The sequence below is a fragment of the Cygnus olor genome, chromosome Z, assembly GCF_009769625.2.
Source record: "Cygnus olor isolate bCygOlo1 chromosome Z, bCygOlo1.pri.v2, whole genome shotgun sequence".
Lineage (NCBI taxonomy): Eukaryota > Metazoa > Chordata > Aves > Anseriformes > Anatidae > Cygnus > Cygnus olor.
Window position 1 is genome coordinate 9,530,460 of NC_049198.1, and position 71,882 is coordinate 9,602,341.

Consider the following 71,882-nt stretch of genomic DNA (forward strand, 5'->3'; position numbering starts at 1 on the left):
TCGGGGAAGGCGATGTGCTACCGGCCTGACTTCCCAGCCCGCAGCCTTCTGGAAGGCAGCGCTGGAAAAAATCCCCCGCACCCCATCAGCCCCACGCTGCTGCTGCAGCACAAAGTGCACGGGCACGAAGGGTCGGTCGGGAGAGGGTTCGCAGCCTTCCCATGGAGACGCGCTCCCTGTTGTCACCTCCTGAGGACATTGCACGTGGGCGCTGCTTTATCTTCGGGAAGACGGAGCCTGGGAAGGGGTTAAAAGGCAGACTTCCGCAGCTGCAGCCTGGGAGCAAGAAGCAGATCGTTTCTACCCAAAGCAATTTCCCCGGTAGCTCATTTTCCCACCTCCCCGCCACTGATACGGCAGGTAAGTGCGTCTGAATGACAAGGTGGCTGCTCCTTTCTCCGTCCTGCTCTTCTCCCCGCTCCGTCTTGCAGCTGAGTGACGAACCCCGCTGCTGGGGATGTCACACCCCAGATGGTGGCCTCCTTGCAGGGAGCAGAAGTTGAGGATATTGTCCTGAGTGCCAGCATTCCTGCTGACCTGTTACAGCTCCTGCACTGAGCCCGTGAGCTCAGAGCGTCCTGGAGCTATGGAGCAGCCCCCCCCAGCCCCTCAGGCTCATTATGGGGGCTCCTGAGGTGCCCTCCCAACACTCGTAACACAGGAGCATATGTCTACAGAAAGCCAGGCCCTGGTAATATCCCCCGGCTTTCCTTCCCCTGCTCTCACAGCCCTCCCCTGGAGGGCTGTAAATTTGGCAGGAGCAGCGTTATTTCCAGACCGACCCCGTCTCACGTTTCCCCTGCCACCAGCTTAAGTGTCACCCCTTCCCGCTGGCCCCTGTGGTCCCCCCTCCTTCCTGCCCCCATCACTGCCTGCTGCTTCCCTCCGTTCCCTCCCTGAGCACCAGGACTCTCCATGGGGACAGGAATGCCTGGGGGTGGGTTTGGGGGTACCCCATGTGCCCACACGCTCACATGCATGAATGCAGAGATGCACGCACAGGCATGTGCTCCCCATGTGCAGGCTGGGTGTCTGGAGGCTCTTCCTGCTCCATGCCAGGATTTGGGGTGCTTCAGAGCTGGAAATCAGGTGGCTCTCTGTCCCTCTTGGGGCTGAAAACCTGCTCGCAAGCAGCATCAGCAGGACACACGGAGCTGGCCCCTGAGCAGGGACCTTGGCTTCATGTGGCCATGCATCGTGTTGAGATACTCCAAAATACCCATGCTATGGTGCCTCCTCTCTCCCCCTGCTGTCAGGGAGAATATCCTGCCCTCTCCATTGCCGTGTGGGAATCAGCCTCTCCAGGGCTCTTGCTGCTCTGCAAGTCTTGCCATTCCCATCTCACCTCCTTTTCAGGAGCATTTTGGCAGAAAGCAGAGAAGTTGCTCCCTCCTTGCACCCACTGGGTCTCCAGTGCCCAAGCAAGGCAGCCCTTGTTTGGAGGACCTGAAAGGCTCATTGTTCATTAACCCCACCAGGGAGTTTCCTGACAATTAATTTTTAATGAATTGAAAAACTCTCCACCTAACCCCTGTTTCTGCAGAAGCAGCTTCCGAAGCCTTTGCTCACCCTCTTGACGCTTCTAATCATTATCTCTCATTCCTTTGGCTGTTTTAGAAACCAAAGCCGAGGCAGAAATTGGAAAGCGTTATTATTTCATTTGGGCTAAACTGCATTGCTTCCAGCCCCGCTCCCCCCGGGCGCGATCATCAGCATATCTGATGGGCAAACATCTGCCTGTGCCACCCGCTCACGCCTGGCGGGGGGCTCGGGGGAGAAAGAAGCAGCCGAGGCCGTGATGCCACCTCCCACTTTCTGCTCTCGCCCCCCCCTCCCCCATCCCCCCCCGAGCTTTATTTCTGAGGGACATTTGCATAGAAAGAGGGATTTTTGTTTCTGGCGCCTGTGCCAGCTCCCGCTGCTGGTTCCCCATCTGGAAGCACGACTCTTTCCCAGTGGTTGTGATTTGGGCAAGATGTTTTTGGGGTTTGGAGACGTGCACCAGTGTGAGCATCTCTCTGAGCATCCCTGCCTCCCCCAGCCCCGTCCCACCACCCAAAGGTGCACCGCTTTACCCTCAAAATCAGGCAGCAAGGCAGCTCAGGGTCACTGATGGGAGGTATCGCTGTGGTTTTGGTCTCACATGCCATGTTATCCGTGCCTCAGTTTCCCTGGGCAGGGCTATACAGGTGCATGCAAGCTTCAGAGAGCGCCGTGCAGATTAATTACCACCCATGAAGTTATTTGAGTGACACAGATGCATAAACAATGAGAGCAATTTGCACAGCTCCAAGGGAGTGAGGTGCTAAATGAGTCACACAGCAACCACCGCTGCAGCCATACGTCAAGCCGGGCTGGCGCGGGGACAAGCGCCGTTCCCCGACGGACCTGCTGGCTTCATTGGCCAAAAGGAGAATTTTTACCTCTCTGCTAGTTAAAACATATACATCCCTTTATTTCCCAAATCATATAAAAATTTCTTCTTTAAAAAAAAAAATAATTTTTTTTTTCAAGATGAAAAGGGAGACACGGGACAGATTTTTCAGAGAACGCTCTTTGGTAAAAATATCCATTTTGTTCCATTAAAAAAAAAAATCAAGCATTTTTACTTGTAGCTCTCCTCCAATGGAAATTTTTAAACAAAACAAAATTTTTCCCAGGGAAATAATCTCTCTCTTTTTTTTTTTTTTTTTTTTTTTTTGGTTGTCAAGAAGGCATATTTTATCCCCTCCGCCCCTAAAAATAATATTGAGATGAAAAACATCTTGTGGAGCTGCAAGAGCTCACAGCATCCATGGTCAGTGCTGTGCGAAGGGAGGGAAGCAACAAGGACTTCTTCCCTTGGGGAAGTGAATGATGCTGCAAGGGAGGCAATCCCGAGGATAAATCCTGAGGAACAGGGTGGAGTTTTTTGGAAATCTGGTGTCTGCAAGGTCCTTCAAGTCAGCCTGGGCAGAGGATGCTGCACCAGGGGCTGTGTGTTGGCTTGTCCTGCACCAGCTGAGTGAGGGCTGGCAAAGGCTATGTTGCCTAGGAAGGAAAACCACCTCTTGACCATGGGCAAGCCTCCAGAACGGGAGGCTTGGAAGAGAAACCCTTCCCGGGGTTTGGTAATGGATCCGAAGTCACGGGGAAGCAATTAATGCGGAGCCCCATGGTAGTGTTTGAAAGCAGCCCTGGGTTGTCGACCTAAAACCAAGGGAAGGGATCCGGTGGAAATTGCATTTTGAATGAATGAAGCTCCTTCCGCAGCATTTGCAAGTGCAGCTGGTTTTCAGACAATTTTTTTTTTTCCCCGTTGAAAATGCCAAACTGTTGAAAGCAAAACAGCTTGTGAAAATGCGTGGATTGTGAGCAAACTTCATTCTCACAGAAAGAAAAAGGGGAGGAAGTGGTCAAAACATCAAAATGCTTGTGCATAATATACTGTAATGTATATAAAATAATTTAATAGTAATGGGTAATTAAAATCAGGACAAAACATTTTGATTTTATCCAACTGTGCTGAGTGACTCAAAATGATTCAATTCCAGTTCACAGGGAAAGCTCTGCCTTTGTTTTGCTCCGTTTGGGATCGAGGATTGTTCTGACCGGCTGGACTGTCCCCAGGAGCGAACACTGTGCTTCCCCCCAGGAAAAAGATTGGCCTGGGGGTGTCCAGAAGGAAACTGGGCAGAGGACGAGGTGAATTCCTGCAGGGAAAGCAGGCGTGGGACCTACCTGCGGCCCAGCAGAGATCTGCCCTGGGAGAAGGGTGAGAGGCTGAGGCAGGCTGGGTGGGTTGAGTGGTGTGCACCCAAAATGCATCCTCCTAGGACCTGTATGTGCTGGACAAGCTGGTGGCATCCCGATGAGCAGTGGCTCCCACTGGAAACCAGCTGGTGGAAAGCACATCTGTGGTTTGGGGAAACCAAAACATGCCAGGGTCTTCTAGCAGGGCAAAACCGCCTCCTTGCCCTGCTCATTGGTGGCAGCTCCAGCTCATCGCTGCGGTTCAGGGGCTGTTTTCTGAAAGCAGACACATCCGTGGCGCTGGTGGCACTTCCAGGGGTGGGCATGAAACAATGTTCATCTCCAGCCTCCTTTGATATGCGCTGCTTGCAAGTCTGGAGTAAATCAGAGATAATGAGTGACTATCTCTGAGCACAGCCAAGGGAAGATAGGCTGGCTTTTTATGATTAATTACTCATTAATTTGCTTTACATTAAAAGAAATGCTGCTTTCTGTTTCCTCATTGTGAGCTCTCTTCTGTTTGCTGTTTGAGCATGGCAATGAATACATTTAGGCAAATGGGCTTTCAAAGTGTCATTGTGAAATGGAAACTTGAGCCTTGCAAATGTGACTTTCTTTTTTTTTTTTTTTTCTTTTATTGCTTCCCCCCACCCTGGTTAAACTGTTTGCCATCCTTAGCATGGATTTGTGAACAGTTGCAGTAGTCTCTTAGCTGCATTTTTGGGCTGGTAAACACTCTGTATGAAAATCTCATTTCACACAGTCCTGTAAATAGTGTCACCTGCCCTTGGGCTGGCTGTGTTGGGGTGCTGGGGCAGGTTGGTCGAGAGGAGGGATGCAAGCACCAAAAACCTGCTGCTCATGGGATGCTCCATGGATGGGGTGCAGGAAGCTGCAGCTGTGCCTTCATGAAGCACTGCCTGACGATGTGCTGCCTTCACACGCTGGAGGACACAGGGAAAAAGTCCTCTCCCACCCATTTCGAGAGCGATTGGAGATCCTTGTGTCCCAAAAGGGTCCTTCAGTCACCAAAGAGAGGAACCTCCTCTTCGCCAGGCAGCTGGAAACGTCCTCAACTCTCAAAATCATGACCTTACTTACAGTAGCTAAACTGTCATTGACACGGTGACAGCACACTCCTTCAGGAGCACTCCCTGTGCCAACCCTCTGAAGTCCTCAAGCCTTCCTCCACCAGTGTTTTCTCTTACATGGCTGCTCCCGGCTCCCTCCCAGCCCCAGCCCCAGCCCCCCCAGGCACCAGTCGCACCTTAGGCATCCCCCTCCTCGGCAGGCAATGCCCACCCCATGCCCCTTCCTTTGCCTCTACTGTTACTTTTTATTGCTCTTCACATCCACTGCAATTTATTTGGGTCTGAATGTGATAAACTCCACATTTGGGCCTTTTTTTTTTTTTTAAAGCCAAATATTTGTGGAAAGTAATACTTAGCCAGACTCATATTCCATCCTTAACACAAATCTAATCCAGATACAAGCCAAACAGCAGGACCACAACTGCTCTTAATACTCACCGTGTTTCCAGCGTCACAGCTTTCATCAAAGAGAGGAGATGTCAGCGTTTTGGTGGCCTCGGGGTTCCCTGTGCCTGCTGCCAGATGCACCCTGGGTTCCCCCCCTGCCCTTCCCTAGCACTGATCTCTCCTCACCCCCATATCCCCCCAGTATTCCCAGTATTCCCCCCCAAACCTGAGTTCCTTAACCCCGTTTATCAGAGAAGCCAAACTGTCTTCGTGGGAGGGTGCAAAGACGATCAGCGAAGGAGGTGACCGCGTGTTCAAAGAGGATTTAGGCTATTAATTGAATTCAGTCTATTAATTAATTGTGATTTGGTCTATTAATTTTCAGGCTCGGTGCTGATAATCTCTTTGTTATTCCCCTTGTTCTCTCTAAAGGTTTCCTTACGCATCTGTCTACCCAGCCCCAGCGATGCTCCTGGGCTAAGCGGTGCAAACGCAATTTGTGATTCCTGGTGGAGCTCGAAAAGCGGTGCTAATCCACGGGGGTGATTAACAAAGCAGCTCTGCTTCAGCAAGGAGGATAGGAGGACGCCAGTGGAGGGACCTCTCCTGGGTCTTGTCTTTGTGTCTCAGTCATTCCCGGGTCTCCCCTGTCCAGCCCAAAGCACTGAGAGAGGACAGGGCTGGAGCAGGGGGGTTAACCGGCATCACCAGGGGGGGTGACACAGGGTGTCCTGTCCTCTAGCACGGGAGGAATAGGTTACAGAGTTATCACAGTGCCAAGGCACTTCTCTGCCCTCCTCCATGCCTGTCAACAAGGCTTTTTATCCCCAAGGAGTCCTGTCATATGAGCAAGTCTTGCTTTGGGCTGGAAGACTATCTGTAAGCCACCTTCATCTCCTTTCTGCTCTCTGGTCTCAGCTCAGCTTCAAGGTCAGGAGCAGTCACTGTGAAAACCCACTGCTAGTTCAGCTTTTCCGTGCTGCACAGAGCTCTCACCGATCCTTCATCTCAGAGGGATATTGCAGGACAGCAAAAGTCATCACAAAGGGTGATCAAAGTTGTGGAAGGGTCCCCTCCTGACAAACACCTGAGTAACTTTGCTTGCCTACCGTCCAGGAAAGAGGTGACTGAAGGGTACCTGGGTTGGGATATCTGTTGATTCTGGGCTCCAGAACCATGATCCCTTCCATGCCTCATCCCTCCAGGCTATATGAAGAGGATCCAGCCCTTTGCTAGGGCTCCCTGCGGTAGCTTCCCTTGTGGAGGGTCTCCTAAATGGAACCTGAAGGGTCCTGCATGATGTTCAATGGAGCATGGCCTCTTCTGCGTTCATCTCTTCCCACGCCTTCCCCCTGGAAGCACTTTCTTCTCACTCCCCCTGCTTTCCAGGCAGCATCTTGCAGTCCTTCTTGCCTCCCACTCCACATCTTCCTTCTTTACCAGCCTCAGAGCGATCCAGTTTAGCCACCACCAAACATCTGAAGGTTGGTATGCACAGTGATTTATAGAGCACGCTGCCCCCAGTGATTTCCTCGTCTGATGCTTTCAGAGACTTTCTGGGGAGAAAAGCAACTGCACATCACAGAGCAGTTGCCTTTTTCTCCTCCTTTTCAGGTTTCAGATTTCTGAGAGCTCCTCAAACCAGCTACAAGTGTTTTGAGCTGAGAAGATGGGCTGGACTCAGAGTCTGGAATATGAGGTCTCTGTGTAGGAGAAGCTCAGTCCCAGCTCCATGCATTTTGGCATTGTTCTTTGGCTACTCTTTTCCCCTTGGTGGCTCAGTGACCTCTCCCTCAGCTCGGAGAAGGACAGGGAAGCATTTTCCTCATTTCCCAAGGTCTGGAAGAGGAAGGCTGGGAGCACAGCTCTCTGTGCAGTGCTATGGGAGAGGAGGGGGCTGGCTTTTATCCAGATGGGTCCCTGCTCCTTTCTTGCAGGAAAAGAGAAGGGCAGAGGGTTTGCTCTGCAGGACCAGGCAGACCCTCAGGTGTGGATGCAATCTCAGCAGGCACACAAACTCCTGAGGGGAAGAACCATGCAGGCACCTCACATTTTAACCAGCAGCAAGCATCACTCACCTCTCCGGGGTGGTGAGAGGAAGGTTTGGCAGCTGGGGCTCCCAGGGAGATTCTGCACCTCCTGTCCCCCCATGGCTGGACCAAGGATGCCCATCTGCATCCCTCCTGCCAGTGTCTCCTTAAGGGAGCCATCCCCTCCCTGCCATCCCTGCTGCTTTGCCCAAACCTTTCCAGCACCACACAGCCCTGAGCTCTTTGTACGAGTGGAGGAGCGAAGAGCCTGAAGTACATGCTCATCACACTCATTTCCACGGCTCTGCTCTGCTAGGTGCGGATTCAGACAGCTCGAAGCATACATCCGAGTGTCTAAAGCCTCATGGTGGCTGGAGAAGTCCAGGAGATACCCAGGAGCTGCTGCTGGAACAGCTGCTGGAGCCAGAGGGAGCAGGCCACACCAACGAGGGCTGGTGACAATTAGTTCCAACCACAACAAACTGTAGTCACTGAATTGTTCAGGAATAATTATGTCTTGATAACAACATTACACTTTCTATTTCCTTTATTGCTGTTCTTGTTAAATGTAATTACCATGCAAATTGCACCGCGTAAGCAAGCCCAGGTGATTAACGGGGCCATGGGGGCCTTGGGAGCAGACTGAGGTGACTGCAAGTACATATCTCTGCTTGCTTAGTTGTCTGTCCAGATTTGCACTTGCGAGCACTTCGCATGCTCAGGAGATGCAAAGTGAGCTCAGCTTTGAGGAGAGAAGAAGAGAAATCAGGAGAGAGGTGGCTCCAGGCTGGCCATCAGGTCTGGGGCAGGCTCTGCTCTGAGGACCTCTAGCATGGGACAAACCCAGGTCTGACTTCTCACAGCTGATGCCCTGGATTGAAAGGTTCCCCTACCATGCAGCATCCCTGGTCAATTCAGCATCCATCCTGTGCCCTCATGGTGGTGTCTGGGCACCCATTAAGCTTTGTGTGCTCCTATGGCATGTGGTTCATTGGTGCTGCTCTTCCAGCTCTCACTGTGCCTCCACCTGCACAGGTAGGAACCAGAAGGTGCCCTTTTCTTTCTTCCTTCCCCTCTCATCAGCACAGAGGTATCTGGAGGACATGACTGGGAAGGCAGAGGAGGAGAGCTGCTAAGCATAATGAAGTGGAGGAGGATGACAAGAACTGCTGAACACAGTTCCCCAGGGAGGACCAGGAGCATCATTGCCTGAGTCAGTGAAAAAGCTGCTGAGCACACCTGCAGCAGGGAATGATAGTCTCACAGCCACCCGATGGGAAAAGTACGGCTCCTTGCTGCAGGAGCTGGGACCTGGGGTAATCAGCAGAGGTTCAGCCTCGACATACTCCCACTGCCACCTCCTTGTCCACAAGTCCAGTGTCTCCTGTGTGCCTCAGACCCGTACTGGTGACTCCTGGTACCTCACCTTGGTCTCGTGGCTGCAAAGCAGCCTCTGGACTCAGGTCATCACGTCTGCATGGGACCAGGACTTTGCAGTAAATCAGCACCACAGGTCTCCTTGGCTCTGCTATGAAACCAGGGCTGAAAAGCAAGGCCAACAAGCATCCCAGGGCTGCAGCAGGGACCAGGACAGACTGGAAGGAGACATCCCTTTCCCTTTCTCCTCTGGCTCCCAGAAAGACCCTTTACTCAGCACCTGCTTTTACCAAGCTGTAAACAGCCAGTCAAGAGCACTTACCTGCTGTGCTCCCCAGAGCAGCCGTGAGACCTTGCTAATTATGGGGCTTTCAGCTCCTCAGACAAAATTGTCTCTATACGTACATGCATACATACATATGTGCACCGAGTTTATTATTATTACCATGCCAGACAATCCTTCTTCATTAGGCCTTGGAATTTGCTCTCGATGCTTTCAGTCAGATCTTTAACATTATTTAAACACAGTGGGTTTGGGAGAGTTTCTGCTATTTTTAATGCGGACCAGATTTTGCTGGGGTAAGAGAATGAAGCGGCTCTCCATCCGCAGCGACGAGCTGCCTCCCCCGGCCGCAGAAACCCCTCCAAAACCCCATCCAGAGGTGGGCAGAGGGATGACGAGTCCCCTTGTTCCCCCGGCACCACGGCTCACCCTGGGGAGCGCGGTGGCACACCGGGGAGCACGCCGAGCATCCTCGTGCGTCATGGCACGGGAGGACGTCAGGAGCACATCTGGCGCAGCCGGGCGCGTGACGGGGAAGGAGCCCCCGCGCTCGGCACAGCTGGGCTGTGCGTCTGCTCCAGGAGCCTTTGAACACCCGGGACCCCATATGGCAGAGGCACAGAGGGAAGGCGTCTCGTCCCGGCTCCCCACCCGGCCGGGGCTGGTGTGCCGGTCTTGGAGAGGGGAGAGGTGGCGAGATGCTGACGGAGGAGGAAAGGAGCTGGATGAGACTCCCACATTGCGGGGACGGGGCTGTGTCCAAGCAGTCTCGGCTGTGCAGCTGTGGGAAAGTCAGGCACAGCCTGTTTTTGTGGTTCCCTCCATCCCAGTGGGAAGCCGGTCATGTTTCTTCCATGTAACGTGGGTTCTGTGGAAGACAATTGTCCTGGTCGGTGCAGAAGGTCTTCTGGGTGGTGCTTCTTTTGGATGTCCTTGTGGGGGATTAGATGGGAGGAAGGAAAAGGAAAAAGAAAGAGGAAAAGAGAGAGAGAGAGAAAGAGAGAGACAGAAAAAGAAAAGAGAGAAGGAGAAAGACAGAGAAAGAGAAATAGAAAAAGAAAAAATTAGTCTTCACATTGTCTTCAGCTGCTGAAAAACAACAGGAAAACAAATACAAGTTAGGTATCAGAATAGCATTTCTTCCAGAAAGTGAAAAAAAAAATCCCTTATGAGACATCTCTGGTGTAGCAGCATTTGGTGGGAGAGATAGGAACAAACCACCATCTTGCAGAGGTGCCCAGGTGCAAGAGTAGTTGAAGCTGAAATAAAACGCTGGCACTAGAACAAACGTGTATAAATGAGCCATGAATAAATATAAGCTGGAGACGAGAAGAAACCATCCAACCAACAAGAGTCCTGAAACGGCCTTCTGCAAAGCAGCGGTGGGGAGAGAGAGATTAAAGAAAATACAGAAAGGGCTCCAAGACTTTGAGCACTTTGCCTCATTTTTTTTGATAAGACCAGTGCCGCTGTCCATGGGAGCAAAGGCAGGAAGAGTAATTAGAAATGAAGATATGGAAATTATCACAGCCCATCTGGAAGCGAGGCCTGCAGAGCACAATGCTCTGAGCTTGATGGGTCCGGAAAACCTCCGTGCTGGGGGAAAAGTGCATCGGCTAGCGGGAAATCCAGCATCTTCTAGGGCAGGGGGTGATGGGGATGATGTTGGTAGGGATGGAGGTGCAGCCCTGGAAAGCTGGTGGGACCCCCAGCAGGCTTTTTTTGCAGTGTAACCAGACCCTGGGGTTTGCAGAGCAGGAGGTGTCCTCAGCAGTCCCTGCTCCTCCACCCCTGCTTTCCAAACCTCTGCCTCCCTTGGCATCATCAGTCGAGAGAGCTGCCATCCACTTGAGGCTCTCTCCTTCTTCTTGTCCTGATTATTATGATCATTACTGTCTCATTTCGAGCTGTAAATCAGAAATATTGTACCTCGTATTTTTCCTCCCCAGGGAATGTATAACTAGGGGTGAGATTGGCTCTGAAGTTCAGTGCTGTTCTGTTGAAAAACTGCCTCGACAAATCGAAACTGTCTCACTTTTTAGAAGAAGTTTTGATTGGAATCAATCTTTCTTTTTTTTTTATGAGCATAAAAAGGGAGTAGTTAAAAGTAAGATTTATTCCAAATTCATCTTATCAGCTCTGAGACATTCAATTTTGTAATCAATTCCCACAGGGGCTCCACCAAGAAGCCCATATTCAGAATCAATCTTGTATTTCATTAGGTTATTTCTGGTGTTAAAAAATAAGATTGATTCTTACTTTATGTTATAGCGCTACAGCAATTTATTTTTTAATGATATGAGGTAAGAATCAATCTCTGGCTTCTTCTTCCTTTTTTCTTTCTTTCCTTTTTTTTTCTTTCTTTTTTTTTTTTTTTCTTTTTTCCATCCTGCTTTTCCTGCATTGCTTTCGTTAGAGCTGAGAGAGTTTAGCAAGTTCTGAAGGATTTTCAAATTATTCGTGTGCAAATGTAGACCCTGTAGGAGCCAGCCGGCTGCTCAGGGGATCTGCACAGCACCAAGAGGCCCGACGCAAGGCATGCTCTGCCTTGCCCTGGGATTTCAGCAGCATGCTCCTGAAAGCTGCTGCTGGCACCATTTTCTGTCATCCCAAAGCCATTCCTGCCAGAGTGCAAAGCGTGAATTTCACACTCCATTTGCAGCAGTGTGGGGTCCCAGCAGGGCAGTCCCCGGCACCCCTGGGCTCCTTCAGATAATCTTGCATCCCCACAGCAGGCTCCTTACCTGCCTCCCCACAGGGGATGCTCGCTGCTGGCCTGGACCTGATGAGCATTGGAGATGCTGGGGGCTGAGAGAAGTGAGCCCTGGCACCCCCATGTCCTGCTGTCAGACGCAGGCAGCATCTTCTGGAGGTGTCTTGTGCCCTGTCAGCTCCCAGCACCCCGCCCCCCCCCCCCCCAACTTTGCCCAGTGGCACTGGTTGTTAGTCGTTCCTGTAATTGCAAAGACAATAATTATGCGTGACTAAATTAATCTGTGACAATTTATAATAAGTTGTGATTCATCACGAGTGATTCAGAGGTTACTCAAACAAGCACAGGTGCTTTTCATGGGTAGCTGGTAAATTACCTTGCCTGCACCAGGGCTTGGGTGCACTGTGGGATTTCACTGTGCTGGTATTTGCCTGGCTATTTTCAAGAGATTTGGGGTTAGGTGGTAGGACTGTTTGAAGGCTCAGGCTTCTCTTTTTTTTCCTTCTGTTTCCCTTTGTGCCTAGAAACAAGCCACAGGCTGCCAGAAATGGGGGGTTACACTGCTGGAGTAACTGACCCAGGAGGTAGCCCACGAATTGAAGCTACCTAAAACTTGGGAAAATTGCCCTCAGGGATTCTCGCTGGCCCTGGTGGATCAAGGTAAACAGGGCAGCCAGGCTTCATGCTCCTTGGGTGCAGAATCTGGCCCTGTGTCACAGAGCAGCAAGCCTTTCCCTGCCCCCTCACCACAGGAGCACTCTGAGGTCCCTGCCAGAGCTCTAATTAATGAGAGGCAACCCAAATCTCAGTGCCCAACAGAAGTGAAATGATATCTAGAGGTTTATCTGGCACCCAGCAGAAGAACAGCTCCTGCTCCCCAAACCCAGGTGCAGGTCCACAGCCAGGCAGGTGGGGTTGGGTCCCTGGGCTGTGTTGCCTTCCACAACCCAGGCTCAGTGGAGGTCTGAACCCTTTTGCCTTCAAGCAGGTGACTGGGAAGCAGCAGACATTCCTGTGACTTCTCCTTGTTTGCTTCTCTCCCATTTATGGGGTGAATTATCCCCAAATCTGGTCATGCAGTATATAGATCCAGCATGCTGCGCTCGATGGCTTGGCTGCACTGGGAAGAGTGGAGGTGCCAGGACATATGTTGAAAGGGATCCTTTCCAGAGGGGAAAATGCTGCCAGATCTTACCATACACCCATAGGACTTCAAAAGCAGCATGGCAGGGCTGGGAGATGCTGGGAAAACCAGCTACCTGCAAGATGCACATCCCTATGTGTGCTTGAGGGGTCTGCACAGAGCAGGGACCCCTCTGGGCTCACTCACTCATCGTGTCCCTGTGCACGTTGTGGTGCACATCTCCCATTCCCCCCCTCTCCATCTGCCTGCTTTTCTGGCTGTGTCCTCATCCATGTCCCTCGCTCGTCTCTATCTTTGTCACTGTGTACGTATCTGTCTATCTGTGGCTCTGTTAGTCTTCAAAGGCCCTGAGTTCATTTGATTTCATTATCATTTCCCATCTCTTGAGCCCTATCTCTTTGTTTTTTCCCCTTTTCTCATTATAATTTACATGCAGCTTGGGTGCATGCTGGAAATGAAATGTGAATTTGATAAAGCAGCCATGGCTCTTGCTCCCAGCCATGGCCTGAAAGCCCTGAACCCCTTGGAGAAAAGCAGGCTCCATTTTTTTTTTTTTCCATAAAGGGGGAAAAAATTGATTTTTTTTTTTTTTCCATTGCACTGGCACAGAATGAAATTCTTCCAGCAATTACCGGGAGATAATGGCCTGAAATTAAACAGTCCTATCTCACTCTCTAACTATAGGACTTTTTATTTTTTCAAACTATTGAATACCAAGCGAATAATAATCAGGCAAGCATTAAGCATTCACACTTGGGCTACCTGGGACATGAAAGTACGTACACACGGCACAGCTCCTCTCATTGTTTGTTATTAACTGCAAACCTCCAAGATCCGCAGCGCGTGTATGCAAATGGAGAGAGACATTAACCTTGTACCCAGCATGATGTTGTTAAATCAGATATGGATATAGATACGGATATAGATATAGAAGATGCAGCAAAGCTTGTCTTGCTCATGGGCATGTATGAATGACAGAGAGCCTGCCTTGCACCAAGCAGCCAGGGGGAAAGGAGGTCAGGTCAGGTCCCTGGGGCAGTTCTGGATAATGTGGAGGGTTTGGCGATGTCACAGCCCCGGTCTCTGTATAGGGGATAGCACCTATTTTCTTGCTCTCCTGATGTCTCAGGGGGTGGTTACAGGGCTCTGGCGTGGCCACGGAGGCGGCACGCAGTGTCTGAGCAGAGCCTGGCAGAGCCGGAGCCGGCACTTCGCTTCCTGCTGAGCCAATCTCACTGAAATTACCCAGAAGATCTCAGCAAAAGTGTAATTGAGCTGCCCTGATTCAGACGCGATTTGATGTGCAAGGGGAAGGGAAGAAATCCAGGAGGATGGAGCATGGCTCTTAAAACTGGCAAGGGGTGAAGAAAGGCGAGGAGATGAGAGAAACCGAGCACCCTGCTCTCCAGGGTGTTAAACAACCCAGGCATGACCCCTACAAGAGGTTTGCAAGGAAAAGCAGAGGGCAGAGACACATCTTGTTGAGAGAGAGTGTTCTCCACCACAGCTCGTCCAAGGGGCTACGTGGAGAAGGAGGTGAACGTGTGAATGGTCTGCTCAGGCTGTGGAGCTGGGGAAGAGTTATGTTCCTTATCGCTGAACGGGCTTTTCCAGCGGATGTTTGGATTTATCTCACCTGGACTCCTTCTGCTTCAACAATTTTTCTAAAAAGACTTTAAAAAACTGCTCAAAATTTCTCCTTTAATATCTACATGGAACAGGACATTTTATTTGCTTGGAAATACCTTCGCTATACAATACCTGTCAACTTATAATCACAATTGCAAATCAAAATTGCAAGGGAAATCACATCAAATACTCACAAATTCACTAACTGAGGCGATATATTTTCAAGCAAGGGGGGCTGACGGTGGGTTTTCAGTTGCCAGGCATAGCTTTTTGTCCTGCGGTGGGCCTGGGAGATGTATCAGCATCTCAAGAAGTCCTCCTGGGCTGGGGGGAATGCACGGGTGAGCCCCAGGAGCTTTCTGCAGATGCTGTGTGTGGAGAAAGGCAGGGGCTCTGCCGAGTCGGGAACCCTCCAGAAGGGTTAACAAGATAACAGGGAACGGTGGAGCCGGGGCTATAATTTATTTAAGCTTTCAAAAGGCTTTTGATAAAGTCCCTCATAGGAGGCTATTAAGGAAACTTGGTAACCACAGGATGAGAGGAAAAGCCTAGGCATGGATTAAAACCAAGATAAGGTGGGGATGGAAGGGAAGGAGCAAATGGCCAATTCTCAGCGGGGGGAAAGGTTAATAGTGGAGAGCCCCGAGGTCATCCGAGGGCCTGCGTGGTTTGGTATTTTTATGAACATTTATTTAGGGGAAGGGACCAGTCTGGGTGTTACTGCCATGGGTCCCGGTGAAGGTGGATGGGGGCGAGGTGCAGCAGGAGCCCTGTGGTGCTGGTTGTGGGGTGGGATGGGGCGGCCGGTGGGTGATGCAGCCAGCACTGGGGGTGCTGTCTGAGCTGGTACCCACTTGTGGGATGTGCAGAGGGCCTGAATGGCAGTGCCCACATCTCTGCCAGCAGAGCCAGGGCAATGGGAGACGGCTCATGTCCAGTGCAGGGGCAAACAATAAGGTCCAGGTGGTAACAACACCAAAATGGAGAAAATACACATCCTTGTAAGTCAGTAGGACTGGTTTATACCAGCTGAAGAAGTGCCCCAAAAGCCACATTTCAAAGACACAGTGATACCCACCTATACAAAGGGCATTTGTTATTTTTCATATGGGAAACATGGGTGGCACCTCCTCCCCTCCCAGCAGGCAGGACTGCAGTGCTGAACACTGTGAAAAAGCCAAGTTCATGAATTCAAATATTCACCTAAGGGGTGAGCAGGGTCCAAGGGAGAGGTCTGAGAAAACTAACTGGTGAGCATAAAAAGGAATATTGACTATTGACTCAGTGAATATTATCCATCCTCTGCAAACAGCCCTGTGGAGCAAACAGTCTGTGGGCACCTGATTAAACAGTGTTTATGATAACTAGTTGAGAATCAGTTTTGCAGGAGGCAATGCAGATTTGTGTGTTTTTGTTATTTTGTTTGTTGTTTTTGTCCTCTTTTTTTTTTTTTTTTTTTTTCCTGGGCACAAATTGCTTGAGAAACTTCCTCATTTGAGAAACAGATGCATAAAAGAGTTTGGAAACTGGGAGGAAGGTTTTGGTCTTTTCCAAGACAGACAGAAAAGATTCCAAGCTTCAAAATGGCTCCTCCTTTTGAAGAACGAATTAACTAGAGGTTAAAAAGAAACCAGAAAGGAAAAGCCTAAACCATTCTGAAACAATTTAAATATGTTTCCAGAAGGATAAAAATGAGGTATTTCCAAATATTCCCATGAACTCAAAGCATTTTTTGTTGTTGTTAATTTTCCACTCTTTTTTTTTCTTTAGAAAAGTAAAATTTAGAAAAATGGCTAGAATTTTGGTGGGAAAGCCTTGGAGAGAAAATCGCTCCTCTCTCCCATCTGTATAAAGATGACCCATGTAAGGAGGAATTAAATTGCAGCACTAATCTCAGTCCTGGGGTTTTCTAATTGTGAGCTCCATGTTTCTGCACCCTTTTAATGGATTTTCCTAGGTTGATTATACCATTATTTCACTGTGCGTGTATAAAACTGGCTGTTCAAAGTCAACTGTAAATGAAAATTGCAGTTGTTAAATCGCTGGGGTGGCTAACATGCTGGCTGCAAAACAAAACCAGCACCCACTAATTGGCCTTTAAAGACGGCTGGTGGGGAAACACTGCGACACGTCTCTGTCATCCAGCGGGCACCATCCAACAGCAAAGTAAGCACCAGCAAAGCAGAAGTCACTTGAAAGACCCTTGCCTGCCAAAGTCACCAAAGTGCCCAAGCTGCTGCTGTGGCCCAAGGGGACCATCTGGGAGGCTGAGCTGTGTGCAAACCTCCTCTCCTCTCCCTGGTCACTTGCTGCCTGCAATGTTAATTACCCATTAGGAAAACAAACAGGCAAACCCATCTCCCTGCCCAAGGTGACTTCAGGGGGTAGGAGGAGGCTGGGTGAGCACTTCTTACTTGCTCTGCTGGGTCTGGCGGAGGGAAGAGGACATAAACCTGGTCCATGCCCACACCATCACTAACAAGAATTGCACAATAAATTCAAATATACGAGCAAAAATCATCAAAGGGATGAACTTTTAACTTGAGACATTCTGAGGCTTTTCAGACTTCTTGGATCCTTCTATTTGTCCTTGCTTTTGCCCTCTTCCTCTTCATCCTCACCCTAATTAGAGCCCGACAGAAAAATCAGATGCTAACACAACGTCCTTCAGCTGCACTTGCCACCTTATGGATGTCACAGCATTTTGCAGACACCCTTCCATGATGGCAGAGAGCAGCAGGAGGCAGGCTGTGCTTGCCACAACCTCCATGGTTTTGTCACCTGTCCCCCACCTTTCCCTGGATATATGTGGGCTGGGGACATACAGTCGGGGTGGATACTGTCAACTGAGACCCCACAGCTGCCTGGCACCAGGCTGCCAGGGCAGACCACCTACGGGGTTGTCCAGGCTCCATCCCCTCCCCTGCAGAGTCCTCTAAGAGTGGTTTGTTTTTTCTTCTGCACCAGAACAAGGTTGAATTACCCAAATCTGTCAATGAGGAGTAGAGTTCTTGTCTTCCACCCAACCAAGCATTATGTTAAGTGGAAACCAGTGCTGCAGCTACATTTCATTGTGTCACTGTAGCTTATGACAGCAGTCCCCAAGAAAGCTGATTGAAGACCAGTGCATCTTTGTCCTTGGGCTCTGGAGAGCAGACCCTCCATCTCCCTCCAGCAGGTGAGGCAAAGGGAAAGGTGTGCAGCTGACATAAAAGCAGGTAACACTGACTGCAGCTCTCTTGGCTGATCCTGGAAGGACTATTTGTGGGCAACATGTAACCAGGGAACAGGAAGGCACCATCAGGGTTTTTTTAGGCTGTTCTCTGACTTGGGGCAGAAGCAGCTCTTCTGAAACCAAGCGTGTGCTTCTCACGTTGTCCTTAAAGACCTCAGGCAACCCTCAGCAAAAAGCTTTTTTCTTTAAGCCTCATCAAAGTCTCCTTTGTGTTAGAGAGAAATTTAAAAGCAGGATAAAAAGTAGGTTTACCAAAGAAACGCCTTCTATCCATCTGAAATCCCTCATCTGTGCAAGTCGTCCATTGCCCTTGTGGCCTTCTGCAGCTTCTGCTGACAAATGCAGTGAAGTCCTTCCAACAGGGCCTCCTGCTGCACCTGGGCACCGAGAGGGCAGCTCGGGTCCGTTTCCATCTGAGCACCCCAGATTGCCCCTTTAACCCCCAGACTTTTGCCCAAATTAGCTCTGCATCACCAGTGGCAAGATGTCCAACTCCTGTAGCTCCTTCAGGCATCAGCTTTGTCATCTCATCGCCGGATTCATGAGATCTGACGCAGAGGAGTGCACGTGCCAAGGCGAGGGGAAATTAATTTCAGTTCAGCTGCAGGTTTTGGGGGGAATTTGCTCTGGAGGAGTCTCAGTGGCACCAGTGTGGGTTGAAAGCAGCACAAAGTTAAAAAGCAAGCTTCGTGCCTCATCTGGTCTTTGCATTGCTCGGCGAGGTAGTGGTCTCGTGCAACATATTTATTAATGATCTGGAAGGAGAGGTAAACAGCTTGTTAATTACATTCTCCTGCCTCAGATGGGAGGTGTTGCGAATGCCAGCGCAGATTGGGTAATAATAGAAAGAGACACCAGAGATGTTAGAGAGACAGGAAGGAAAGACGACGAAACCCCTCCTGGGCTCAGGCAAACTGCAAAATAATCCAGGGCTGGGGTGTGTGGCAGGAACAGCGAGCCAGTTTTGGAAAAGACCAGTGGGCAGCACAGAAGAGAGGGGTTTTATCTCAGACAGAGACGTGAAGGTGCTTTTAGGAGGGGTGGCACGCAGGAGAGCTGAGCTGTGGTGCCAGAGGCGATGATGAGCTGACACGGTTGCAAAGAAGAGCTACAGAAATGATCAGAGGCCCTGGGGAGAGGGGAATTGCTTCGCTAGGAAAGATAAAATGTGCCTAGCTACTTCAGGCTCAGTGAAATGATGTGCAGGGGAGGCGGGACAAATACTTGAAGGACATAAATCTAGCAGATAGCGGGCTATAAATACGAGATGGGACATCATGTGAGGTGTGGGTGTCGTTTTGGGTACACGTAACAGCTGTCACATCGCAGGTCAGGGAGGCAACAGGGCTCGTGTGGCTGCTCCTCAGCACTAGGCTTTGAGAGACGGGAGGGAAGGGTGAAAGGTGAAATACCCACATTTATCACCGTGACTTATGGTTATTATTGCTGGATGTTCCCAGCAGCATTGCTCTGGTCTTCAGGGTACCCATTAAACAGTCACTGGACTGCTGCAGTTTGCAGCCTGGCACGTTTGGGCAAGTGGCTCCCAGATTTATTTTTCTATAAAATAATTTTCCATAAAATCTAGCACAGCTAGATGCTGCAAGGTCTCCATCCTGCTCTTCATTGGAGACTGAACGGGGTGCTTGTAAAGTTGTGAGGAGGGGAAAAAGTTTCTGAGTTCCCCCCTGGAGGCTGGAGGATGGGAAGGGAGCTGGGAAGCAGGGAAGGGCCCAGAAGAGTCCTGGAGCAGGCGGGGACCTCCAAAATGGAAATGTCCTACTTACCTCTGATACTTCTAGGAGCTGAGATTGGGAAGGTCAAATAGACTGCAAACAGAGGCTGAACAAAGGAAATGGTTGCACAGACCTGACTGGTGCCTCTCTCCTTGTCAAACACACATTTTTAACTTTGGGGTAAAAAAAGGCAATCTGGGGACAAATAAAAGCTGTGACACAGGGAGTGATGTGAGAGGAAAGACTTGTGTAAAACCCCAGAGGCTGTGATTTGTCAGAGACAGTGGCAAGCAGTGGGGAAACAAGCACATGTCTGTCACTGGGGGGCTATGTTGTGTGCCATCAATACCTGTCCACAGCCTCTACTGGCCCTTAAGTTCTTCTGCTTTGACAGCAGTGGCTCAGAAAGCTCCTCAGGGTTGTCAGTGGGGACATTACATCCGTATTTATGGATTTACTAGGAACAAATGATCTTGGCTGTAGTCCACCAACCAGCATGGGTGGAGGGCTCTGGAGCCAGGACATAAGCAGTGTGAAGAGGAGCTTCATCTGAGTTCTGTCCGTGAGTCACTGCCTTGTTGAAACAATGGAATCAAAACTAGAGTGTCAGGAACACAAATCCTGGCCCTGAGCCCTGGTAGTAGCTTATAGGCAGCTTGAGACTATGTAACCTGGCTGGTGCAGGTTGGGAGGGATGGGTCCACCTGAGGCTCCTCAGTGCTGACTTCCTTATGCAGCCCTGGTCGGGATCCTCCCTCCATTGTAGAAAGTGTCCTAAACAGCGCAGGGGAAGTCTCTTGTCCAGGAGTGTTTCTTAGAAAAATTAGGTGAAGCATGTGCCTTGCAGAGAACACTCCTATTCTGGGTTTAGATAAATGGGCCAGCTAATCTGACAGGCCTTTCCTGTACTAAAAATGCAAAGTGGCTTCTTTTTTTTTTTTTTTTTTTTTTTTTTTTTTTGATGCACGGCACAGTAGCCTTCCTTGCACCCTGGTTCTTGTGCCCTCCTTGTACTGGCTTTTGAACAACTCATCTGCCACTTCAGACTGCATCTGACTGTGGGATCCTCTCAAAAAAGCAAGCTCTCTGTGCACTGATAACTGAGAAGTGTTCTTTCAGACTTAAGATCCTCTTCTGCAGCTCCTGCTAAATACAGCACTTAGAGCCTTTATGGTGCTTTTCATTTTCAAAGTGCTTTACAAACATTAATAATACAACACACATGAACTCCACCGCCACAGTAATACCCTAAATCCTTTCTCTTATCTCCTCTTTGGGCTCAGAACTTCCAGCCCGACAGAAGCCCACAAGCTCTGGAGTTCTCTGACAAATAAACACCATTAAAAATAATCTCTGGTCTTTCACTTCTCCCTCTTCTGAGAACACCTCTCCACAGCCCTCCATGCCAATAATCCATTAACCCTCTCAGCTGCAGGGTTATGCACTGCATATGGTAATTGGCTTGAAGAGAACGGTGGTTTTGGGCTGGAGCTCTCTGGGCTACCTCTGCAGCAGCTTTTTGCAGGTACTCCACACGACGACCTCATCCTTGTGACCCCCAGGCTCAGTGGAGGCACTGGATTTTCCACCCCTGGAGCTCAGCTCTAGCAGCAGACTAGAGCCTAAGAGCCAGCAAGCCACTTTTTTCAAGCCCTTCTTTGCCAAACCTTCATGTTAGTTGTCCTTGTCCATCCCATGCAAAAACAGTGAGGAGGTGTTCCCTAGCCCTGCTGCCTTCTCTGTGCATGCCACATGGGACAGGCAGCAGCTCAGACAGCAGGACCGATCCACTACAAGTCTATTCCATCATATTTTATGGAAAAATGAGATTAGGGTGACTTGCCCCAATGTGCTAGGCTGCAAACTGTAGTAGCTGCAAACTGGTGGCAGTTTCACGAGCTCTGTGAAGTCCCCAGCAGTGCTGCTGGAAACCCCCAGGAACTGAGCAGGACAGTGTGCAATGGTGGGATTGCACTCTTCATTCTTTAAGGCAGTGGTTTGGCTTGGCTTGTCCTCCCTGCAACATCCCTGCCTGTGCTCTGGGTGCTGTATGGATGCACGTCGAATGATTCCATTTTAAATCTGCACAGCAGACAGCAGCAGCACCAAGCACAGTTTTCAGGTAAGGCATGACAAGGCTAAGGAGTCAGCACTGGTCTGTCTCTCCTCTAATTACAGGAGGTTTGTCTCTGCCAGAGACAAAACTGTGTCATGGCTAAGTGCTTTGAAGGAGCTGTGGGTCAAGTAGGAGGTCCGTGGCAGGAACGTGGCTTGATGCCAGCTCAGCACCAGTCCGGTGTTCTCACCACAAAGCCATCCTTTTCTGGGTCACGCCTTGCTTTCAGCTTGCTGTGGTTAGCAATGATCTTTGCAGACACCTATACAGCATCTGTCTCTAATTCTTCTCTGCACATTTTTTTTCCCTCTTTGCCCCTGCTTAGATTTTGCCATCCTTAAAACACAATTTCAATTTCTTGCCTTGATTTTGTATTCAGATTTAGCAACCTGCATCTCAAATTTATGCTTAATAATTCTCCTTATCAAGCCATCAAGTAATTTTCCTCCCTCAAATTACTGCCTCCCCCACCCTCTGTTGGACTCCTCCTCCTCTTTCTCCATCTCTCTTTTGTGTCTGGCAATATTTCAGACTCCTTCTGTAATTTGCTTGACTGTGTAATTGATCAGAATAACTCAGTTTTACTACAATTTGCTTGAAATCCCTTTGTTAGCAATTAGAACACTTTGTTTAAAGACAAATAAGATTTAATGCGACTCTCTCTCTTCCTTGGCAGCCTCCCAGTCTGGTCTTTCCATGCCTCCTTGCGGCTGCCTGCTCCCCGCTACCCTACTCAACAGCTGAGAACGAATCCTCTGCCTCCTGTCCCTGGGATTCTGCCCTCTGCTTCTCGTCCTGCTGCCTCTGGTGCTGCCTGGGCCACCTTCCTCACTGATTTGATGGGGTTTATTGCATTGGCATGGAGCATGTTGAATGTTGCATCCCTTCCCTCCCTTTGCTGTCCTCTCTCCCTGGAAATGCTCATGCTCCCACTGCAGGAGCAAATGGGTCTGAACTGGTCATCAGGGCACTGAAGTGGTGTTGGGCCACCTTTGAAACTGCTTCACGCTCAGAGACCATAAAAGATGCCTGCTTCATGCTCAGAGACCATAAAAGATGCCTGCTTCAAGAGAGCATGTGGGGTTACGAAGCTATGGGGTTATGGATGAAGGTAGGTGATTTGCATGCGTTAGGATTTCAAGCCTCATCCCTAGATGAGTGCAACAGCAGTGCCCTGTCTCAGGTATGTTTTCCTGAATGCTTTCAGCATCCTCAGCTTACTGGAAACCACCCACATGTGACAAATCCCGGAGAAGATCTGCCACCCCCATTGGGAAATGGCTCTGCAGCCATCTGGATTACTGCAGACCCAGTACTGCCGGGGTCCAAGGCCTCTGTGGTGCTCTCCTGGTTCATGCAGACACCTCCTTTACCCGTGGCTGGCTCTGAAGGTGACAGTCAGCTGCAGCCTGCCTGCAGTCATTAAGGCTGTTCTGTCACCCTAGAGGGGAACCGGCATAGGGAGTGGGGTAACAGCCATTGCTATGGGACCTGGGAACTCTTAGCTTCACTTGGCCCTGGTCTTGTCGTGGAGTAGATTATGTGGATGTGGAGCAGTGCATGCAACAGGTAGGAGCTGGTGGGTAGCACATCGTGTGTAGGGTAGATGGCAAGCAGACAGAACTTGTGTCTAAGCAATCAGCTGCATCCATCCCAATACATGCGCTGTGCTCCTCCTTCTTTACAGGCTTCCCCTCAGCATCCTCATACCCATAAGCAGAGCCCCACATTTGTGATTCATATGCCACATCCCTGTGTCATAACAGGTGATGGAGCGTGACAGGTCCTAGGACAGGGGTGGTGGCTGGGACATGGCCTTCTCTCCAGGGAGATCTCCTCTCCCATCCCAAGGATGCTTTCTCCAGACGTGGCTGGCCAGCTGAGAGGCAGTCAAGCTAGAGAGAGTCAGCACCAGAGATTTACTTGCCTGAGATCCCGACCAGGCAGGAGGCGTCACCCTGCTGGGCCGGCAGTGCATTGCCAACCCACAGCAACCCCAGTGCCTTGAGCCACGATAGAGGAAAACTAAGGTGGTGGAGGGATGCCAAGAGTGGGGTAAAAGTGTCTGCCCCCCCTGAAAAGCCTCCCCAGAAGTATTGTATTCAGTGTCTGCCTTGCCTTAGGAAACTGCATGTGCATCTGTCTGGGAGACGCAGCCGTGCAGGCTCCAGAACAGTGGTTATTCCTCCCAGGGGATTTTGGATCTAGCAGCATGCTTTCAGCAGCCTGATGCGTTGTGTGCTGGGAGGGGGCCCAGGGGGAAGGGATCACCCAGGGGCTCTCCTCTCTGCCCGAGCGGGGAGCAGTGTCAGTCAAAGTAGCAGAGGAAAACCATGTGGTTAACACGGTGTGTCATGGAATATCAAACATGCCACAGGATTTCCGGCCAAAATGTCAAGTAGGGTCTCGTGAAAATATCTGACACCAAAATTACCCCGTGCCAAAGCTCAGCGGGATCATGCTGCGGCTGGACAGTAAGAGCCTGTTATTTGCAGCCGACGCAGAACTGCTCTGTTAGCACTGGGATTTGGGCTGCTGAGCTCCTTCCAAGTGCTTTTCATAAACCTGGGCTTAGCTTCTTGCTCAGAGAGCCTTTTTCTGCAGAACAGCCTGGGTTCTGTGGCAGGTCCCATGGCCTTTAGCACTTCGCATTTCGAATGAAGAAATCCAATGCTTAAAATATTTCAAAATGTGGTGCACATAGCACAAGTCATTGGCCAGGGACATGGAGTGTCTGGCTTCATGGGGGCTGTGACTAGCTGACTGTAAAGCTCTTAGCTGATTTTAAAACCTCAGTGTAAATCAGCATGACTTTTGCAGCTAAATGGTTAAGAAGAGGAAAGTGATATCAAAAGATGGCATATAGAATGGCTTGTTGCAAGCTGCTCATCATGGGAGCAGCCCATTTGGATTGGAAACACCCTTTTTTATATCAGAGTTTGCAAACAGATGTGTCTGGTCTGAACTCACCCCAGAGGACAGCAAGGGAGGGAGGGCACGGTGTGGGCTCAGATTCCAAAACACACCATGGTACCACAAGTGCCACCGTGCTTGGCCAGGGGTCCTGTGGGACCCAGGAGGGCCAGGAGACAGTGGAGGGATCCAGACACTGGGATGGGCCTGGGCATGCTGCTGGAGGCAGCTGTGCTTCACAAAAGGGACAGCAAACAAACCACCATGCTTATCTGTATCATGTCCAGATTTAATGCCTAATCCCAGCTAGCTGAGCTGGAGCTTGAAAGGAACTTGTTGCTTTTGTTTGCCTGTTTTGGACCTTTTGAAAAATAAATGCATTGAAGCAGTACAATTAGAAATACAGTGGTGGAAAAAAATGTAGGTTACTTTCTGCAGGGAATTTCTCAGAATGACTTACCTCAGGCTGCTGCTGGCGTCCCCTCCACAACAAGGCACAAGCAATATTATTTTTCCCAAAAAGGAATTTTAATAAAAGTATTACTGACAGGGTATGAAGACTGGGTATAGAAGGATTGTGTTACTCTGTGGGCTGTAAGAGGGAAAGCTGAGGTCATCATGAGACTGTCAGCAACTTTCTGTGCCGGCTGTCTGCATCAGCAAGAGCTCCAATTATTGAAGGTAAAAAGCATCCTTGGAAAGCAAGGGAGTTGCAGACTCTGGTGGAGGCTAACTGGGGGCTGATATTGTAGGGCAGGTCGTCCTGTGTCATCTCAACGCCTGCAAGCTTTATGGGATAGATTTCTCTGAGAGTCCAGGAGCAGAGCTGGGGAGATTTGGCCCCTTCCCATACTGAAGCTGGTTGGTTTGACATTCATATTCCTGTATCCAGGTGGAGGCCAAAGCCTCGTGGCACCTCCTGCTCCCACTCTGATGAAGCAAAACCTTTGGCTTATGCAAGCATGGCCCTCACAGTCCCTTGCCCCAGTTGGTGAACCCCAAACCCAGCCGTCAGTGAGCTCAGCAGACTGTGTGCATCTCTCTAGATTCAGATGTTTCTGGTCTCCAGTCTCAGTGCAGGATGTCTTGTTGTGGTGGGAACTTCAGTGTTTCTCATCTTGCAGTGGAAATCTACAGCCTGGCCCTGGCATCCCTTCAGACTCCTCTTGCAGGGTGGAAAACCACTTGGCCTCTGCCCTCCCCTTGTCTCTAGCTCTGCCAGGCTGCAAGGTGATGGGGAGGGAAAAAAATCTGCTTCCACTTGTCACATGCTTCCCTACAGATCCTTGAAGCCCTGCAGCATGAATCTTGCCCCACATGCTACATCTCCTCTGCAGAGCTCCTGGCTGGTGAGGACAGCCCTGATGTAAACTCAGCCGGGCGAGCCAAGGCAGTGAGAGGCAAGGGAGCAGAAGGAGCAGCTCACGCTGTAAATCCCAGTCCCCGTAAAACAGGCAGGCGAGATTCAAATCCTCCCCCCCTTTGCAATTTGAGTAGTCATCACTCATGCTCTTCTTCCTTTCCTCTGCTCCTCGGTGGGGTCCCGAAGCCGGTTATAAAATGTTCCCGTCCCCGATCCTGCCCCGACGCAGCACCACATTCCTCCTGCCCGCGGCCCGAGCTCCTCTGGCTCGGGGGACGGGAATCCGGAAGGCCGATGCGTGCCTGTGTTTATTTTTTACACACTCTTGCTGTTTTATGGTGTTTTTTTGTGGTCGAGGGGTCAGCTGGGAGCAGAAATAATTTGCCTGCCTTGGGAAAAGAAATGTATCCATTAGCGTTTTTGGCTCCGGTTGGAAACGCTCTGCTCCTCCCTCCTGCCTGCTGGAGAGGCAGAACATCCCCAAACAGCCCCGGGGACGGCGAAGTGCTCACTGTGTCCAAGCCGTGTCTGGCAGCCAGGCAGCACCTCTGGGCTTTGCTGTCAGAGCAGCTCCTGGTGGGCCACCGGCAGCCACGAGCCTGGGAGCTTCAGGCTCAGAAATTGGCAGGAAAAAGGCAGCTACCCCAGTAGGGAAGGGTTCTGCCCCAAAATTGCTGCGGTCTGTTTTCTGGGGGATGAGCTGAAAGGGTTTCTCATGTTTCCCTTGTTTGTGCCCTAGAAATGGAGCTGGCAGTGACCATGCTCCATCTCTGAAGGCTTCACTTGTTTCCTGTCTCTGCTCTGCCCAGATTTGCTGGTCATGCCTAGTGCTGTGCTGGGCACAGACAAACCAGAGCAGTGCCTGAAGCCCACCTCTAGTTTTTGGGAATGGAAACCTCGCCAGGCATTGACTTTCCAGGCAGCTCACCCTCTGCTTCCCTCTCCCCAGTGTGACCAGTGTCAATCCCAGTGGTTGACCACTGAGATAACACAGGGACCGCAGCCCAGAGACACCAGGATCTGCTCCACTGGGTTCTGCTCCCAACGAGGTGACTATGAAGGAGATATTTACCCCATTAACATCCACACAGCTCCTGGGCCACCTTTTACAAGCTGCTACACCCAGTTCTACAAGGATTTTGCACCAGGACACGGCTTTGGTACTTCACAGGTCCCGAGGATCAGTTTCTGCATTTGCCTGGTAGCCAGAGGGCAAAATAAAGAGCGAGCCAAGGGCCCTCTGCAACCTCAGCAGAGGAGCTGAGCCCTGCAGGATAATTACCCCAGGCCAAGTGCTTCTGGCCAAGGGTGTCTTTGTGAGCTGCTGCTCAAACGTTGTACTGCCTCCACACTCCCCCACCCTAAATACTACTTAGCTGACCAGCAGGCAGAGGAGCTGATAAGCTGGGAAACTGCAGGGGATAGAGTCAGAAGCTGTGTGAAGTAGTCGGAGATAAAAGATGAATCCTCCCCTTGACACAACATAGCTCTTCCTCTGCAGCTGCAAGCATCCTGCTGACAGCTGCTTTACCACCCTCCTCTTCCTCTCCCCTGTTGGAGTGAATTTTATGTCAGTGGATGTCTGACAGGCCTGGAGAGAGAGATCCTCTGTCTTGCCCTGCAGAGGAGGGGAAAGGGCAACAGCTTGCCATCCTGAGATGCTTCAGCCACGTCCAGAAAGGGGGAAAGAGATGCAATGGGTCAGAGCCCAGGCTCCAGGCTGTGTTCAGTGGGATGATGTGCAAGCACTCTCATCTCCTTCAGGAGCAAACCTAACCCTAACTGAGTGCTACATGTCTGAGGACAGCAGACACTTACTAGGATGGTTTCTAGTGTGCATTCAGCCCTGTGTGACAGAGGATGTCAGGGGTGTCATTGCTATAAATAAGCAGGGATGGGACTCTAACCATGGGGCAGGGAATGAGTTAGTCATTCCTAAATAGAGATGTGTTTCCATTGCATTTCTGTGCTGCTAAAAGCCTGGGAAAAATCTCTTTTCCACTGTCATGTAAGATGGGATAAAAGGTCTCCAAAGCCTGTACTCAGGCTGTGCACTGCTGCCATGTGTGATGGCTGTGAGTCCAACCCAGTGGGCTATTCTGTGCACGAGCTGCGTCATAACAAACATTGCACCTAAGACGAAAAACTTCAACTACATCTGAAGGGGAATGCAGGAGATAGAAATTCCCTACTTCCTGAAAAAGCAGGTGATTTGGTAGCTGAAATTTCCAGGAAACACTAGGAACTGGGTTGTTCTCCCACCACCCTACAGAGAAAGGGAAACACAGTTCCTGCCAAGAGCACCTGGCAGGGAAGCTGCCGGTGTGGAGATCAGTTTATTATTGGCTACAAGAAGCAGACACATCTCACCAAAACGTTTTGCTGCTGCCACATTGCTTGCACACCCTGCACAGCATGGCAGAAGGTTGCATATGACTCTCTTATCACCTCGAGGAGGATGTCTGAGCTGCCACATGTGCCTCTGTCAGCAGTGACGTTCGTAGAGATGATGGATGTGACACCGAACACCTTGAGTGTACTTCAGATTCAAGAAGTTTGGGGGTTTCCATGTATCACTGAGAGGAAATGATCCTTCAGTAATTAATCAAGGAAGTGATTAATGCATTTTTACCTCAGCTGAGATTTAGCTACATTATTTCCCAGTCACAGCTGGAGGGAAGGAAGATAATAAATCCTGAGCGGCAGGGGGAGCGAATGCAGGGAAAAGTTGCTTTTTGTCCTTTCCTACACAAGTACTGGGAGCACCAAGTGAGGTTAGCAGGTAGCTGATTCAAAACAACACCTGATTCAGCTGTGGACTCCTTGTTATGGGGTGTTATAGGTGCTAAGGCTCAAATAGGTTCAGAGAAGCAGCTAGATACATCGGTGAAAGCCACTTTTCCAGCAGAAAATCCCTGAGATGCAAGTCACAAGGCAGGGAGAAACATCGATTAGATATGCTGGCTCATGCTCTTGCTCCTCTCTTGGCATCTGTTGGCCACTCGGATGCCGAGCTAAGGGGCCCTTTGGGATGATCAGACAGAGCTGCTTTCCTGCAGCAGCTGATGGGAAGGCTGGTGGAAGTCCAGGTGTCCCATTGCCCTGTCCCCAAGAGGAGCAGTGGGGCAGCTCGTGTGGCTCCGGCCGAGCAGCTCCTAGCTGCCTGCCTCCCCTGGGAGTCCCTGTGTGATCCTCTGCTGTAGCACCGTCTGCAGCGAAGACAATCCCCTTCGCTAAATGAAACGAGTCCAAAAGCATTTGTCATTTGCATCGCCGAGACTAAACAAAACCTTTTATTTAAGAAAATAATAAAATAGAATGGAACCATTACCAGCATGGTTTCTTCAAATGTGTAGTGATAAACACCCAGACAAAGCTCTGCTAAATAATCTTGCAGCCTTACTTCTGCAGCAGGTGATAAAGCAGGAATAACAAACTACCTGGAGCTGGCAACACACCAGCCACCACTCCGTCAGCACAGATAGGAGTTAATTATTTCCTATCGGCCAGCTAGGGCTGGGAAATAAGGGGCAATGATTTCAAGGCTCTTCTTGTTAAGCAACAGTGACAAAAAGGGAAGGATATTAGGATTATTGTCTGCTTCTTTCATGAAGAGTAACAGGGATGGTTGGTGCAGCGCAATTAAGGAAGCAGGGATTTCATCTCAAGCAACTGAGTTAATGAAACAAGAGAGATGTCTGTGAGAGGGATCCTTGAAAATACTGAGGATAATGGAGTTTATCATGAGGAGGATATTTGAATAACAAAGATTTCAGTCCCTCATTGTAGTCTATTGATGGAGACGCAGTGGTGAGAGAAACACACCCTCAGGCCTTGAGCTGAGTGCATTCTGCAGGGAATTATTCCACTGGGGGGGCTGCCACCACCACTGCCTTTTCCCTTCTCATCTTTCCCATCACACACTGCCCCATCCCTCCAACATGGAGGCTGTGCCCTGAGCCAGACACAGGGGACCCACTCCTGAGCCCTCTTCTGGCACCCCAGCACTAAGGATAAATAAGGATAAATAAGTTAATTTTCCTTCACTGTCCCATGTTTGGTCCTGAGGCAGAATATTTTCTCCATACTTCAACCTGATGACCAAAGCAGACCAGATCACACCAGTATTCAATACTGCTGCACCTTAGGTCTGCACAGAAGCATCCAAAAGCTCTTTACCTACACAGATGGCTTCCATACTGGGATTTTCTCTCTCTAGACCAAGATTTCTCTCCCCATTTCAGCTGTGGCTCCATTACCAGTGTGATTTTTACCAGTTAAAGCTGTGCCACTAAAAGCCTTTATGTGAATTAGATTTATAGTTTTGGAATTATTCCTCTTCACACATGGAAATAGTTATATGGGAATAAGGCGCCTTTATCCTGAGATAACCAAGTCCATGCAAAGGCAGGTTGTACCACATTAAACAATACCAGCACTGTTGGAGAGCTGGCTATCACTTGCTAAGTGCAGGCAAGCCCTGTGCTAGAAACTCCAGTTAAGACTTCTGCTTTTTATAAAAATGTTACTCCTTTCTTCTCTAAGACTAATGAAATATAATACAGGAAATCAACATGGCATCGGATATTTATTAGAAATGTAACATAAACCTGAGAAACATGTCATTGTGATAAAAATACAGATTTGCAAAGACAACAGAACATGACCAAATGCATCATGAGAAATAAATCAGGGACTACCTTAGCTTATATTCAGAAAGGTGACTGTTCTTGATTCTCTTTAATCATAAATTCCCTAAAATAAGACCTTATTTATCCCAGGAAGAAGCTGCCAAGGGTTATATTGCATTCACCTTCTAGGGATTTCTTCACATAAGATGTGAAGCTGCTTTTCTTGCCTGAGGACGAACTGACAGAGTCATTGCAGGATGTCTAGGCAGGCTGCAGAGGGGTTATGCCACCCGAACCACTGCCTGCCCCCGCTGGCCACAGGCATTGTAAGAACTGGGGACCTGAGCTCCTCTCCCAGTGATGGTGGTGCTGCGAAAAGAAATACAGACATGTCCAGTTAATTATTTATAGCCCGGTTCACAAAGGTCCTTGTGTCAGACATGGATTTATGGGAAGTCACACATATACATACTCGCAGGCGTGTTACTTCTGCCCTGGGCCCGTGCCAATCCCACACTACCTATTAAGCAGCCACTGATGGTGTTTATCATCTCAGACGGCGAGGCTTTATCATCCCCCTTGGATATCACTGCTTTGCTACTCCCTTTGTGTGTCTCTGTGTGCTCTGCACTGGGTGTGGGGGTCTCTGGATACCTGTGTGCTGGGCTGGGACACCCCGGCCAGAGTGGTTTTAGATTGGGGTCATCCTGAGAGGGCTCTTTGCTCCCACCAGGAAACCGGGCACCACCAAACCCAATCATTGTTTAGGAGAATTGTGTGATTCAAGTTAGTTGCCAGCCCCACACCCAAAGGGAACATCCCCGGGGCTTGGCAGCCACCGCAAGATGCTGAGATGTTTCTTCAATGCCTTGGTCTGGCTGGATGGGGTAAGCAGGCAAACCTTTCCCTGGTAGATTTTACTATGTCAGGAAGGAACTGAACTGATATCTAAGCTCTGTCTTTGCAGCACTCTTCCCTGGGCTCCCACATGCAGCTTTCAATACTTCAAGGAAGCTGCTGTGCCCACACCAGGGCTGCACACCTATGCACATCTTCAAGAGAGTTTAGGAAATCAGTGCCAATCAGCTCCATTACCAAAATTGTTCAGGGGATTTGTCCTCCCACCTGGTCCTTGGATTTGTGACATCCCCAGAACTCAGTGCTGTGGCTTTCCTTCAGCCAGGGGCTCTCCTGGCTGCTGGCTGTTGCAGTATAAAAGCCTTGGGTGCTGTGCCTGGTATGGTGCTTTCTATTCTGAGCACGAGTGTTCCCAGCTGGGGCACTGGTGTCTGTAAAAAACATGAAGACTCTTATCCTCCTGCACGTTAAGGGTCTCCTGAGCACCCTGTCCGCTAATAATCCCTGCTCAACAGTGGCTGCTCCTTATCTTTCTCAGTTATTTGTGCTCAGCATGTGGATGGATCAGTCCAGCTGGGAGCGCTCAGACATGCACCTGTAAGCCTACATTGCTGTTATGTTGGTTTTTGCTTGTTTGTTTGTTTTGGGGAATAATATAAATATTTAATTATTTTAACAGGTAGGCTGTGAAGCACCCAGTTAAATACAAAGCTGCGTTGTGGCTTTTGTTTATACACATGGTGTTTGATAGCCCTTACTTTGCACAGCTCCCAGGCTACATAGATGAGACAGACAAAGCACAGGGAGGAAGAGCGGAGACAGAAATAGCCTCCTGGCAGGGACCTGGCAGTAGAGTGACATCCCCTGTGTTCCCCCTAGCCACCAGATAATGCCATGGTTATGCTTCCTCCTATCCCATCCCCACAAGGCAGTCTGCTGTGGATGGTTTTGTTAGCACAGCGATACAGATCTGGTGTGCACAGGCTTGCAGCACACAGAGGAAAATCCCCACCTTCCTCCTGCTGAGCTCCTCCAGGGTCAGTCCCAAGCCATGCAAGCTCAAGCACCAGTTATAAATGTGATCGGTGCTCCCAAAATGTCACCTTTGTCCCAGCTGCACTGACTCACCCTCACTGGCAAAACACGGACAAGAATATTTGGCCTTTGGGGCTAAGACCCCGTGTTTCTGCCTTGTCTCACACAGATGTACTTAGCTTTTATCAGCCAAAACACATTTAAATGGTCTATGTCGTTATCGCTTCTTAGCTCTTGTACTAGTTAATAGGAGTAGACATGAGCATCACACTTGTGTTGCTGTTGATAGCCACACAAATTCCTCTTCTGATGTCTTTCCCCTTCCTGGGCAGCCCAGCCCAGCTCCCTGCAAAGTTGCACTGAAACTTTGAAGCAGCTTCCTTCTCCGAATCAGCCTGATTTTTCCATCCTAAGGATTTATTTGGGCTTGTTCCTTCATGTCGCAAACCAGTTATTTGTGTGTCAGGGTACGGTACGGTGGCGTTGAACCATGATGTCTGTTTTGTACCTGCATTGAAAGATTGGCACCGTAGCAGCATTTGTTTGAACTTGCCCGCAGGCAGCCTGTTACGCTGGAAGATGGTGTGGCTGCAGTCTGGGGCTGCTGGCTTCGAGCTGGCTCTGAATTGCTGGCTCATCTCCAAGAGCTTAATGGTCTTGCTGCAAAGGTACCAAAGCAAGTAGAGGAGGGGTAGGTAACAGAGGCTCTATTTACGAGTGGGGCTCTGATCCGTGCAGGGACTGAACGTCTGCAGAATAAGAGCTCACAGACAGGCCGGCCTTAGGCAGTGCTGACCTCAAGCAGGATTTCAGCTCCAGCCAGAACAACTGGTGATTTTGTTACAAAACAAGCTCCACATGCAGAGCGCAGCGCTGCTCCTCAGATTACATCCGTGCAGGAGGAATGTCCCGTAGGACAGCGCTGGTTGGAGGTCACCCCCCGCCACAACCACATCAACACATCCACGGCGGCAGGGGTTGCAGCCCGTGCTTAGCCCTTGCTTTTAAGGCCTCTGGTGGAGGCTCAGGTCATTCGAGGTCTCTGGTGTCTCTCTGGAAGAGGGATGTGCTGCACCACCTGCACTAAGAGAAGTGCTTCTTGGCACAGAGCTGCTGCAGAACAGTGACAGTGTTGTGGAGTCAACGGGTGCCCCAGGAGCAGGGGTGCTGTGTCAGCTGTGGGTAGGAGAGGTGCTGTGCATGGTTTGCTGCCATACCAGGTAAGCCTCAATCCCCAGAGAAGTGAGGTGGGACCTGCCAAGGATGAGGGCTGAGAGCTCAGTGCATGATTTTGGGGTAAATTCCTTGAGGCTGAGCGAGTCTCCCCTGAGATCCCATTCTTTGCATTTTTTCCAGAATAATTAAACTAACCCACTTCAGGCCACCAATGTGGAAAACTGAGGATAAAGTCCTCGATGGCTCATGAAGCCTCTTACACTGATAGGAGCATCTTGGCAGGCTTGGGCCATCCTGGGGGTGTCTGTAAGCTCTCCTGTGCCCTGGGAGTTGGTTGTGCCAGCTCTGCTGGGTGCCAGAACATCAGGCCCAATGCCTCTGCTCAGGGACATGCAGCACAGGGTCACCGCAGCTGACTGCACACATAGCAAGGGCAAATGGAGGCAAATTGTCCTGGCAGCATCCTCGGTCACCGTGCCTGGGGTAGCTGGCTCAGAGGGGAGAGCTCTCACAGCATGTCTGAGGCCTTAGAGGAGAGGTGTGTGCTGGCATGCACGCCCAAACCCGGACAGAATGGGGCAGTTTTCTCTTGTTTTAGTATCCTCTCTTTTAAGCACCTCTCCACTCCCCAGAACAGTAACTAATGGCACCTCTGATTATCCTCCGAGCGTGTCAGACTTAACCCACATCTAAATGAAGGGTGAATTTTGCAAAGGTGATGCACCCGCCAAATGCAAGCCGTTCAAGAATAATTATTCTTTGGTTATTTTTCATAAAGCTTCCCATAATCTCATGACACCGTGTTAGAAAGTGGGAATTAATGTGGTGCTGCTCAGCTGCTCTCCCTTTCAGCAAACACTGATTGTTTTTTGTTAGTTTTCTCCTGTCTTGGCAGGTTTATTCCTCATACATGCTCGTGATTGACTTCAGTTCTGGTGAAAGAAGACAGACTGACAGCCAGCCCCAGGGAATCAGAGCCTCTTGCTCTGCAGCGGACGCAGCAGCAAAGACAAATCCTTTGTGCACAATCCATCCCTCCCTGACCTGGATACTCCTTCTTAACACAAAAGTACTAATGCCTGCTGCTTGTATGGAGCTGCGGAAAGCAAACCTGGAAAAAAAAATAAATACTGTGGTCAAAGCTTAAAACAAACTTCCCCGAGAGCAGGGGAGTGGGTCAGCTTGCAGAGGATCTGCATCCCGTCCCCAGCCAGGCTGTGTTTATGACTAATCCTTGCAAAGCCCCAGGTAGGGGTCGATAAGCAAATGTTATTCCCCAGGAGGGCGGCAGGGAAATTGAGCCTCTGTGACTCATCCAGCCCTCAGCCCCACTGCTGAGGCTGCAGCTCGTGGAGAGGGCTGTGATGGAAGTGCTTCGGCAGAGCGCTGGAAGCAGGGTTTCTGAAGTGAGCGCTTAAACGCCAGCTCTGGCCCCAGGTAAAAGGTCTGATTGGAAGCCAAGGGGAGCTGCAGTGGCAAACTGCTGTTTGGCTCTGCCTCATGCAGGCTGGACGTTGCATGGCTAATGAAGCAGGACTCATACTGAGAAGGATAAAACCCACCTTTGCAGCAAACTCCTCCTCCACAGAGCACCCTCGGGGTGGCTGTCCCCAGCCACCTGGCAGGGGATATGGGTGCAGTGCATGGTCCCTCTCCCGGTGCAGCTGGGCCCGTGGGGCTGTTGTGCAGCCAAAACAAATGGTGCTCATGCTGGTGCAGGGTGTCCCTGCTCAGCCTGGGAGCACTGGGGGGGATTGGGCTGCTTGGCAAGGTCAGAGATTTGGTGACCTCCAACACCTTTGCCTGCTTGTGCTGGGCTCATGTGCAGGCAGAGTTTGGGCTGTCCCTTGTAAGCCTCACCTGGGAATTTCCTGACTCTTCCTGTATCTGACATGTCAGGACTTCTTACAAACCTGTTAAAGTCACAGAGAAGACAGTTCCAGACCAGGCTGCCAACCGCAGGCTGCAACTCCAGGCGGGCATTTTGGATGCACACGGGATGCCATGTGGGCAAGCGGGGACAAGACACTGATCCTCCTCTTCCCAGCACTGCAGAGGTTGATGCGTGTCCATCATGTGTGAGGGTCTTGCAGAGATGTCCAACGGGGGCAGGGCAGGGAAAATGTCTTTGTGCATACTCAATTTTGTCTGCAAATCCGTAATACACTCTGCACTGGGGAAGAGGGGATGCTTCGTGCACCCACACATGGCTACAGTGCACGTGTGTGTTTGCTTGTGTGTACACGTATGTCTATGATATGTCTGTAAGGCTGTGGTATCTTCACTGCAGGTCTACAATATGCTGAATGTGCTTAGCCAGGTTATGAGTGTGGGTGTGAGCATGTGCCTGCAGTTTGCCTGCTGATATACCCCCTGTGCTGATGCATGCGACTCGCCTCTGCTCATGGTCAGCAACAGGGTGCTGCATCTGGGTGTACAAGTGAGCAACTGATTCTGTATGCTTGGCATGTGTGTCTGTGTGTGTGTTCCTGGGATGTACAGGCATCCTGCCTGCGTGTGCCTGCTGCCCACCAGAGGGGTGTTTGCATGTGCTGTGCTCTGTCTGCACACTCAGGCAGACCTACCTGCCTTTCCCTGCATGCTGTGGGTTTCCCTGCTGGCTGCTCAGACCTCCTCCCATCTCCCTCTCATTTCCAGCCTCTGCTGCTCTGTGCCTTGAATAAATGGTGCAAGCACCCAGCAGTTTGTTGGCTGGAAGGGGCTCTGCAGGGCTTTTTGTGCTTCTGCTGGCTACAGCAGTGGTGGCTGCTGCACAGGCTGCAACCTGGGGGCTGGGGCTCGGCTGGGGGTACAGCACCCACCACGGGCTGTCGGTGCCTTGTGTGAGACTGGAAGCAGGGGGCTGCAAGTCAGCAGCATCCTGAGGAGCCAAGACTTTTTTTTTTGCCAAACCACTAAGCTGTGCGGTGAGTGGTGCGGTCCCTGCTCGTGTGCATGACAGAAGGAACCAGCCCTGTGTGGAAAAGTCATTACTGTTGAAGTCATCCGAGGAAGAGGAGTGCCAATACTAGTGCTGCTCCTTGGCCCAGATGTGTCTTTCAGGAAGGCACACTTCCCCAGTCCTTTGCAGAAGTCAAAATGCCGAGAGAAATCAAATGGCAAGGGGAGAAGGCTGAGTGTTCAGCCTCTCCTCCAAGCGGAGATACTGAATGTTCATCCCCTGCCACGAGGCAGGGCTGTCTGCTTCTTACATAGGTATGGGTTCGACCTTGTTGAACATGCCTCAGAAAATGGAGACTCCACCTCTTCCCTACACAACTTGTCCTAGGACTTCATTATTCCCAGTGTTGGAAGTTTGCTGACATCTAACCTGAACCTCCCTCCTAGAGGAGTGCATGTCCTGTCCCCAGCGTCCATGGAGAATTCCTTTCTTATTTGAAACAGCCTTTTAAAACGTTTAAAAGCTATGCTCATGTCCTGGGCTTCTCTTTACACGACTGAAAAGTCCCAGTGCCTTTGATCTTTTCTTACATTGTTTTCAATGCTTTCCTCTGGACTGCAGCCAAAAGGTCCATCTGTCTCCTGAAAAACCACACACACCTTGGACACAATTTTGCCTCTATCTGGAAGTCCAGGTTTCTGGACCATTGCATCTGTTTCAAATTCAGGTCACATTCACAGTGGTTGAGGTTTACAGAAATGACTGGTAGAGGTGAGCAGAGAAATGTCCTCTGGGAGATCGTGAGCCTGTGGCACCTGGGTGTTTTTCTCCTCCCAGCCCAGGATGAGAGCTCAACAGATGGGAACTGTTCATGAAGCGTGCTGCTGGTTCCTGGGCATGCAGACCTGCTCTGAGTACTGCTGAATTTCATTCCCTGTGCATCACCTTGGTCAGAGCATCCTCTGTGTGCATGGCATCCTGCCTGGCAAGTCCCCAGCCTCCTCGCAGGCAGAAGGGCACTGCATCTCCATCTCCAGGTACCTGCACAGCTGAGCCATCCATGGCCTCAGGATGGTTCAGGACTGAATGCCATGCTGGCAGCTGGTCAGTAAAGCCAGGTGAGGGTGTAACCCTGCTATCCTGTGGGTATTCTGAAACGTGTTGACTGCCTGCTCTGGGGAAGGGATCTGTGATGCTGAGGTGAGAAATCAGGGATGTGATTTTCAAGGGATGCAACACCCTCCACTTCCTGCAAGACCCATTTTCATACCATACCCTCAGCAGGAGAACACAGAAGCCATGAAATCCTTGTTAAGTATAAAGAAGTGCAGCCTGTACTCTTTTCTTTTGCAGCATGAAAGATGAGGGAAAAAAAAATAAAACCCTGCATTTATTCCTCTGCACCACAGACTCAGCCAGAACAGAAATGCCACAGTAACGAGCAGTCCTGCACACTCCTGGTGCATTGCTTCCCCTGCTGCCCTTGGGGTGCATCCTCCTGTTGGGGAGCAGGGTGACCTGGCTTCAGCATCCCTGGGAGCTCTCACATGCTGCTAGCAGATGCTTGAATGAGATGTTTCTTTCAAGGGGAGGAAACCAGTTCAGCTGGGAAGTGGAAAGGCAGTGATTTTGCCCTTTATCGATAAGGTGTTGCCCTGTGGTTTTGTTTTTTATTTGTTCCCCTCATTCATAGACGCTTTAAAAAATGAGAGAGGGAAAAAAAGTGAATGAATGAAAATCCATTAAACCTACCCAGTAGCTTAAATGTTTATGTCGTGTCTAACTGCCTGATCCTGCCATTACTTTCCTCTGCATCCTGCTGTACCTGCAATTCAAGAAAATTGCCTCCCAAATTGCCATCTTTAGTTTGAGATCCACGTACAACTTGGCTGTAAGCAGCGGATGGAAATGAAATGGACTAAAAATTTAATCCAGCCAGGATTTCCTTGTGTTTTTCAATAGTCCTTGCTGTCAAACTGTAAGTCCTGCTTATTAAAGGTCATGCATATTAGAGAATGAGGCAGGGAGAATTACAGAAACTGACATCTTTAGTGGTGCAACTAAATAAAAAAAAAATTGATCTTTGCCTGCATCTACACATTTGCCTCTGTACACAGGCAGAAAGACCTGTCCAAAGTTGTGTTTGTTGCAGTGACATGTACATGCAGAAACTTTTGGTAGAAAGCTTCAACACCCAAGCTGAACTGCGATTTGCTCTTAGAACAGGGCTAAAATCCCTCAGCTTCACACTTTAGTGATCAGGTTTCATCTCCTAATTTGACCGAGCAGCCTCTGGAGATGAATGAAGATTTCCATGTAGAGATTTTATATTTTATTATTTTTTTTCCAAGTGAAGTATTATTTCACCCCCCACTTCCCTAAGGAGGTTGTTAAAAAAAATACCTTTTTTTTGGAAATATGGTCTTGGTTATTCCTCCTTTATTAGGGATTTTCTAACTAAACCACAACTGTCCTAGTTTCCAGTAAACTCACAGCTTCACACACAGATGCACACACTAATGTCTCAGCTGTTAAACTGGCCCTCAGATCATCTGCACTGAGTTCTTCAGTTCCCCAAAGGGCAACCTCTTGCCTCTAATTCTCTTTTTCTTTCTTCCCTTCTCCCCTTCTCTCAGTCTCCTTCCAGTAATCACTTACTTTTAGGACCATTAATTTGAAGGTTCCAAAACTCAAAGGCATTAAAAAATAAAAGTAAAAGAAAGAAAACTCCTCACTGCTTTGGAGAGTGGTGGTGAGCCAGGGGAGAGAAGAAGGATGGGGATGAAACAGAAGGATGGAGCAAATTCATGGAAGAATGGTTCTGTGGAGAATCATTAATCGCCGATATATCATTTGTGGCTCAGGGTGTCCCTGCTTCACAAATTGCTGAGGTCTGGCACAGTAGGTCTGCCTAGTTCTGATAACCTTATCTGGATACCTGCTTTTTGTCATCCCTGGGAATGGGACAGGGGCACTTCGGTCTGACCTAGGTGTGACAAGAGCTGGACCCATGTTGCCGAGCCCAGCAGGAGTGCTTGTGCCTGGAGTCATGGCACCTACCTGTGGGATCCTGGTGCCGGAGAACACACCAGGACCATGATCTACCAGATACAGGGAGAGAGGGAGTGCCTGTGGATCCACAGTCCCATGGTGCTGGAAGGAAGGTTAGCAAGGAGAGTCCTGCTTCAGGCTCCCCACTGGGCTTCCTAGGAGTAAACACTATGCATCACTCTTTTGAGGATGGTGTGTTTGGGGTCTGCAGGGCTGATGGAGAGCCCAAAGTGCCAGCACCCGTTCACTGACATCAACAGCAATCACCTTATGGACAAGGGCTGAATGCTCCTTTCCCACTTCTGCTGGCTACCTCATTGTCCCCCCACAGAAAGGACGGGCACAATAAATATTCATCGTGCTTGCACTTATGGGTCTATTAAAAGCTACAATTTCTTTTTTTTTTTTTTCCTGAGGTATGTTCCTCTATTCTGATTATGCTAACGGTCTACCAAATCACTCTCTCTAAATATGCCGTCGCCCCAGTGATAAATGCGGCTGCTGGAGTGGGTCCTTTCTGGCATTAATCGAATGCTTTAATGAAGTCAGCACACCATTCATATGCATTAAAATACTTGGTCCCAGCCTGAAGAGGCGCAGTGGCTCTCTGACACTCGTGTCTCTGCGCCAGAGGTAAATAAAGCACTTAAGGCATGTGCTGGGGAGGAATGAATATCTAATGGAGTTTTTATCACTGCTCATCCTTCTAGCTCCCGCCCTTCTCTCCACTCTCCCCTATCCTTTTTTTTTTTTTTTTTTTTTTTTTTTTTTAGTATTAGTGGCGTTTAGGGCCTCCCCTCCCAGGCTGACATGGGGAAGTGGCACAGGAGGGCTCTGACGGCTATTTGTTCTCTATCATTCCTGTTACGTGTGACAAATTGGTGCACTGATTTGAGCTTCACAGCTCCCTTCACAGGCCAGCATCTTCCCAGGAAAGCAAGGACACTGACCAGAGCGGGACAGCAGAGCAGGGATCGAGCTCATAAGGGGTAAGTAAAACTCCAACATGAGACAGCCAAGTCTTTTATGTACACAGGAACTAGGCATCCATGCTCGTGTGGCAGTCCAGAGAGCTATTTCTCCTACCTGGACTTAGACACCGACATTTGGTCAGCTGGATTGCTCTCTACTCCATTGCCTAAATATAAACATCTGTAGTGTAGGTGTCTGCATGTGAGCTGGGTGCATACTCATCCTTTGTGGGACTGAAGCTCCCCTTGCACCCACATTTCCAGTAACTATATTGACCGTGGCTCAGTTTGCACACACACAGGAATCTAGACCCGTGTGAGACATGCAGGATGCCTTTGGGCTTCCTGCTGGCCCAGGAAGAAGGGCATCCTATAGGTCCTGCACTGCATTTGCAAGCCCTGTGTGGATATTTTGGGTACACTGATATATCTTATACAGCACTGAATTTCTATGGTTAGGAAGTGAGCTGAGCTTCTGTTCCCCAGGAGCACAAGTGGCCAAGGCAGGTGGCCGCATGCAGACAGCTGAACTCAGGTGGCTGACACCCACCCAAGGCACTTTTCATCCCTAACTGAATCTCCACATGAAGAGCAGGGAGGGCAGTTCAGGCTCTCTGGTATATTCAGGCTTGTCATTATTAACAAAAACTGCATTTTGTGGAAGACTGGGTGGGGACCTCTGTCTGTGGGATGCGGACAAACTATTCCCCAAAACCCATCAACAAATTTCACATAGGCTACAAAATAACAGCTTCAAGTCTCACTACCAAACAGAGCTAGAAGCAAATGCTCAAGGGAAGCAATGAGACTGTAAGCACCTTCCAAGCCCTGAGCATCGTCCATTTACTAATTTCATGCTGTTTTGGAGAAGGAAGGTAACACAGCTCAGCAGGGAGCCAAGCCATATGGCAGGCTGTGTTTTGTACCACATGAGTAAATATGGTCCAACTGAGCAAGGACAACTTAAAGACCATTGACTGTTCTCCTTCTCCCTCTTATAGCTGATTTTTTAAAAAACTCATAATCTTTGAGCCATTCTTTGAGCCACTGAGTCTCTCCACCCTTTGATCCTTCTTTCTTTCCTTCCTTTTTCTTCCTTTCACCCTTATTCACCTTCATGGAGGGGAACCTTATTCATGTGTCAAAATATGCAATCAGCTGAAGAAGTGAAATTGCAGAAGGACTGGACAGCTGAGTTGTTCCCTGTAATAACAATCCAGGAATCTTCTCTTGGACAAGCAGACTCAAAAATGCACGTGGTTTAAGGAGTTCTCTATCAAAAAGCAATGAGTCTTATACATTCATCTTTACTAAGTTTATCTCAATAACTTTTGCTTGGTTAAAATACCCTTTCTTGGATGGTATCTTATGACCTAAAAACATCGGAAGACAGAATGTCAAACACAACTCTTTAATGTTTTCTCCAATCATCTTTGGAATTAAAACTTGGGATATATTTCCAAACTTGAATTTGACTTTAGGTTCTTGAGGCTGGTTCCTTTCGTGCCTTTCTCACTACATTGAACAGCTCCTGGAAACCTTTAACAGTGATATCAAATATCATTGATATCAAATATCAAATATCAAACAGTGATATTGTCCCTGTTAAGATGTGCATGTGCTGTTGCAACAAGCATCTTGTTTTCTCTAATCGAAGGAGGTTGAGGACAAGACTCAGGCCACCTGATGTGTGGGCAATAAGGAAAGTAAACAGAATTTGTGTCCTTAAACTGGAGTCAGTAATTCAGCAAACTTTCTCTCCAGCTTCACCCACCATTGGAGAGAAACTCTGCTAGCCATGTCCCAAAGGAGGCACTCATCAAAGGAAGATCATCTTCTGTGTCTGTCCCTAGGCTGTTCACATAGGAGCATTTGTTCTCTTCCATTGTGGGGTGATCTTTGTGTATAGCATTCTAGGAGCAGTTTCACTAAGCCCGTTTCCAAAGTTAAAACACCTACCCTACTTTTATTCTTGCTTCTGTTTGTGCTACTTGCTTCTATTCTCACTTCTACCTCATGCCATGTTTGTCTGTCCAAATCTCACACAACAAATCTGCCATCAAAAGAGGGAGTTGAAGAGTTGTTTGCCCTTTACAAATTCAGTTTTGTTGCTGTTGTTGTTTTTCTCCAAGTCTCCTTTCTGAGACACCATGTTATACTCTAAGTACTTCCTACACACCCTGGCCCAAGATGTCCAACTTTGTTCCTTCCTGTTGGAAAACACTCAGTTTAATAGGTCCAGCTGCTCAGCTCTGGCTAGATGTTCTGTCCTTGTAAGGACTGACCATCTTGCTAATCTTTGTGTCACCCAAGGACTTCATTAGCAGCAATTCTGTTTTTCCTCCCAGATTATGGATGACAAGACACAGTCATGCCAGACTTCCTCCCAACTCCTACAGACCTTGCCTCCTCAGGAAACACCCCCATCTGCCCTTGATGCCTCATAAACAACTACTTCTTAGGAGATCAGTAAGCACTTCCTAATGCATTTAAGGAGTGCTTCATGGGCATTGCATCACATTATTTTTTAAATCAAACTGTCATGAGCTGCAAAGTCAATGCTTTATAAAAGTCTAAATGTATTATATCTGGTTAGTCACCTTTATCATCCCAACTTTTTATCTCATCAAAGAGTGTTTGACAAGTCCTATTCCTATTAGTCTGTGTTAACTGGCCCTAATTATGTTCCCACACATTAATTCTGTATTGATTGACTTCTGTATTAGTTTTCTCATTATTGTGATGAGATTAAGTGAGACTTGCCACCCTGGAGCTGCTTGGGTTAGACCACTTTCTCTTTTCTAGTACTGGCACACTATGAGAGCTCTCCGACTCCTCTGGAATTCCCCTAGTGCTTCAGGAGTTATCCAAGGCTGATGTCAAGAGGTCATAAATTTCCTCAGCCAGTTCTAGGAAGACTCTTGGCTGCAAGTTTGTAGATCCTATTCGTATAAAATGTGTTTATCCCTAGAAGAAGTTGCTTAACTTCCTTCTTGGTTTCTAGTAGAGTGGAAAGTATTTCGACATCCTTGTGTGATATAAACACATCCTCTTCTTTCTTTCCAAACTCAGAGCAAACATATTTATTGAACATTTCTGCCCTCTCTAAATCATTATTCACATTTTTTTTTTCCTGTCTCCACATGTTTGGCCCATGACATCACTGGCATTTCTTTTTTCCTTAATTAACCTACAAAACTCCTTCCTGTTCAATAATTTGGATCCTTCCTTGCGATCTTTAGCTTTTCCTTTCCATTTTCTGTACTTCCTATCTTAAAATTTATAGTGATTTGCATTTCTGCTTCATGTCCTTGTTTTACTTTACAATTCTAGTGCTAATTGCTGCCTTCATGTCAATGCTGAACTGAAATTGGCATTTGGCCAAAATAGTCTTTTTTTTTTTTCTCTCTTATGAAATCATAGCTTTTAGGCCATCATAAACCCTCTTCAAAACTCTCCCGATAAATGTCCCTTACTCTACATATGTATACATATACATGTATACATGTTTTTCCTCTGCTTAGTAATGCTCATACTTTCTTTGAGTTTGGGAAATTGTCTCCTGAAGTCACAGAGTACATCTCTCAGAGGGATTTTTTTCTTTATTAGGCATCATGAACAAGTGTCCAAAGAACAGAACTGCCTGGATGGTTGATGCACCCAAGCAGACACTGCACTGTGCCCTGCAAGGGCTTTTATACTTCGTGGAGATGGATGTGGCTGAATATGCCTGGTCAGGAGCAGGAGAAGGTGTCCCCACAGGGTAATCAGACATACAAATCCTCATGTTTTCTTACTTATTCCACCTTCCTCAAAGTGACTTCCAGGCTTACAGTAAATCTTGAGTCTAAAATGCTCCTATCAGGGTCATAGATATTTTATAGCAAGTTCCCAGGACAGTTCTGCTGATACGTATTGTTTGCTCTTTACTGAACACATCCATTTTATAAGATTCATTTGGAACCCCAGATCTGTTTGACCAGGAACTCTGAAAGTTGTAATGTCATTGCAAGGAGACAAGACAGTCTAGGTAGCTGGAGGAAAATGCTCTTTTATATGATCAATACGAGAAACACAAGATGGATTTTCTTAGTTTAAGTCCTGCTTGAAGATTGCTTGATTCAGTTTATTGAAAGATTCATAATGACCCTAGGCGTTGATAATACCAGCTCCTATGAGAGCTGCTGTGAATTCAGACCTTGTACTGCTAATATGACTTTACCCCTGTTGTGAGTCTGAGGACTATTCAATAATGACAACCAGTTTAGCTTGTTCGCAATCTCTGTATGTTCTTGAAAGTCTATAAGGATGCCAGAAGATGGTTTATCAGGCTTAAAACTGCAGGAATATGAGAAACCTTTGGCAAAGTGAGATGAAATTGTTGGTGAAATAACCGACATAAAGCAGCTTGTGGCTGATAGACACGCTCTAAGAATCGTTACAGGCAAAATTCAGTACACGGAAGGAATAAAACACCGTCAGCTCAGAAGTACTCTGTGAGTCTGGAATGGATGGTTTAAGTCATGGTTAATTTATTCAAATCGGCTTTACATCTTGGTGTGATAGACAGGTAAAATATGCCTACCCCTCTTCAACATTTTAAATAGTTCGCACAAAAATGCATCAAATTGAGTTTCACCACTAGTAATAATGCAGAACATTGACCTGTGACATTTGAAAATAAATGACTGGAGCACAAATGCGCTCCTTCCCAAGCAATCACGCTTTTCACACAGGTAGAACATTTTTGTTCCAACAACCATTTTGTTCCAGCTATAGCATCCAACTCTTGTCAATCACACTGAAGATTCAAAGAGCTTCACTTGTTCAAAACAAACAGAAGGGAGCAATTCCTCTCACAACATATAATTAAGCTGCTGAACTCGTTGCCTCAGGATGCTGTGGACGATAAGAGTTTTTGTGAGTTTAAAAAGTGACTGGATGAATTCATGGAAGAGTGTGGTAGCACTGGCTATTAAGCACAACTTCCTCACCTGCCTCAGGATGTCTGTAAGATGGAGATTTCTGGAGCCAGGCAGAGTACCCAGGGGAAATATCACTATGTCCTTGCCATGCTCTTATACTTTCCATGTAGGCATCTGCTACTGGCCACTGCCAGAGATGTGTTAGTGTTATAATGGATCGTCAGTCTGACTGAGTGCACCCATCCTTGTATTCTTAATCAAATCCAGTGGAAATACCAGGCCATGATTAAAACAGGCTTGGGAATGGGATGAGGATACCTAAAAGTTTGTCATGGCAGCTCTTCATCTGAGAGTGTCACACGAGCTGATGTATAACTTAGTGCAGTACTGCATCTACAGCAAAACAAATGTCCTTCTTGATCTGGAATTTCATAGCTGAGCTTGCACTCTCCTTGGCAGACACAGTCTTAATGGTGAGCGAACTTCAGGGTAGACTGCATTTGATGCAAGATAGCAGTCATTATTCAAGCTGACATTGACAAAATGACAGGGTGGTAAAATAATGGCACATTCTTTGATATTGCCTTCAGGGTCAGGATACTCACTGTTATAGGATGGTTTATCGATCGGGCTTGCCATTTTTAGAGCCCAGACAAGATGTCAGAAGGAAGTTGCAACAGGAGAATAACAAGAATTAAAGGATTTAGCATTGGTTCATGGCCTTCATGGAGTGTGGACACGCTGGTTTCTTATGATCTCTGAATAAATGACCTGACACTTGTGTACCTCCCAGACAATGATGCCAGATAGAAAGTACTTCTGATAGCCAGTGACTTTCTTGTTGATGATCTCATAATTTTATTCCTGTGATCTTCCAAGAATACCACATACAGGGATGGATTTCATTTGGGGGCCCACAGTGACACAAAAGAACAGCTCTGATTTCATAGCTGCATGCATTTCTCTGAAGTATGAAGGTTTATGCAAAGTCTTGGTGCACAAGGAAAGACGCCAAGCCAAATGTATTTTTAGCTGTTCAACCAGCTGGGTCTCTTGTGGCTGCACAAATTCACTGCTTTTCCCCACAAGGATGATCAGAAACATCACTTTTGCAAAAGCTCTCGGTAAAATGCCCATAAAAATTGGTGAACCCAAAGGTGCTGGTGAAGCTCCCAGATTTTTTTTTTGGAGCCCACCCAGTAATGGCAGAAACTCTTTGGTTTTATGGTTATTCCCCCTGAGGAGATGACGTATCCAAGGAGTTGCACCACAGCGAACTTTTCATGTTTTATATACAGGCCATTCTCTCAAGCACCAGCTAGGGAAGACCGGCACTCTCCAAGCAGAGAGCCAGGACTGATCCTGATACAACCACACCAAAGTTGCTGATGTAAAACACCAGCAGTGATAGGCCAAGCAACATAGCTAAATATTAAAAGTAAATGTGCTCTACATAGACTAAAACCTTCTAGTCAACACCTTCATAAATACACACCAAGCTGCAAGCCCAACTCCATAAACACACTGGCACTCTTTGTCCTTTTCAACAGTTCATTAATTAAAGACAGATGACATTTGGTTTTGATCATTATTTATTTTTCACGATTTGATGCAGTCAACAACGAGGCGTAAAGATCCGTCCTTTCTTTACAAACAAGACTGAGGTACCAGAGGGAGATATACGAGTGAATGAAATTCTTTGTTAGGCTTTTTTTTCAAGGTATTCCTGCAGGGCTTGAAATCTTGTCTGGAGAAGCAGTAAATTATTTCAACCGAGGTGCTGGCTTCAATATTCAGAGTGTTTAGATATCAAAAGGCTGAGGTTGAAATAAAGGAACAAATAGCTTTCATCCAGGTCCTTTTTTGGAGGTCTGGGGCAGTGGTTCACTTCAGTTTGCAGGACACGGGTGTGGTCAGCGTGACCAAATTATTTCCATGACATTAGCCGAGTGTACAAAAAAAAAAAAAAGGCCACTTTGGACAAACTGTGCCTGTACTGATAGGATTTCTGTGAAACGCAGAGGTCATGCACTGCAAGCAAAGATGCCAGTACCAGGGGATTGCAGCACATCAATTGAGTCAGAGTGAGTGGTCACAAGGTGATCTGGGATCGGGACTCCGTGAGCTCGTTCTGACATGACTATCAATGGATTCAGAGAGGTCAAGGGGGCCCCTGCTCAGCCGGACCAGGAAATCGAGCTGCAGGGTAGCCATGAGGTTCCCAGATGTGACAAAGTCACTCAAAGGAGCTGTGAGGCACAGCAAGCAGAGCTGACTTTATGTGCATGAAAACCCAGCTCAGCAGAGCTATTGACTTCCAAGTTTCACTACAGCTGTGTGTTTTGCACATTTCCTTGGCTGGACAACCAAAAAGAAAATGGATTTTTCAACCATGATATAACAAAGCCCAAGGAAAACTGTCCTGAATAGTCCATCTGGTGTCTTTTTAGTGCCCTCTTGTCGTATCAGCCAATGTGGGTATGAATCCAGGTACTGCACGACGGAATGGCTGGTTGTGGGGAAAGCGAGGCTGATCTCGGCAGCAGAAAGATTTCTTTGCCCATGGTGCTGGTCAGATCTCGCACGCTTTGCAGGTCTGTCTGCAGAGTTCGAGCAGAGATGTGTACAGGTCTGAAGTGTTGACCACAGCCAACTCAATCCTTTGCTTTATTGTATCAGATTTGGCAGAAACAGCCTATCCGAGGCACTTCGGTCTCCTCCCGGTCAAAAACTGCGCACAACAGATCAAAGCCGGACAGACACCGTGCGTCAGCTGCCAAGAAGGCCAGGTGGCAGAAAGATTCTCACATGTCAACAGGCACTAGGAGAAGTTTGGGAAGCATTTGCAGGCAGCTGACGTCTTCGTGGAGATCTCAGGCTGCGGCTTTTAAGAGTTCACCGCACCTCCAGGCGCAGCTGCTGAGGAGTCAGGGTGCAGGCAGCTGGGTGGGATGGGGACTGAGCAGCAGCTTTTCCCTGAGGGGGTCAGAGTAGAGATGACAACTCAGGGCTGGTGAGGAGCAGGGGCAGATGGCAAGACAGAAATACCAGTCCTTGTAACCATAATCAGCCTTGTCCTTCTTCAAATCACAAGTGTTTAAAGGGAAATTCGTCCTCCTCTCCGCATTGCTCTGGAATAGCTCTGGTGGTCTGGAATAGGCTCCAGGAACTGCATCCAGTCAGCCGTCTGTTCCTACACTCAGCTTGCAAGTAGATGATGCCCCAAATCTTAGTGGAATTTAAATGGAAAAAGGGCAAAAAGGCTAATCCAGGGAGGGAGCCAGGAAGACATTTAGATGCAGGAACGTGCTAATGCAAAATACTGTTCCCAACAGCATTTTCAGTCTCCTCCCTAGGACCAAGGATTAAATGGGACAGAGAGCTGCTGTGATTTGGCTTCTGCTCTTCACATGTTGAATTTTATTTTCCTATTTGATTTTTTTATTGTCTTTTTTTTCTTTTTTTTTTCTTTTTTTTTTTTTTTTTTTTTTTTTTTTCATTTGGGAAGTGACCCAAGAAACTGTGTTTCCCACATAGCCATTTCAAAGGAAATTTGATGCTGCAACAAGGGCCCTGGGGGAAACACTTTGGGAAAACAGCACCAACTCTGTCCTTCCTCTCTCTCTTCATTTTTTATTTTTTTATTTTTTAAAGGAAGGGAAAAAAAAAGAGGAGGGAAAGGGTGAGGAGAGGAGCCCTCAGTGTGGGGAGACATGAAACTGAGGGAGATTGGGTTTCAGAAAAACAGGCGGTGTCTGCTTCATCCTGTTCCTTGAGCCAACGACTCTCAGCCTCTGCTCAGCCGCAGGAATACCTCACCCCTCAAGCTGATACTTTTCTGATTCCATTTTGTGTCCTGTTACATTCCTGTCCCCACTGGAGGATCCTGTAGAGTCTTTCCTGAGAGGGCTCAGCCCAGCACAAAGGTTTCTGGATGTTTCAATGCTGGGACATGATTCCTCCCAGCCGCTTTGGTGGGGAGAAACTCCCGCTCCTTGCTATGGCTGGGCAGCCCTTGGCAGCCTCCTGGAGGTCCAGAGATGGGGCTGCTTATGCCAGGGGCTGACACTGGTGTGCCAAGTGCTCTCGTGCACCTGCACCTCTCGCCTCTGCCCCCAGAGCAAAAATCTAAGTGTTTCCCAGGGTCGCACAGTGATTGCCCAACACGTGGGGCTACCTCAGGGCCTGGTCTAGACCTTTAGTAACCTGGAGAGAAGGATTCCTCTCCCCAACGAGCCTCAGTTTTCAGAATGATCTCTCTCCCAGCCATGTTGGAGTTGGCTGAGCTTGGAGAAGGGAGGAAAGAGCCTTTCCCCAGCAGGAGTATGTCCAGCTGTTTCCCTTACTTTGGATAACTAAACAAGGGCTTTGATCAAAGCCGCTTGGCATGAGCATCCATCCCTTCCTCTGAAATGCAGCTTTGCCGTGTCGGCTTGGAGGGACGAAATGCTGAAGGCTGGAAGGAGCCAGCGCAGTGTGTGAGGCATGTCCTTCCCCTCCTGCTGCCTGGGTGAGCGGAGGGCCAAGTGCTGGGCATTTGCTCCTGGTCAGGAAGAACTCAGACAGTCCTGGGGTCACCAGCTCCAGTGCTGGCAGGAGGGGGAGTGGGTACCGACCTGCAGATGCTGTCTTACACCCTGCAAAGGGCTCTGACCCTGCAGAATGAACAGAACTTGGGAAACGCTGGTACTTCCCCAGATGGCTCTCTGCCATCCTGCTTTGGTGGATGGGGATGGCATAGAGGCAATGCTGACCAGGGTTATACACAAATGCCCTGCAGCATCCGGCAGTTCAGCAAAATATTCACCTTTACATTCCTATCTTCCATGCCCGTGGTGACACACAGGGTGTTGCTGACCGATGCTGCGAGCCTGGGTGGATTTGGTGTCTCCAGGCAATGAAGGCAGAAGTCCGTTTGCCCCATCCTCACACCTGCAGATGCCTTTTGCGCACCAGCCATCGATCTGCTCCTTCCCCAGGCCCTTGCCCCAGGGCCAGGAGCTGCCTGGCAGGGAGACAGTGGGAATTGCTCCAGCCTCATGCAGCTCCAGTCCTCGCCCTTTTATGCAGCATGAACTGAGAAGCGCTGCAACAGGAACATGTGTGTCCCACCAGTCTTGCAAGCAGGTCCTGGGGCTGCTGAGTGGGAAGGGCTGTGGGTGCTGTTTCTCCATCCATCTCTACTACAATGAGGTGCACAAGGGTGCCCAGATCCACAGCTCTTGCAGCAACATGGGTCCCAGGAACATCAGAGCTGGAGGAAAAGACGTGCCAACGGGGTCCCTAATAAGACAGTCTAAACAATTCTTCCCCATTAGCTCTCCCTTTGTCCTCCAGACCTCATGTCACATGGCTGTAAAAGCCACTGTAACCCCTTACAAACCCCCCAAGGTCTATTCATACTCCAACATTCCCCAGGCTGTCAGTCTGCCCCTAAATAGAGAAGAGCACTGGAAGGCTGTACCCACTCTCCTTCAGCTGAGCAGCCTGCTCCTTTCCCATGGCACGCTCCTCCGGGCAGCAGGTGAACCCCAGACCTCTCTTCCACCACCCACAGTTGTCCCCAGAGGCTTTGAGGTGCATTTCCACATTTCCTCCTCACTGATCCACCAAGTTGAGCATCCTGCAGTGTGTGCAGAGGGTCAGGAGCTGGCAGAGCAGGGGCTGCAGGACCTGTGCTTGTGGCCAGAGACAGGGGACATTTAGATAGGATCAGCATTTTTTTTGCAGCATAGAGATTTGTGTTTGGAGAACGGACAGAGATCCATGAAACTCATTTTGTGGATGGCTCCAAACAGCTGCGTTGCAGCCACAACTTCCAGCACTCTCAGCCTGGCTGCGTCTAAGCAAGTGTCCTGGAGGCCTGATTTACTTTCTAATCCACCTACCCAGGTATTTCATATGCATCGGCAGTGCAGCGTCTGCGTGTCAGCTTAGCTCTGTATCCTATTGCATATTCCCAAATGGTATTGAATAATGTGTCTCCAATATTACTTTTTAAGTAACCTTAATTGTCTGATTTTGATTTGCGTTTAAATTGCACTTTCCTCTGCAACCCGAGAGGCATCAGAATTGGGCACGTAGTGTTTAGGTTACGGCGCGGAAGGTATTTTTGTGTGCTTGTCTGGCGAGCGCTCCTATTGGAAGGAAAATGCACGAGAGGCAGAGGGAAGGCTTCAGGGGGAAGATCAACTTCTGAATTTCCCGAGGTTTATGAGATTAAAACCTCACATTTAATGTTGCATTAAAAGAGAACTGTCAGGTTCTATTTCACAGAAGATGTTGTTTTTGTGAAAAGTGCTTTTTGCAAAACATATGGCCAAGGTAATTGTTTGGGTTTAGGGGGGGAAGAGGGAGTTATTCCAGGGAAAGCGTGTCTTTCAAACAGCTCTGTCCTGGAGAATTTGGAATCCTCAGCTAATGCATGGAAATCAACCTGACTTCTTGGAGGAGCGGTATTGGCTCTCCTGCTTTCTCTGCTGGGAGGGAATGAAGCAGACGGAAGAAGGGAGCGTGGCACAATACCCGAGCACAGGATGTAGGCATCTCTCATGGCTTCAGACTCACCTGGAGCGGGGCTGAAATGCTGCAGCCCAGCTGGTGATGGCCTGTCTGCACATGGGTGCATTTAATGAGCAACACGTTTTGCTCATTACGTGCCTTTGCTTTAAATCATAAAAGATTTCATGAAGGCTTTTCCTTTCCAAACATATGTAGATTGGTCGCTCCCCTTTAAGGTGGCTTTTGTGTTTGCAGCAGAGCAAGATGCTCAGCCAGGCTGAAGCTCAGGGCTGACATCAGTGGGAGCTTTCGTTAATTGAATTACTGTTTTGTGGCAGAATGTTTTAAAAATAAGCGGAAATGTCCCACATACTTTTTTGGCTGAGAGATCAAATGTATCCAAAGGAATTCAATAATATTCCTACATCTGTGAGTCCTGCCTGTCCCTGGAGAAAAAAAGTCAAATTCAGTCTCCACCATTGTTTGTGTTCATTATATTCCCTTATCGTCTTTTTGGCTCGTGGGCAGCAGGGGGGAACCAGCAGAGTTCCTCAGGCCTCAAATGGAAACATATAGAGTCATATGCATATCACAAGAGCAGGAAGGACAGCATCAGAAAAAAAGACTCCTGCACTATTCTTCGGAATAAGAGCCTTTGAAGGCCTTTGCCTCCCCCATCGCTTGCCTTTTTGTGAATACTCATTGCAACAGCATCCGGGCTGAAAAGGTGTGGGTAAAAAAGGAAAGCATGAGGTGAGATGCTTTGAACCTGCATTCGCATGCAGAGCCGCATGTGGATATGTATTTTCAGGCAAGTGTATCTTCAGATATGCATTGACAGGCAAATCCCAAAGCAAGTACTTGCACTTATATGAACTGATGAGGATTTATCTAAGAATTTGCTGGCAAAAGAATACTCGTGTGAGCATTTATTCAGAGATACCCTAGCAGGGAAATACTTGTTCACAGGCTTGTCCACAAATACATTAGCTGCAAATTCCCGTGTAAATCCTGGAGCTACAATCCCTACATGTACAACGGGGTGAGGGAATGCTTGTGCATTTATAGATGAGCAAAGCAAGTCAAAAGCAAATGAGAATGCAAATAAGAAGTGAGAGAAAAACAATACTTGATACTCATGCAAATTAATTAGAGTACTTATATAAAGGCTGTGAGAGTGTGTGACCTGGGCTGTTGGTGTGCAAATATATTTGGACAGGGCTTTCCTGTGACAAATGCTTGGACAAATTAGCAATGCAGTCAGGTATTAATGCATATCCATTTTCTGTCCAGTGCTCAGGCAAACACGTATTAACTGGTAATTCTAAGGTGGCTCATGAAAGCAGGGGAGGGGAAGGGTTGGGGTGGCCAGCCCTTGGCTGGCTGCTTCAGTAAGCTTCAAAGAGTCTTCCTTGCAGAAAGGTAGAGCAAAGTCACGCAGCTCATACCCAGAAGAGGAACAGGCTTAGCTCAGATCTACATCAAACTCATGTGGGAGGAACTTGGGTGGAAACAGCTTGGCAAGCCCTGATGTTGAGATGTCAAACAGAAAATGGGAATGGCATTGAATCCCTCTGGATACATTTCATCTCATCCGCCAGAATAATAATAATCATTTTTTTAAAAAATCAGCAACACTATGTTGGACATTTTGGCTTATTTTTAAAACATTCTTCCACTAAACAGTAACTTGAAGAGCTAAATCTCCCTCTGAAATCAGCTCCCAGCTTCAGTGTCAGGTCAAGTTTTATTTAAGCCACCTTAAATGGACATTGCCAAGATGGAAAGAAAAATATTGCATGAAACATCTGATACTTAAAAGAGTTATTTCTGACAGTCCTCAGCCTGTCCCCCAAGAGAAGTCTCTCCTGCATCACTGTCATGCAGGGTAGGATTTATCAGGGGAAATAAGGGGCTGAATGCCCTTTGTCAGAAGATTGCATTGCAGGAAAATAACATTAGCCAGTGCCAGGCTTTCCACTGGTTGCAGAGGGCTTCATGTGGCTGCAATCAGTCCAACACTGGGCACTATTTGTTGCTGATTTTGAGCCTTTCACATCCTGTGTACCTGCAGAGGGAAGCAAGCCATACAGCTGCAGAAGAGCCAGCATGGTGCCAAGACCCATCCTCCGTGATGTCTCCATGCTCCTGTTGCTAAGCCCATGGAAAATAATGCACTTACCACTCTAAATTAAAGTGTGTCTGAAAAGTGCATTTGATTAAACATGTGCACTAATGGACTAAGTTTGTTTGCGTTAACTCCGGCTGTGTGCTCTCCTCTCCCTTGCCTATGCTCCGTCATTAACAAGTATCGTGCTCTACCAGATTAATGATCTACTAATAGGCAATGGAGATGCTTTGACTTAGATTTATGCCACCTAAGCTGTAGAGATTTCAGTGAAGCAGATAAATTAGGGGGAGAGCTGCCAGTGCAATGTGACTAACACCTCCAGGAGGGCAGCAGGACCTACCAAGGCTGCATCACTGGGGAGGGTGATAAACTCAGGCTGCAGAAAGAGCTTTTGGGGCTAACTTCCAGCAGAGTTGCATAAAAGCAGGTAATGGAGGGTTTGGCTGCAGGCATCTCATTCCATCTGGATTTTGGAGCCAGTCTCCTTCATTGTCCACACCACTGCTGCCCAGCTGCCTGTTGGTCTTCGATGTAGCAAGCGCTGGCTCATGGCTGGGGCTGACGAGGTGGAGTTTCTGTTCCAGGGGAAGTACTGAAATAGCAAGGTGTGAATTGCCCCTCCTGCCCCCCCTCTTATCAAGTGGTTCCTCTTTCTGCACCTGCACCAGGCTCATTTTCTAATCCTTCTCACCCAAGCAGTCCTTATGTTGTCCCTACTCTCTGAAGTAAGACCTGGGTTGAGAGGAAAATGGGTCTATGATGTGGGATGCTGTAATGATCCCTTACTTGTATTACAACAGCAGGCTCCTTTACAGCATGTTTTTAACATCTCAGACCCCAGCTTTCTTTGCAAAGGAGCCATTGATTCCACTCTCCTGGTTTTACAGGGAAGGGAGGGAAAGCAGGACACAAAGGGGAAAAAAAAATAAAATCTTTTGTTCATTGCCATGCAGCAAGTCAGCAGCAGAGCAAGGGAGGGACACAGCTCTGCGATCACCAAGTGTTGCTCCCACTTTGTGTTTGCTAGATGTGTGTGTCTAGAGCCAAATGAGTTTAATGGGGGTCATGGTCCCCTTGTCCCATATGCTATGTGAGCTCAAGGAAGACACCTGCTCTGCACATGCTAGCTACCAGCATCACAGCTTTCATGTCCGTGCTTGGATGGGGGAAAGCCAATCTCTGGAAATGGGAAAGAACAAAGGTTAGCAAGGGAGGACAGAGGGATATGCTCTCACATCTTTGGAGAGAGCTTTGTACTGATGTATCCACAGAACAGCTCACACTGCTCATCAGAAGAGCCTCTAGACTTGATCAGAGCTTATAAGAAGAATCAGCCATGTCCTGCTGTCATGTAGCCATCACCCCCAGCAGGTCTGTGGATGGCAGGTCTCTCGGTGCCAAGCTGCCTGGGGCTCTTTCATGTAAGGGTTCTCCACTGCCTCATGATTCACAGAGTGACTTTTCCCCTCTGTGGGACATCAGTATTGGCTGCTCCTCCCTAGGGAGTCGTCGATGGCCACTAAGCCTGTAGGTACCTGGCATCTCCGAGAGCTTTATACCTGTGTCTGATTTGGGTGAAATTACCCAAAGGGTTTGAAAGGCAGACAAACAGACTCTGCCTTGTTTCCTTAGGAAATCAGTCTAAAAGCCCCATGCTAAACACACGTTTCTTTGAAGAATCGTACCCTCTCTTTTCACACACACAGCCCATTTGCAGGTTGTCAGGCTTTATCATGCTTCAGGTTTGCCAGGCCTTCAGTTGCACAAACAGGAGCTGAAGAAAGCAAAGGCTGAAGCAAAGCAGGGAAGGAGTACAGAGAACTCCTTTGGAGGATTACCTGCTCCATCCGGGCTACCTTAATTTACAGACACCCATTTCATTAATTAGAGCTCCCAGAGCCAGGTAGATTTTGGGTGCGAGTGGGCTCTACCATGCAATGTGTCCCCCGCTAAAGAGCCACCCTCTGCATGTCATCCCCTTGCTCCTATCCTAATTCTGGGGACATCTGTCCAGGCAGGTGCTGGGACTGTCACGGGCAGAGGATCCACCTTTCACCTCATCAGTCTGTGCCGGCGTTTGATAGATCACTGCCTTTCTTGTATGAATTCCTCCTGCTTCCACTTCCAACAGAGCGGCTTTCTTACAGCCTTCAGTGGTAGATTAAAGATCTCTTTGGTACTCGGAGCTACTTCTGAAAGTGCTTAGGCACTATTATCCAGTCACCTCTTCATCTTCTTTTTGATCCACTGAATAGGATTGGTGATTTAAATTTCTCTCTACAAGACATCTTTGTCCATTGCTTAAATTGTTCTTCATTTTTTTTCTCTGTTCTCTTTCAAATTTTCCACGTCCCTTTTAAAACGTGGGCATCAAAACTGGGATCTAGAGGCTCAGTTACAAATGGCTACAAGCCATTTTCCTCGTCTGTCAAGATTTTGTCATGTTTTCCTGTCTGCACTGAGGAGATGTCAAGACCTTGATAAACGCAGTGACATCATGACCTCAGAAAAAATTGAGTTAGAGCAAAGTAAATATTTCATATTGACCTTTTTAACAATATTTTAGGAAACCTTCTATTTTACTTTTTTTTTTTTTTTTTTTTTTTTCAATTTTCCTCTTGCTTGCTCAGTTTCATAGATAGCAAAGTAATTTTGAAGCAAAAAGTAACTCCCATCCCTGAAAATGTATTAGAAAAGGTGATCCGAAGTTTTACCTCCCCCTTTTTTACTCCAAAATGACAAATGTACCAACTCACCACTCCTCTGCTTTTTTTTTTTTTCTTTTTTACTATCAATTAACCATTATTCAGGAAAGCAGTCTCTTTGCTCCAGTTTCTCACATTTCCCTCATCAGTACAGAGATGAGCTGCTCCAGCTGACTCTGCTCTGCACCCAGGGTTTGGACGAGGCGATCTCCGGAGATGCCTCCCAACCTCAGTGTTCAGAGCAGGTCACTTAGCAACCTAGAGCAAATCTCTTTTAATTACGGCCAATTATGTTCACATTTCATGCGAGCAGGCACAGGGGAGATCAGGTCTTGCTTCAGCTTAGCTGACGGCTGTTCCCACCCCGTGGGAGAGAAGGTGAACCATGGAGACTTGTGGATCTGATGGCGACATGGGGTTTCCACCACGCCTGGGCTCAATGTGAACAGGGAAGGGTGGACTGGTGTTCTTGCTCAGCTGGTGAGCAGAGACCGATCCCAAGCCCATACCCTTGTGTTCCCCACACCCTTTTTGCTCCCTGATGGGAGCACTATCAGGTACTGGTGCATCAGTGAGGGCCACTGTCCCCAGGGATGGCATTAATGCCGATGAGGAAAGGGGTGCAGGAGACCTGATGGGTTTGGTAGTCTTACGTCTGGCATATGGGCAGTGTGTGCATTTAGCAAGTGGGAGCTTTCAGAGAAAGTGAGCAGGATGGTTTGTGTCCTTTTTTTCCCCCCACATCTCACTAGGCTGCAGCAGATCAGAGGATTAGACCCCAGCTATCCGCTCTCATGCCAACAGCCTTGTTGAAGTCAAAAGGGGCTGCTGGGTGATGGGGTCTGAGTACAGACTGCTGGCTTGGTCTCTCTGTCATGGAAGCCTTCCAGCTGGATAATTGCATCCTGCCTCAATAAATTCTCGCTGGAAATCCACTTGGATGCAGCGTCTTTTCTCCCTGCCTCTCCTCAGCAATGGTGGGGAACGGATCTAGGCAGCGAAGCAGCTGCCTCGTGCTGTCTCCAGAGGTGGCTGCACTCCAGCTGCAGGCAAATGATCTCTGTGCACATCAGGCTGGCCGAAATGCTGGCTAGGCTGCAGCAGGGAGGGATGTCAAAATGAGTGCTACTGGGCACAGGGGTAACACAGAACGTCCCTGCTTTGTGCTGCTGCCCTGTTGCAACCCTAAAACCAGGCAGCTCTGCCCTGGTAGGTCAGCCTGAAAGGTAATCAGGGAAGTGCAATGGGTTGACATTTGCATCTCTCTCATCCGAGCCCTTCAGTGCAAGGCAAATATTTGCTGGTGATATTGATATCATCTTAAAACCACAGAAATTGTGCCTGGCAAACGTACATTAGATCACGTGCTGCCAGTAATGGGGCAGGATGGTTCCCTGCGGGAGCATTTCTCTCGGCTTCATCCAGCCTTATTTCAGTAATCCAGGGGACCATTCACTGCAGGGAAGGATACAGATGTTGCTTCATTCATGGCTTGGGTGTCTGGGAGGCAGCCCGGCTGGAACACTTCTTGGAACAAAGCCTCAACCTAATGAGCAATTGATACCCAAAGCCTATGATAAAAATAGAATATTGTCTCCTCTGTAATCTAACACTTATTTTTACCCTGAGCCTGGCTTCCCCGTGCTACTTGCCATGGCATCAGAAAGGGACAGGGACACTGTATGCCCCCATGGGCATCCAGTGCAGGTTCAGCTGTGGAAAAGCTGTGTGTGATGGGGCTGGAAGAGGGAGGGGGCAGTGGGGACTGGAATGGGTGCTCCCTGGATCTGGCTGTGGGCTAACTCTCCTCCTCACATGCTGTCTTCATCTATCTCCCTCTTTCCGTGCAGCTCTGCTTTCCATCTCCTTCCAGCACATGCAAGCACATCATAAAGCAGCCCCTGCGCCCACCTCACCTTTCCCCACGTCCCTGCAGGAGCGCAGCCTGCAAACACACCTTTCCTACCATCAGACGCAGGCGTGCACCCCCTCTGCACACCCCCTGCGAAAACAGCCAGCCAGGCTCCCTGAATGCGAGCTCGGGGAGTTATAAAAAGGTAGATGTGTTTTTCAGGAACGCGAGCAGCCCAGCTGAGTGCAACTTCAAGGGGGCCACTTCTCGCTCCCTTTCGTTTCCACTCCAAAGAGCGCGTGAATGATGTCCGGTGGGAACAAGCGCGCCAAGAAAAATGCAGCTGAACTGCCGTCGGAAGGGCTGTGTGCTGCACACCATAAAACCCAGGCTGGAAGAGCCGTGTGAGAAGCTAAGACCCTCACGCACAGGCCATAATGTTCTTTTCTGCTTTGAAGTGGATTTAGGGCTGGCTTAGCCTCTCTGGGGGCTAGAGCCTGCTGCTTATCCATGCAGCCTAGCAGCAGCAATAAGCAGCTGAACGTCCTCGAGCCTCCTCTGTACAGACAGCAGAGAGCACTCCCCAACCCTCTTGCTCCAAAGCAGTGTCTGCAGCCAAAGGATCACAGGCTGGATCCATTCCCCTCTCTCTGGCATGTCTGGGACCTGAATTCTCCCCATTTGACTCCTTCTGAGCCCATCTCCCTGACCAGGAATACCTCACAGGGCACCAGGGATGGGACCTGGGCACTCCGTGGCCTCCCACAGCCTGTCTCCAGGCAGAGGTCTTCATTCTGGACAGCGTCCTCCAGGCTCTTGCTTACAGCTGAAGAGGGCTGGGTGTTAGCCAGTTCCTCTGGGACTTGCCAGCTTTACTTACCTGATATCTCCCCACCATTTATCCTGTACTTTGTGCAGTTTGTGGCTTTTTCCTTCTCTTCCCTCCCCATTGAGGACAAATTCAGCCATGGATGGAAACAAGCTATTTTCTGTAAGATCCCAACCAGCAAGGTCTGTCACCAGCTGCTGGAAGACCACACTCTTCCATGTGCCCTGGGGACTTGGGGCAGACAGCAAGGGCTCTGGTCAGGACAGGTGCTGTGCACTAGGACTGCTCCCAGCCACTAAGCATGTTTGACAGGACAGTCCACAGGAGCAGGACACGGGGCAAAAAACACCAGCAGTGGGACACTGTGGTAGAGCAGGTCCATTGGGATGTTCCTTCCCGACCCCTCATCTCTCCGCATATGGGGTAGAGGTATAAACCCCACCTCATCTGAAAAAAATCACCTCTGGGAAAAGGAGACTTTGGAGGAAAAGTAGCTCTGGCTATTTGGGTTCTTGCTTCACAGCCAGCTACTTCACATCTGCCTCACATAGGTGGTCACCACAGCACGCACTGATGCTGGAACAGGACCATGCAGGGCTGAGAAGCCAAATCCCGTTTTGGTCCAGGAAGCCAGCCACATCTTTGTACAGCCCCCCTGGGGGCTGCAAGAACAAGTAGCTACTGTGTGAGACTTCTCTCCACCACATTCAGCTACGTGAAAGCTCAGCATTTAATTTGCACTTGTCATCTGGGATATCTCCTGTTTGTGGAACACCTCTCGATGCAGATTCACCTGTCTAACACCCTTGTATGAAGAAGGGATGAGTTTTTCCTCGGAGATTCTCATTTCTCTCCACTGGCTGTGAAAGGAACAGATGACAGCTGCACTGTAGAGCAGAAACATAGCATTAAAACAGCCAAAAATAGGTGGGATGAGTCCTACTCTCTGTGTCAGATGGGAGGTCACCCCTGTATCTTTCTGCATGCCCCTTCTACCCGTTTTTCTATAAAATGAAATTTTGGATATGTTTGGTACAGTCAGATCCAGGAGTTGTACTGGTGAATTTATAGTATAGAAACACTCCCAGGTGCCTGAGTGACAGAGAAAGAGACAAAACTGAGATTTTTCAGTAACCTTTTTAGGACATAAGGTTACCAAATTTGTGGCTGATCTCAGAGTTATCCAAATCCCCACACCTGCCCTGATGCAGGCAGGGATGGCTGGATGTGAGCCATAATCACCCCTCGCCCCCTACAACATAAAGCCTAACATCTCGTTACTGCCCACCCAGGCTCATTTCAGCTAGTAGGAGTGTGGGCTGGAGATGAAGTCACTGCCCAGGAAGCACTTTCTCACTCAATTACAGCAGTTTAGAATAGGTTGAAAGTTTTCTTCACCGCTATTCCCCAGCTATGCCTGTTGTAGTTCGTGTCTCCAATGCACGCATTAGAACCATTCAGATGGGCTGCCTAGGCCGGTAACTGACTTGGGGAATGACCTCAGGTTGAACTGTAAGGAAAAGAAATTGTTTCCTCATTAATATCTCTGCAAATAAATGTCAACTGGAAAAACAGTTTCTCTGTGATCAATCTTGATGCAGAGACACTGGGCTCTGACTATTCATCTCATGGAAAGGAATATATTTCCCATAGATCTGTAGTGTTTCATACATTATAGATCTCATAATAGCAAAAGCCAGTGCTTGGGTTACATTGAGCTTTTCTTTCTAACCCTTTGGTTTCACATGATCATAATTCTCTGAAAAATTTCTCTGTTCAGCCTAAAACTTTCACACTTTGTATAGGGCAAGAAATGATGATTTTTCTTTCACTGAAGAAAATCCTTTTAGCTATCTTTGATTTATTGGAATGTGTGTAGGGGAGAATTACACTTTTATGGCTTTTTAAAATGTATTTTTCTTCTTGGCAACTAACAAGGCTAGAAAAGCCCTTTTCCTAACCTGCCTGGCATTTTCCCTCTTGGGAAGCTGAGTTTTTCTTGGAGTGGGCTGGGGAAATCATCTACAAGAAAAACAGCAATTGAAGGATCACCTCCGAGCACGCTTAGCTGAGATAGACTGGGATTCTGGGGGGTAAGAGAAGTGTTTGGATCTATTTCTGTCAAGGCAACATCATGTACAAAATACACAGCTGAGCCTGGGGCTGATTTAGGTTGGTCACTGGGTTAAGGACAGGAACGTGTGGCTGAGTGACAGGCAAATCTTCCTCAAATCAAAAGGAAGGCGCCTCTCTACTCGCAGTCTCACCAGGCTGTGTGATTTGGATTCTGAAGACATCCGCTTTTTCTGTTTTTCTTCTAAAAAGCTCTGAGAGTCAAATGATACGGGGGAATCTCATGTATCATTGCAAGGAAAGCACTTTCTCAACTTCACCTTTATGTAGAAGAGTGAAAGCACAGCTTGGCAAGACTCCAGGGTTTCTCAGATCTCTGACATGCTGAGAACTGGTTCCCACCTTCCTCGTTGGCCTTTCTTGGCTGCCCATGCCAGAGGCAAGTGGTTGCTAAATCACTGGTCAAGTGGCTGTGAGGAAGGGTCCTTCCCTGCTGCAACCCCGTGCATCTGCTCCACCAAAGACATGAGCATCACGCTGTTGTTCCTGACCCAACGTGAAAGATGGGTAGAATCAGGTATACTGGGCAGAAAACATATGCAAGACCCATAGAATATTGAGACGAATGAAAGAACCTTGCGTTTTCAATAAATAACTATTTTTTAATCAGTGTCATGTTGCCTGTGTTGCCTGACCGTTGTGTTTGAGGACAAGACATCACCAAACCTGTGAGCTCACTCCTGTCCAAGGGCAGCAGGATACACAAAAACTGCAAACATCTGTACAGTGCTTTCTTCTACCCTGATTTTCCCTTGCTAACAGTAAGTAAGAAAATATTATGTGAAATGACTGTTAGTGTGACAAAAGGATGATACATTCATACCATGAAGGATGGCAGAAGGTTGAGAATTTGATCCCATCACAGCCACGTTAATTTGTAGCCCCTATTTGTTGTGCTGTCTGCCTCCAGTCTCTTGCTGACTGTCATCTTGTTCTTGTAGAATTTCAGCAAAACTTCAGGAATCTTAGTTAAAACCAAATTTCTCACCACTCCTGGAATTTTTAAAGTACATAAAAATTTGAACTCAGATTATTGACTTGCTTTCTGAACTGTGCAAGGTAGTTTGTTCTGCTGATCAGAGCATCCATTTGGAGATTGGATTCATCCTGCTACCACAGAGCTCTCACAGACTCTCTGAGTCTCCTGTTTCCTAGAACTAGACCCAGGCACTGCCTTGATTAGGGTAGTCACCTACCCCACAGAGATCACATCATAATGTTTTTCTTTTGAAACTTTAATTACAGACGTGTTGTTTTTGCCTACTGTTGTCTGAATTTAAACCAAATCTGACGATGATTGTTTGACCTCAGCCTATTTTCTACAACTTGTTCTTTTACAATCATTATTCATTATTTCATTGCAGTCATTATTACTTACCAAAAAGCAAATCTTAAACAGCATCGTGCCACTAATATCTCAAGGCATTTGGGAGAAAAATCTGCCGTCTGCCTGTTCTCTATAGTCTTGACTGGCTTCAAAGGTTGGTCCAGAAAAAGCTGTTAAAAGGATTATGGGATGCATTGCTCATGGGCTGCCAGTCAACCCCTCCATCATTGAGACCATATATTACCCTGACTCAAAGCAGAGGGTAGTTTGGGCTTACATGGCCATTAGTAGACATTTTGGAGGAAGACGTGAGACTAGAGCTGGTGGATAAGCCCTATCGTGTTCCCACTGATGCCTAAAGCATGAAGTGCAAAGACCTTCCCAAAACATGTTGTCCCCCAGACTGGGAACAGCTGGTGTTTTATTACCTGTTCCAGTAACCCTGAGTGAGACCAGGAGCCCATCAACCAGGCTTTGGATCCTGCTGAGCTGCTGCTGTCAGTGTCTTCTTGGGGCAGGGAGCTGCACAGCTTAGTGTCCTGCCCTACAGCTTATGCAGTGTCTGCTCCTAAATCTGTGGGGCAATTCATAGGGTTAATGGTGAACTGACCTGGACCCACGCACTGTACATTTAAAATACAGCCAAAGAGGCTCATTGTCAGGAAATGCAGAGTCTACAGTCAGGTACGAATATATTTTAAGACTATATCACTGTGTATTAAAATATATTTACAGCGTAATAAGCCATGCTATGTATTTCAAAGATCAATGAGAAAGGGCACATTTTGGTGACATTTGAAATCTATCTCCTGGGTTGTCACATGCATTTGAAAAATGCCTGCTGCACATTCAGATCCACCCCCATCCCAAGCGGACGGGAATGCGGCCCTCTCCCCATATGGGGCTAATCTCCGGGAAGGCAGCGGGAGCACATGGTACCAATTCCCGCACACTTTGGTCCCTTAACTCAGTCCTGAAGGCAGGGAGCTGAGCTGGGGGCGGGGGCGGGTGCCTGCTGTCACCCTTTTGTCCTTCCAGAGGGGTGCCTGCCCCTCACAGGTGAGCAGCAGTGCTTTGGGGAGTGATGCCCGGGGATGGGGATGGCCCCTGATGGAAAGGCTGCACCATATAACATGCTGATCCCTCCCAGTTTCTGGGACGATGAGAGCAACAGCAACAAAACAACAAATCAACCGCAGAACAAGCTGGGTCCTGCAAACCCAAGTGCATGGGCAAAGATGTGTGTAACAAAGAAAAAGCAGGTTTGAGGGGAGAAGGCTGACTCTCAGCAGGAGGTTGCCCACTGTGAATGTGGGTGTAGGAGCAGCTTGTGCTAGAGAACAGGCAAAGAAACATCCCTGCTGGCAAGAGGGGAGCTGCAGAGGTGACAGCACTGGGACATCTGCCTGAGCACAGAAAATATTTGGAGGGAGGAAGTAAAATTCAAGCTTTTGAACAATGCATTATTTCCTGGAAGTTTCTAAAACCTGTTATATTTGCTTGTTTGTTTGTTTGTTTATTTTCATGCCTCACTACTACTACTACTAATAAAATCTGGTTTAGTCAATCTTGATTTTTTTTTTTCAGTTTTTCCTATCTCTTTTTCTTTCACTGTGAAAAAAAAAAGTAAAAAAAAAAAAGTAAAAGGGAAAGAATAATAGCATATGGTCAGTCATGAAATGAGATTCTGAAACTTGGAAAATCACTACTTTCAAGGGAGCATAAAAGCCAGGAGAGTGAATGGGAAGACGGTCACTGTTGCTTGAAATTTTGAAAAAATAAATCCTGCTTTTTATTTATTTATTTATTCTCACACTGTTTATACTTACTCTTCCACTTGCATTAGAGAAAAATAGGTACCAGGAAAATCCATGATGAGATGAGAGGGAGTCAGTTTGCTCAGCTTCCCTGAGACACTGCAGACTGTGTCTCACGCCAGTTGCATGAGGATTCTGCTCTAGATGTGTTCATCTTGCTCTGCACAGTCTGATACAGGCCCTCTTCAGATGCTGCATGCAGAAGTTTCTGCACCTTGAGCCACAGGGCTGGGATCTGCTGAGAGAAAATCAGCCCAGTCCCCCTTCCGCGAGAAATGGGGCTTTGCTGCAAGAACACATGATTTTGGTGCAGAGGTATCTAGTCATCTGAAATATTTCATCAGAGTATTTCAGAAGGAAATGAATTATTCGTTAGCAGTGCTAGATAATCTCACCTCCCTTTAGACATTAAAAGTGAATTGTCTTAGAGCTTCTCTCTCTTAGGCAACGAGGGCAGAGATGTCTTAGCGAGAGGACACCCCACCACCTCAGGAGAGTCAGCTCTGCACATGGGGGAGCTGCTGGACCCCAAACTTAAGTGACAGCTCACATTCACACCAGTGATTTTTAGATGCATGTCAGGAGAGAAGACTCCTATCCCAGGTCAACATGGACCATGCCGTTCTGAAGGTGGGGAAGAAGCTCTAGGTGCCACCACCCTGTGCTCACTGCTGCTGTCAGCCCTCAAACTCTTCAAGCGCCTTCACCAAACTTTAATTACGTGACTACAATCTGTCCAAGAATTTTATGACATTAATAAGAATGTTCCTAATTAGCATTTATTGTTTATATTATTGAAATTCCAAATTACACGACCAATTGATTTTTCCCCGTTGCCCTCATTAAGTTGCAGTGAAATGCATTTTAAAATAGATTGGCATTTAATTCCTTTAGAAAGCACTGATTAGATCAAGGGCCTGTTTCACTGCATTTGGTTGCATGAAGCTGCGTTAGGTTTTAATTTCTCCTTGTTAGTATGAAGCTGAGTCACTGGCTGCGTTCCTCTTCCCCTGCCACACAGGCACCTACTGGAAAAATCCCCTTCTGAGGCTTAGGCCAGGACTTTGGAACAAATGAAAGCAAAGAAAATGTCTCCAGACAGCAGATCCAACGTGAGATGAAACGCAAAGCTCAGCTGAGTGTTGGAAGTGTTCAACTTGCTTTGTAAGTTCACAGGATAGGGAAAGAAACCTGGAATGGTGAAAGTTTTTATTATTATTATTATTAATTTGATGGACCCTGGCCTTTTCCTGTCTCCTCAAGGAAGGGTCTTTCTGTGCCTAGCTCTGGTCTGTCGTCCCAAGCCATGAAAGCTCAAGGTCTGGATGGAGCTGAGGTCCAGCCATCAGCGCACGTCTCTGGTTGAGGCACAAGTTTCTCACATGGCCTCCCCAAATCTCCTGGTCCTTGTTACTTATTTATGTAATGTCCGTAGTGGTGTCCCCTGGTCCTATATATTTTATAGGGCTGAAAATGCATGGATATGTGAGCACCTTCACAGTTCCATAAATGTTAAAACCAGTTTTCCCTTAAGCTTGCTCCATCCCATGAGCACAACCCGTATGGCCTTGGGGCCTCCCTGCAGACCATCAAATGCAGTCAGAGCAACATCACAGGCTGTGAGAACTGCTCTTTCCCTGTACGCAGAGGGGTATCCAGCTGGCTGAACACCATATTACAGTGGGGGATGAACAGATAGATGCCACAGTCTCCTGGTCGGGCTCCTCTCAAAGCTCCTTTCGGAACTGTTGCAGATTTTCCTTCTGCATAGGGATGACTCACTTCTTTTTTTCTTTATAAAATCCAAACAGAACTCTGCTAAAATGTCTTCTGGGGACTGACACTTGCTGGGTCCGGACTGTGCCTGCAGCTGTGTGTGCCATGCTGTGCGCCAAGCTGGCAAAGTGGGGCATTGCTTGCTGGCACTGCCACCTCCTGCTCCTGTGACGTGGGGACAAGGACACAACTGGTGACGAAAATGCCAGCTGCTGGGTCCCCACTCATGCTGGCTTTACATGGGAAGCCAGACAAATCACAGGGTTTATGTCTGCTTTTACACAATCTTACTCTTTGATGCTGGCCAAATTTGTTATTCTTGCTGGAAATAAAGGTTTATTTATTGTCAGTGTTTGTTTGTTTGTTTGTTTGTTTTTGTCTAGGCAAAATGCACAGCTGCTCCAAACAGGTTTGGAGCTGAATGGTCTGCTGAAAATTCTGCCAAAGGCAAAAAAAAATAAAATATTATTCTCCACTACATTTACCCACGTGGGAAGAAAACACAACTCACCCCCACACCAGTATCACCCAGCCACCAGTGGGATTTGTGAGCAAAACCAGACCTTGTCACCCACTTTCACCGTTTCCTTTTTTCATGCTGGCAACACCAGCAAGGCCAAAATCTTTTTTTTACCACTTTGTTTGCTGAAATCTGGAATAGAGCTGGCCTTGGAAGCAGATGATGCTGTAGAGAGGGAAACTGAGTCATGGAGCAGCAGTGTTTGCTCTGGAGCTGTGCCAGAGCTGGGAATGAATCCAAAGATCCTGATTGTCGTGCTCTTGACCCAGATACCACCCTACACTGCCTCTTTATTAAGCATCCTCTAAGATGTCTTAAAAATCTCTCACAGAAAGGCTCTCCTGTTCTCTTGCACGCTATATATTAGCATCTGAAACAACCGTGCTAAATTTGAGGAGGGAGGGGGAGGCAAAAATGCATGAGTAGCTACTTTGATTAGCTAATAAAGTATCAATTTATTTTTTATAAATACAGGGAAAATTCAAACCAGCTGGAACCCACGGTACCTCTTTGCACGCCACGTTTCTAGCAAGATTTCCTCCGATTTCCTGGAATCCACCTGAGGCATTGTCATGCCTGGAGTCGCACAGACACTCTTGCTGCTGTCCCTTTGCTGGGCAGGAAGGTTAGGAGCAGGGAGACATCACAGTCATTTTTACCAAATATTTCCGCTCTCGAATGCCAAGAGAGTTTCCCGCAAGATCTGAACAGCCCATGGCACCATGGTTTGGGAGATTTGGTTAATTCTCCATCATCTCTGAAACCCATGTTGCTGCAGGCGCTGTGAGGATGCTCGCAGGGAAAAAGGCTGGAGCTGGTGTGCATGGGTTTGGAAGCACACACGTGTGGGTATGTGAGTGGATGGGAAAGTGTCTCTTGGGTGTCTGCTGCTCTCGTGTTCGTGTCTGAGATCTACCCATGTCACTCCATCAGGACCTGTAGGGAGAAGGTTGCAGCGAGGGTGGGAATGATCCACGGCCCATGGGCAGGAAAGGAGGAGCGGGTCTGAACTGCAGGAAGGGGATGTCAAGCAAGATACAAGTAAATCAAAGTGACAAGAGTTAAGTGTTTACTGACTGCCTGGAGAGAAATAGACCTGCTATTTTTGGGAATCATCAAGAATTACAGGTCTGCCAGAAAGGGCTTTACAAAAGGCAGGTTTTGGGGAGGGGTTGACCGATGGTGCTCCAGGTCCTTTCCAGCCCCCTGAGCTGTGACCCCATGTACCACAGGCTACAGCAGGAGCTGAATTGTTGTAGTTGGTGGTGTTGAAGAAAAGTTTCTTAGTGCAACCTGAAGGCCATCCGCACTGCATCCCCAGCCCCTCAGGGCTGGATGTAAGAAAAACGTGTCAAACTTAAATGACCCAACCCCCCCACATTCTAACCCAAAGAAATGGCATCTCCCAATGCAGGCTGTGCAGCAGCTCGTGGGAAGCCCATAAGATTCCGTTTCTTTTTTTTTTTATTTTCCTTTTTAGCATTTTTTTTCTAGTTTGAGGCCTATATTTTGCAACACGCTGAACTCCACAAACAAACCAGGATTCTATTTTAAACTCCAAATTGATGTATCCAACTGGCAAGGAAATTAGCATGAATTAATTAGAGGGAAGATGAAAGACTTCGGTAAGCAGCGTTATGAGCTACAACCTTTATTAAAGCTGCACAATGCATTCTCTTCTTATCATAAGGCATAGCATGCAATGAATACTAGATCTGAGTGAGCCACTGACTGGGGCTGGCAGGATAGTACCAGCACTTAACTACAGGCTCCCTTGGTTTGGCAGTTGTGCACTTTGCTTGCCAGAAGTGGTTTCATCTCCTGACCCCCTCTTATACCCATCCCTTCTGCCCAGCCCCACACTGCAGCCTCTCACAAAATTCAGTCTCACATCACCAAGCCCCCGTGCAGCGCCACTGATAAAGAGACTAACCAACTGTATGATAAGTAATAGCTTAGCTGGCAAACAATTTGTCACGTCAACAAAATTGTTTAAGGGGGAGAAAGGGGAGGCAGCCAGCAAGCCGAAACTTGAGAGTGTAGTTGCTGTATGCTGTTAGTAAGGCAGCACAGGGGGTTTGCAAAGAGATGTGCTTCTCCCCATGGTCTCGTGTGGTGCAGGCATTGGACCCTATTTCAGGGTGTCCCTGGGTTTCTGCTCCAGCTTACAACCTCTCTCACTTCAGGACTCTGGCTTCTGCCTTTTTCAGTGCCCTGGAAGGGTGTAAGGACAAACCCACTGAGCTAACAAAGTTTGGGGCAGTTAATTACAGAAGAGCTCAGCTCCAGTAACCCTGCCCTCGGCTCGTCATGTCATTTTGAGAAGTTGGGTAATGTGTTACATTTTGGTCCTCCAGGACGGCAGCTGATTTTAATGAGAGATCCTGAAGGTTTGCCCCTGTAGATTTACAGGAATCCCTCGGCTCCTCCACGGTGCCGTTCTTCACCTCCTCTTCCTCCTCCTGCTCTCTAATTGCTCTTTCCCACCCCCTGCCTCTCCCTCAGACCAATCAGCCCCGGCAGCCTTCTGATACACGTTATATATTTCCCGTTATTTGGGTTTAGGCTGCTAACTATTTGCTCTTTCAATTCCCTCTTGGCCCTCAAGTTTCCACCATAAATGTGATAAGTTACAACATCTGTTCTGCCAGAACTGGACTTACACGCTTGCAGGATTGTTCCTTTGCCTGAAAAAGCCCCAGAGTGCTGCAGCCCCCCCTACTGCTGCTTCTTCCCCCCTTTTCGTGGTCCTGATCCCCCCCCGCATGACATTTTTCAATGATGTTGATGAAGTAAGCTTTAAAAAAAAAAAAAAGGAAAAAAATGTTTTGTTTGTCCAAAGCTAGTTCTGAGTCAAGCTCTTCTAAAGTAATTATTTATATGCAGGCAGAGGCTTTGCATGATAACCAGCAGCATGGCCCCTATGGCAGAGGTGCTAAAGAGGTCCTCAAGAAACAAGGTGGGATGGAGTGAAAAGCATGGTCTTGAAGGGCTCCCAAATGCAGTAGAAGACATGAGAAACACCTTGCTTCAGTTCACAAGGCAGGTTGGTAGCAAAAAGTGTGGTCCTTCACCTGCCTGCCACCAGTGCAGATGCAACCCGTCTGAGCTGGGGCTTGGGAAAAGTGTCTTATCATCGTGCAGATGTTGAAGGTGGAGAAACAAGCCTGAGGACCACAGCAGAAGCCAAGGAGAGCTGGTTGCAGGGGGTGCAGGTGTCCTGGTGGGGTGGACATGTGTGGCCTGGGCTCCGTGCATGGTCCATGTGCTGCTCCTGAGCAGGCAGAGCTGTCACAGCTTCTACCACCCACTGCATCTGTCAGAAAGAGCAACACAGTGAAATTCAGGGCAGTGAAAGGCATTTAGCTGGTGTTTTCTGCTCCTGCCCAGTTTGGGATGTGCAAGTTTAGAACTGATGATCTGCCTTGTTTTTAGCACAGCTCACTTGGGCTAGGAGGTTTATCTGGGGCAGCTGGAGAGTCAGAGGTGTCCTGGGCTTTGATGCCTTGGCTTTGCACTGCAGAGGTCGTTCCCAGGAAAAAGGAAGCAGTTGTGCAGGAACCTGGGGATATTTTAAGGTTTTCTGTTATGGAATGGAACAAAAGCCAGAGAGATTAACAATGTTCTTGAAGGAAAACAGCAGGGGAAAAAGGGAAGATGTGGGGATCAGTTGAAGAATTCTGCTTCAGTTTCTGCTTTTTACATTTTGCATTTAGTTTTACAATACATTTCCCTTTTTGAAACATGGGAAGAAGTCCTGAAAGATTGCAATCCGGAAAGACCCAAATGAAGCATTTCAACTTTATCAGTGCTCTTTTATTTTATTTTATTTTTTCAAAAAAAAGTTTTGTCCCAAAAGCAAGACTTTTAAATGAAACACTTTGGTTTTGATAAATCAGACTTTTCCCATGGAAAAAAATGGGGAAGGCAGTTGCATGATTTGGAAGGAGGTCTGGCATGCTGTTGGTGCCTGCACCTCTGAGGAAGGGGCTCAGGCACCTCCACTCTCTCTTTTTGCAGGATGAGCATCACCCCTGAGACAGGACCATGAGACCACAACAAGTCAAATCGAATATCTCTGTAAATAGTCTGTGCCAGCACTACTCATCAAAAGGTCCCCAAGTTTCTGTATCAAACCAAAACCAATGCGTCATGAGTTTTCCTCAGAACAGTCTTCAAGCTCACAACAAAACACAGCTCTAGGATTAGGCAGGTTTTGATGAATTATCTCCCTGCAAAGTTTTTTTTGTTTTTTTTTTTTTAATAACTCTTATAAACTTCAACCACCCACAACATCCTGTGGTGAGAAGTTACACAAGTTAACCCACATGTATGAAGAGCCAAATCCCTTGAAACCATTTCCTTCTAGTTTTACTAGAGGGTTCTACTGCCTTGGAAAAGACAGAAAAGCATCCTTCCCCAGACATCTTGCCAATGCTCTTTTAGGCTTGCTGGACTCCTGACCTACCTCTCCTCAGTCATCTCTTAGGCATTTCACAGTCTGAGGAGCCCTAATCTGCTGGTCCATGCAGCAATGCTTCCAGCTCTACAGGGCGACTGCTCCTTGTCCCCAATTACTCCTCAGCTTGAAGAAGTCCCAGTTAACCATAGTTCTCAAATATTGGAAAAAAAAAGGAATCTCTTCTGTCTCTCTGTACCTTTGATCATGCTGGTACTTTTTCCTTCCTTCCTTATTTAGGAGAATGCATGTCTCCTGGAGTCTCTTACACAATGCCAAAATTGCCTCCATTCTGAGTTTAAGTAGGTGATTTTTTTTTTTCAGTGTGACTTTTCCCTCTTTTCCTTCCAAAAATAGCGCTTGGGCTGATGGGGGTAGTTCTGATACTTTTATCAATTTTGCCAAATAGCTTCAGTCTGACAAGACACCGGAAAACCTTTCAGAAAGGTTGGAACTTGTCAGTTTTATGTGTTCCAAGTGAAACCTTTGGATTTTTCCTCAATATTGTACTATATTAAAAAAAAAAGTAGAAAG